This window comes from Poecilia formosa, unplaced genomic scaffold (genome assembly GCF_000485575.1).
Source record: "Poecilia formosa unplaced genomic scaffold, Poecilia_formosa-5.1.2 Scaffold1, whole genome shotgun sequence".
NCBI classification, from domain to species: Eukaryota; Metazoa; Chordata; class Actinopteri; order Cyprinodontiformes; family Poeciliidae; genus Poecilia; species Poecilia formosa.
Genome location: NW_006799940.1, coordinates 2,407,575 through 2,479,663, shown reverse-complemented (window position 1 = coordinate 2,479,663; position 72,089 = coordinate 2,407,575). Strand labels below are relative to the sequence as shown.

The window sequence follows — 72,089 nt, the reverse complement described above, 5'->3', positions numbered from 1 at the left end:
TTTGAAATTGAAATTATTTGGTAGAAGTCTCTTTCAAACAATACTGCTATTATTTTGATCTGCAATTTAACATGCAAAAATGGTGTTTTAGTTGTTGATATCTGGCCATTGATTCGTCTTGGTTTGTTGTGAGGATCTAACGTAAAGGTCGAGTCACTTTGCACCATGGGGGCATCACCACTGTATGTATATATGTATGTGGCTATATTTTACAATTGTTTAATTAGTAAGAAGTAAAGGCCTCCTCAAAACAATTGTTCAAGAAATTGTAAGTCCAGTACCATCATCTGGAATGAGGTCCTATTTGTCTTAATCTTTCATTCATTCATCCATTTTCCCATTTATTCATTCATCACTAACAACATTCACAGGGCTTCATTTGGTAAACATTGCAAAAACAGATGGTGTTTTCTTAAACTCTCTTTTAAAAAAAATATATATATATATATGTTAATCCGAAATTAACATGTAACTGGAAGAATGCACACAAAGTAAAATATTTGAAAGCAAGAAAAGACATGACCATTTCCCCCATGGAGAGAGAATAAGTTGACAGGACAACAACTAGTTAAGTACTTCACTAACCTGTGGAACGGTGGTATTTTTGAAGAAAACCTCTAAGAAGTTCAGTTTCCAGCCTAACAAAAAATGCTCGTCACAGATGAAAAGGTGTAATTACCCATCACATTTGGCTATAACATGTCTTTGGAGAAATATTGCTACTTGTAATTTTTTTTTTTTTTTTTGCGAAAGATGATACTTTACTTTTAATGTTGATTAAAATAATAGTCTCCCTGTAATATGACAATATGTTGTTGTCCACATACTGTAATAATTTGAAAATAGGCTATAACCTAGTTTTTACAGAAAATGCACATTATTGCATATACATACATGCCATCCTTCACTCTTTACATTTTCAGCCCCCATGCTCATGTAAGAAACATCGCTGCACATCATTCATTCACAATACACCCCTACTTGAGCAGCCTGGACAGCACCTCTTTACCAGTCTGAGCCCACAACTTTGGCAAGAACGGCCTGAAGCGCAAATGGAGGGAGTTGGACGAAGTGGAGACACAATCTGAGCATTTTTTTGTCAATTTGTTTTTGAAATTTTAAGTCATGAAATCAAAGGAACAGGTTTGAGAATTCTTGCTGCAAATGAAGGAGAGTAATGGTCTGTCACATTCTCTGTGACAAAATTAGCATCAGGTTTCCATGGAGTTGATGCAAATGTTCCTTTTATTATATCTTTTCATATACACCTAATTGATTAATTGGAAACCTCAACCAGATTTTGCAAAAAGACTAAAGTTTCTGAGTCATCAAAGTTTGGCTTATGCTAGTTGAATTAAGTACAGCACAATGTGTTCATTGCAAGTATATCACAAGTAAAATTATTTGATCCAATCACTCCAAAATTTAGCAAAATGTGGAAATGAATCTTTAAAAATGTCCCAATGCTTTACTGCAGCATGCATAGTTCTTAAATTGTTTTCGAAAAGTGAAAATAGAGAACAGAGACAGACTCTCTTACTTTCCAGTTCAGAACTGTGTTCTTTGTCTGGGTCTCTCACCACATTCTGTCTGACTTTCTTGTTGTTCTTTGTTGTCTTAATCTCATTTTGTTAATTCTGCTAATATGTAACATGAAAGCGACTCCAGTTTATTCCTACAACACTTCGCTTTGCTTTTTCAGGACCTGATGATCTTTCAAGTCTTTCTGGGCATTACTTTTACAGTGCAGTCCAAAACCGACTGAAGGATTGTGCCTCCTAAGAAGAGACGCAATCTCTTTCTGAATGGCTTAATGGTTACCTTGTAAAACACATTTAAAAGTACTTGTCTACTTTAAAAATTGAGAATCATTTCAGATGATATTTATACAACGACTGTAGCTTCACATTCATGTTGATAATTTCCTGTCTGTCTTGTATGCATGTTTAATATAGACATGGAGAGCAAAATGTTTACACATTTAAACGAATGTTCTTTGATGTTGTGTGTTTCAGTACAAAGTAAAAACTATTAAGAGTCATGATGCTTATTTTTTAGATTTAAAGCATTGTAGATGAGTCACATTCCTAGTAACTGCTATTATTCCGAAACTGTTTGCCAACAGTATTAAAGTCTGTTGGAAGTTGGTTTACTATTATACTGAAACATTTAATGTATTCAAATGGGTAAATAAAACTGCCTACAAAAGGAAGTTGTGCAAAGCTATGAAAGACAAACACCCAAAGATGTGTTTCAAGCACAGCAACATTTTTAAGACGCTGTATAAGGAATGTTGCTCATGGACATTGCTCATCAAGGTTACAAGTTGCTTCAGGGCTATTAAAAGAAAATGCATTTGGAGAAGAAAACACAAATATTGCTGAATAACGGTTTCAATAGTTATACAATTTACATGCAGAGGAATTGCTTAAGATTGTTACACAATGTACACTCGTGGTAAAAAATAATAATTATTGTAGGATTTATCAGTTAATCTTAATGACATGAATGTATAGAAACCAACAAGTCTCAGTAGTGTTATAAATCAAGTTATCAGAGAGAGAAATGCAAACTTCCCCTAAAGAAAATGACATTTCTTACAATTTCTATTGTTTGAATAAACATAAAAATACTTTACAAAGAATGACAGTGGAAAAAACACTAAATAGTTCATAAATTGTGAAAAACTATTCTACTTCCAGGCTGGGTCCTATTTATTAAAAGAAGATGAGCATCTTGTTTTTTATAAGAATCAAGATGATTAGAGTCTTAAATGCTAACAAGTGCATTATTTCTCTGTGCATTAAAATTGTATCAGTAATTTCACCGGACTAACGTCTGTTAGATGCATTTCTTTAGCTGGGATGCCAAAGCTCAAAGAAGAGTGGTAAGGATATTTAGTGACTGAAAAGAAGGAAATGTTTTGGGGATTAAATAAATATTTCAAAGCATTTTCCTGATATCATGCATCTTTATAAATATCCATCAACTCTTCTAACAAAGCTGAAATAAGGAGCTTAACCTTAACTGTTTTTGTCTCCTGACCAGTGGAACTATAGATGGCTTTTATAGAAAAAGAATTATGAACAGTTTGTAATTTCAGGAAACAAAACACTAATAAACTCTTATTTTAAGAACTATGTGATGAAAACATCAAAGGACGGTGTTAACATCGCCTAGCTTTTGAGATACTTGTATCATCTGGTGTGGCAGTGGAAACATTACCTGCCTTAGCACGAATAAAAATAGTTTCATGTATCTAATTTTAGTTTCAAGAAAGACTCATAGGTACTAAAATGACAGTATCATCAGCATAATATGTTTTTGGCTTCAGTTAATCCCACACCAACTAATTTATTAAAATTACACCCTCTTTGAATCCAAGGATTTTATTTGTTTTAAGGTTCATTTTCTGTTTGTATAAGAGATAATGGGTTGTATTGTGTGGTTTTGGAAAGATGATGTTAGATTTAAGATATTTTAAACCCGTGTAGCAACTAGATCTGCTTGAAAGAGCTTTATTTTTTACAATGAGAGTACATGTAACATATTTTTAAAAAAAACAAACGCTTTTTTCAACGACATACAATTGTGCTTTAAGAGCTCTGTGTTTGCTTTTCTCCTTAGTAGTTCATTGATGAATTACTTATTCAAGGACATTTGAAGTGGTCTTTCTATACAATATTCATTTGAATGAACCCATTTAAGAGTGTACTTTTACCTCCATGTTTTCTTTCTAACTGATGTTACTTCCTCCTTACAGGGATTCAGTTTCGTCTCCCTACTTCATGCAGTGTGGACCGTGCTCAGCCCCCTCCAGGTAGCAGTGTTATACCGCCCCTGTGTTTTTTTTTCCAGTCGTAGTAAAGACACGTCTGTAGGAGTTAAAAGCAGAACAAAACAAATGGGAAGACATATCGTTCTAAACTTTAAGTACACTTAACATTTCACACGTAAACCTACCACATGGTGTTTGAACAATGACTATTCACCACTTCACATCTAGACAATATTGATTTGGAAAACATAGAACAATTGTTTTTTTTTACCAGCTTTTAATAGAGAGTAAAAAGCTGCTATGGGATTTGGTTTTACAAGATGAGAAAATGAGTGTTTTGGACAACCTGACTCCACCATATTTTTGCATCAAATCCACATGGACAAAGACTCTGCATGTGTAGCACCTTGCAGAGTAATGCCCTATAACATTGACGTGTTTAAACAAAAAAAAAAAAAAACAATGATGTCTCCATTTTAATTTCAAATTGAGCTGCCATGTTGACCTGTTGGGGTTATAGAAAATAAAAAAACTGTAAATTATCATAGGTACTGACTGTGTGTAAGCTGAACAGCAACACAATTTGCAGAATTTAATTTAGGTTTGTTTAGTCCTGCTTTCTCTCTCTGTGGGGGGATGTATTTACCGATCTGCTTTCGTGCAATTATGCAAAGCCAAACAGTTCAATTTAACAAAGGCAGCATCAACTGGATAAATGAAGGACAATGAACTTTCCTGGTCTGTGTAAATTTAACCAGCGGGTCAACTGAAACTATAAATCTCGTGATGGATGTTTCTCAACTTCAGGTACAGAATTCAAGAGGTTGAGCTCTTTTAGCAGGCAGAACATGAAGAATCATCTATCTCACAAAATCTCCCCTTTCTGGTGCTCCTTCAGGCATCTGTTTGTACTGACATTAAATTTTCTTCTTTTCTCCAGCAGCTTTAGATTATATGTTCCAGTTCTTGTCATTAAATAGTTGCTTACACTTCTTTTGACTTAACTTTAAAGGTCATTCAATGTCAAATAGTTTGTGTTTTATGTTCAGGGCAGTCCCCTAGTGTACAATGACTCACAACTCACAACTAGACTGATTCTAATTCCACGTTTTACCCTTGAGAACACCTTAAAACTTGCACCTTGTTGGGGTGGTAGTGGATCAATGGGAATACTGGTCATCTAGTACGCAACATGTAGATGTGCCTATGGGTAAAGCACTAGGACGAGATTGCTTTAAAAGGCTTTTGATTGGTCAGTATGACAAAACCATATAATTGAAGTTAAGTTCATTTATCTGTCAAAAGTAAAAAGAAAAGTAAATTAACCAGGCAACACACTATGATGACCATGCCTAAAGGTGTTTTAGTCCTCTTTTTGCTGCCAAAACAACCCAGAGCTCTAAAAGCTGCACTAGACCCTAAAGGCCCCATCAACATGTTGGTCGTGGGTGCTTAAAAACACATCGTGTAGTTGCTCAATGGCAGATTGGGGTTGCTCTGCACAGAGCTGAGCTGGGCAACATGCAGAGCTCTCTGTACCAAAGTAAAAATCACAGTGGTCAGTGATAACATCATGGTGACTGATAGATCAGAAGCAACTTTGTAGACGTCCACAACAAGCGAAATAGCAGACAAGCCTCCATGGATCGGATTTATTTGTTCTGCACTCTGGAGAGGGCTGCACAGCAGAAGGATGCCTGTGTTTCCATCCTAAACTGGTCAATCGTGCAAAAGCAACAAAAAATGAATGCATTTATTACATATATTCTAAAAAGCAGGGTTAAACCTTTGTGGAATGACATAGCAATATAAAATTATTCTATAAAATCAATCTCAAAACCTTTAACTGCATTGAATTCAACATCAGAATATTTAGAAGTAATTTTACAAAGATTGAGAGATTTTTTTTTTACAGGACAATTTACAGGAGGACATCTAGTGTTCTGTCCAAGTACCTGCATTTCCCCATTTGAACCTATATTGTGTAAGAAAAAAATTTAAAGACTTATATTGCTGCAGAAACAGTCCAAGATAGGCAAAAAAAAAAATCATATTATAAATATGTTATTGTTGAGATACATCAAAGATATGATTTAAGATGTACTTCTCATTAATAATTAATTTATTAAACGTATTAATTATTTAGGCACTCATAAAGTGTATGATTAAACTTCAAAAGATGTGATTGGTATTCGCTTAACTGGTGGCCTAATACAGCCATTATCATTAAGCTTTTGAGAGACTCCCATCTACTCTAATCATGATTACTTTGTGATTACTCGGTTGTTGACCATATTGCCAGTTTTTAAAGATGTTGCGAGACCTTTTAACCTTTTCCCCAAGTACCACAACAGGCCAAATTATGAGTTTTTAAAGAGTTTGATTCCTGACTCACTGGCTGCAAATGCCCTCTATGCGGTACTTGTTTATCGGGGGAGTACCGGCCTCACTGTGAAAATATGACATTCCTCCTTCAATATGTTGCTTAGTAGGTCTTGCACACACAACTGTGACAGAGAAAGTAGTGCTTTTAAAAGTCAGGTTGACCTATCTTAACAACATTTCCGCTTTCCGGTAGAGCAGAAACTAAATTCATCAATTTCATTTGAACCACCAAGGGAAACGACAATGTCACACACTTGATTGATTCTAAAAAGGATATAGGGGTAGTCTTTGTAAAGTAACATACAATTTAATGGTGGGTTTTAATACATTTATCGTTGGGAAACATATGCTTTTACTCTCACGTTTCATATGAATATCTCTTACCTTAGCTGTTTTTTTGTTTTGTTTTTTCTCTTTTTCCTTCCAACACACCAGGTTTGTGTTAGCTAATTAACAGGCGTCTTTCCCTCGTCTCCTTGGTTTATTTCTTGGCGGTTGCCAAGAAGTGTTAGGTATGCATTACCGCCACCTACTGGTACGGAGTGTGGTAGCACCTGTCTTTCATTACTGAACTTCAGTCTGAGTTTGTCTCAGGTTGACTTTCATTTCTTAAACCAAATTTTCACCTTATGCAGTTCCCTTTAATATCCTCACAATGCATCATCTGCTGTTTGGTTAGCTTTCCCTTTTTATTTTAATCATTGTCTTAAATTTAAGACCTCTCCATTTCCTTCTCAGCTTCACATAACATTTTTCAGCTTTTTACAGGAATTATTAGAATGTTTGTTACCAGAGCCAAATTAATAAAAGGTATGACTCTCGGAATTTTCAGATTTAAAATATAATAGCAAAACAGATTTTAAAGCATACAAATATATGCTTTTCATGCTAGTTGCTAAAGCCTGACATTTATGTTATTGAGTTCTGTGCTGGCCACTGAGCACTTTGTAACGTTTTCAATTTAAAAAGTTATTCAGTCAGTGCCAGTGTGTAATAATAGAAAGTGTGGAGTTATTGTACACTCTGAGTCATTGCGCCCATTATATTCTTATACCCACCTGCTGTGTCTCACAGAATTCCAGCCCCTTTATGCTGGATAGAAGTCAAATCTAAGATAGGATTTAGTTTAAAAGAGTTCCTTTAATCCACATGTCCTCAGTGTGTGTGCAGAATGTGCGTTTAAAGATAGCTACGCTCATGCCGGGGGTATTTCAGCAGGAAAAGAACACTTACATTCCTGTATTAGATAATCTGTTCACTTATCGTGTTTATTAGATAACATCCTTTATGTAAACTTGAGGATGAGTGTTACTAAATGAAATATATTACGAGCAGATTAGTAAAGGAGGATATCACATACTGTAGGGGATATATGTATTTCTCAGCATGATTGCCGCAGATTTGCATTGTGATCTGTGATTAACGTTTGTGTTTCTTTGTGTTTCATTTTATTGTATTTCACTCCATTTTATGGAGGAAACTTCAATTGAAAACAAGAAAAAAGCTGAAAATTAAAAATTCAAATCGCACATTTTGAGCTTAATGGTGGATCACTGATTAGTCGTCATTCAAAGGTGAATAGATTTACCCAGCTTTTAATAAAATTACTTAACTATAGAACCATCTGACTTATAACTAATAAAACACAGGCTGATCTCTCAACAAACAGTAAACAAGAACTTTACTTTTGTAAATAATTTGACTACTTCCTGCTTTTTTACGTACAATATACTGGGACAATTGGAGACCTGATTCATCATTATTCCAATTCAATGAGTCAAATAACATTGTCTCCACATATAATAAAGACTCAATTTTCAACTTAAGCTTTAGGCATTTTGTTACCAGTAGCCCCTCACAAGAATACAGTTTTGTTCCAGTTTTTAACCTGGAACTTTAAACCTGGAACTTTTACAGACAAAAAAAAAAAAAGCTTTGAGTCAATAATTTGCAGAAAGATGCTGCCCTTCGATAAGGGTGTAAAGATAAATGACATAAGACGTCACAACACACAATAAAAGGTTTACTAGAATTAGGAAAGATTTAAAAAAAAAATTCTGGAAAATAAAGGTTCTTTCCCTTTTTAGCATAAAAATAAAGCTATTACACAGCAAAAGCAGTGTTTTATACAATATGAAACCAGTATACAGTAATTCAGTCCAGTTTTGTAACTCTGCTTTGAAGTCCAGCCCAGGTGGATTGTCATCAAAATTTCATTTCCACAGAATTATCAGTTCTTTCCCATAATCCTTCATTGTTCTTCCCCAATGAAAGCTGCTATTTTCCACCTTAATGACACTCACCCTGCTTTAACTGCTAAATCAATGTCTGATATCTCATCATGCAATGACGTCCCTCTATCACACCATGTGTGATGGCGGTGAACTGCAACATTTGCCTTTGTCAGCTTTGGCCACATTTTTCATTATCACGTTTTTTTGTTTGTTTTTTGTTGGGGTTTTTTTGCTCCCAACTCCCCCCCCCCCCTTCTCTCATCCTGCTTTTGCTATCCAGCGGTTTCATATCCTCCCAGTTACAAGAAGACCCCACCTCCTGTGCCCCCGCGCGCCACCACCAAGCCTCTTATTTCTGTGACAGCCCAGAGCAGCACAGAGTCCACCCAGGATGCCTACCCGGAAGGCAGGCATTCGCGAGGAGGTCTGTGGACCACGGATAGCCTTGGGCGCCCTATCTACAGCTCCACGGACAGCCTGGACAGCACCAAGGCGGTCAACATGGCCATGGAATCAGCGGCAGGCAAGAGGCATGCGTTGGTGGGGAGTCACACCTCCGTCCAGACATGTGACAAGGCGGTACTGGTATCAAAGGCTGAGGAGTACCTCAAAACCCCACGTTCTTCTATTGGTATACAGGTAATGAGACACCTAGCAGCCTCAATGTTCTAGTCATCTTGAAAAGTAGAACTTACAACTGACGTTTCTCACAAACTATACCAATGCTGTTTGCCATTTTTGGCAGAAAAGCTAAATCAAGTAAATCTTTAACATAATATACATAAGAATTTATATGCAATATGTTTTTTTTTCGTATTTTGTCATGTTATAAATGCAGGTCTATTGAGGTTATAATTGATAAACCAAAAAAAAACAAAAAACAAAAGTAGAACCTAAATGTACGGTTAAGCGGGTTACAATGACTCATTATTTTCAAAATGTTTTTTTGCAAATAAAAACTTGTAAACTTTGACGGTCATTTTGCATTCAGCCTCCTTTATTCTAATAACCCTAAATAAAACGCAGTGCCATGTATTTGCCTTCAAAGTCCACCTGTATGTAACCCAACTCTACAATTGGATCAATAACAAGATGGAGAATGGAACCACTTTCAAAACAACATGGTTGAAGTTGAGAATGTGAACAAAACACAATAGTATATCAACTTTCTTAGCTAATGCAAATCCTTGATATTTAATATGTTTGTGTGTATTTATACTGGAAATGAGGGTCATTTTTACACTGTTGTGTGTATTTCCCAGGTGGAGACTGTGGCAGACTCTGAGGCTGACAGTAAAGGCCTTCCTCAGTTTCACTCCATAGGGATCCAGGTGGAAGACAGGAAAAGGTATGAAGGTGTCGTAATACTTGTCCTTTTTCTGTCGCAAGTTGGTATACTTCATTGCTATTTATCATTGCTAGGCACGGGAGGTTCAAGCGCTCCAACAGTGTCACCACGGCGGTGCAAGCAGACTTGGAGCTGGAAGGCTTTCCTTCCATGGAGGACAAAGGCCTGCAGTTCGGTGGCGCCTTCGGACGCCACTCTGAGCCCAGCACACCAACTCAGTATGGAGCCATCCGAACTGTCCGCACGCAGGGTCTTTTTAGCTATAGGGAGGACTACCGGCCTTCCAGTGGGCGATCCAGCCCCCAGCCCGAACCCTGGTTGGTGGAACCCAGCCTGGAGAGCACCGACTCAGGCCGAGTATCCCCCCTCCGGAGGGACGGCAGCTGGTTCATGCAACTCCTTCACAACGAAACAAAGAGGCTTGAGGAATGGTGCAAAGAGATGGAAAGAGAAGCAGAGGAACATGACCTGTCAGAGGAGAGTGAGTGTCCCTAAGGCATGCTGGGATTTTTGCTCTCTGACGTCAACAGTTCACAGTGGCGTCACATCAGTGAAGCCACCGTAAATATTCATAGTATTAAAACAGTGACGCTGACAACAGAGTTGCGACACACACTTTTTGAGCTGATTTGCTTATTGTGACCAACTGAAAGCCGATTGCTCATCGTTCTGTCTTGTGCCAAGCTGTCAGTAATAAAGTTGTGTGTGTCTTCCAGTCCTAGGGAAAATCCGGAGTGCAGTTGGAAGTGCTCAGCTACTAATGTCTCAAAAGTTTCAGCAGTTTTACTGGTTGTGCCAACAGAATCTGGTGAGTAATTCTCAAATACATTTTATCCGTGTGATATTCATTTTGTTTACAGGAAAAGAAAGGCTTATCTATGCTTTTTTTTTTTTTAGCAGTATTTGCATGTAGATTGGTCTCACCCGCTCTAAACTTTAGGCAGGTAGTTGTCCTGACGTTGCATTTGTGCACCTTTCCAGAAATAGACTGCAAAGATTGATGGCGAAGCAGTCACTCTGCTGCTATTGACCCACAGTTGACGAAAGGGGAATTCCAATAGGAAACAGCACCTGTGTTGAGGCAATCCATTAATGCACAGAGGCAGCAGGTTGAATGGGAACTCAGGGTCTGAATAATGGAGTGCATCACCGTCTCACTGTTTAGCCCTCATGTCATGTCTGCTCATACTTCATACCTTTTCTGATGCTAACTATCCCCCAAGTCAGCTTATATCAGAATATGAAGTTCAATGAGTGGGATGTTTCTGCAGATAAGGGAGAGACAGACAGTGAAAGAGAGAGAAACAGACTTAATCAGAGCCTTAAAAGATAAGACTAAAAGAAAAAAAATGAAATGCATCATTGTGGAGGTGGATGAAGTCTGTTGTCTTAATAACTTGTGTTGTTTTGTGCTTTTTCCCCCCTTCTTTTGAATAACCCTACTGTTTGGCTCTCCTCAAAGATAATAGGATGATGAATTAGGTCTTACATTGGTAGTGACAAGCCTTAGATTGCCCCGAGCTTTCAGATATCTTTCAAAGAGAAGCAGATGAGTCTGTTTCACTCTCTGAATGGTGGAAGAACTGCACTGAGTGTTTATAAAAAGCTCTGAATATTGTTAACTTTTGAGCTGATGAAACACTTCTTGGTTTAAGCTCCCATTGTTTTTGTGTTTTGTTGTTTGAGGTGATGATCACAGGGCTCTCTCTGTCTCTGTCTGCCTGTCTTTGTGCTCTTACTTCAGATTTACACAGTGCAAAATACAGAACTTCAAAACTGGTGATGACATTCAAAACTCTAATTCAAAGGCCGCGCAAATTTTGACTGGGTTATAAGTGAATAATTCCTAATTCATGTTTAAAATACACTCACAAGTGTAATGCTAGATGTAGCCAGCAACCAACGCTGGTAATATACTGCCACATAGTGGTTGTAATTGGGAAATCAAACTGTAATTGAATGATTGGGAGCCCAAGAAATATCTACAAAAATGACTGTGATTGAAACTTTTGCATTGACAACATGGAGAGTCATTCTCCATTCTGTTAGTTGTAGAAAAGACTTATTTTATTTGCATTTTTACAAGCATCTGTTTCCTAGGACCCCAGTGCCATGCCTCGACCCACATCTCAGGACCTGGCTGGATTCTGGGACCTTTTGCAGCTTACCATTGATGACGTCACTGCCAAGTTTGATGAGCTGGAGCAGATCAAGAGCAACCAGTGGCAGCTGGTGGAGAGCCCCGAGAAGAAGGTATCATTTCCTTCCACACGCTCGTAATAATTAGTCTTAATGGACTCCAGATGAACACGCACAGCTTAAGAGGAAACTGCACTAACAACGTCAGTGTTCATTTTTAGGCATTAGCCCTAGCAGGAGGTCAGAGTATTAACAAGATGGAAGCATCTGTTTTCCCTTAGAGGGCTAATGGTTAAGTTTGCTTTTCCGTTAAAGCAACCATCAGCATCCATGATGTGAATTCATAACCCTTTTAAAGGCTTTTAAATGGGGGAAGTAATCTACAGTGTAATCTACAGCTATAGATTACTCTCCCCATTTCATTTCACTTGGTCACTTCTGTAAAATCATCAAATCTAATTTGACACAACACTAAAAAAATATTCCATTTTGCATAGCCACAACTTATCAGGCAAGTTTATTTTAATCAATGTCTGAATACTTGACACTTGGTATTCAATCAGGTTTAGATGTGACTAGTTAACATGTAGTTAGCTTTCAAAAATACTACGTCATATTCTTTTACCAGTGATTCTTTGCCGTTGTGTTTGACTTGTAGTCTGTCAGTTATACTTATTCCCATGTCCAAAGTTGGGCATGGAAGTGAAAAAGGTACATCACTTTTGAGAGGAAGGTAGCTATAGCGGATATTTTAAGTAGAAACTTTATGATGAGTTTTCCGGGAAAGAAAAGAAAATCCAGAAAAAATTTGTACCCACAAGTCTGAAACCTGATAAATTATGAACACATTTTAATCTGAGAAACTTTATGCTCACAAACAATAATTGGAGTTACGATAAATGTCTGGGTGGGAACTCACTTAAGAGATGCATCAAATATAGCTGTGGCTTTAAATATGTTCTATCTTTGTCCCTCAACTTTGGGCTGTTGATTCCCTCAAAGCCAAGTTCCCAGTTGCTTTATAATCCTGTGGCAAGAAGTGATTCCAACACAGATTTCTGTTGGGAACAATTCCTGCCAAAAGACTGTGTGGGGAAAGAAAGAGTACTCACTCTGTCCCTGTTGGAGTTGCTAATAAACAACATCCATGAGACATGGGCCCGTTGGAATTTATGTTTTTTTGGTCAAGAAATCAACAGATTTTCAATTGATTGGAGTTACATTTACTACATCATCTTACATTGTAGAGCAATCCATTTTTAGGAAAGTCTGTGGCTTAAAAGTCTTTTTTTTTTTTAAATCTACTTTGAGAAGCAATGGAAAGGCCAGTTGTCACCTAGTTGTGTTTGACACTTTCGATATTAGTAAGATTTTTGCCCTTTGAGCATTTATTGCTTAACTACTTTGGGGAGTTAAAGGTCTTGCTTCACATGAATGCGTTTGTTTTATTTTGACAAATCATCAAGAAGCAATCTTTGAAGCTTTGTTAGTAGTTGTTCCTCTAAAACAAAACGCTGTTTTTTAAAACCTGGTGCAGGATGCAACTCTGTCTACAACGTAGCTCATATCAGACAATACTAAGTTTGAGGAAAATATTTTACTTGTTCTACTGTGAATGTAGGCTTACATTATAGATGACTGACATTTTTAGAACAAGGTGGAATTCACAATTTGATCAAATTATTACTAGAAGGGAAGAACAAATTTCAACAGATGCAAAAATACTGCAGTTATTTGAGCTTTCAGTTCAGGCACTCTTTACATAATGTACATTAAGGCAAATGTATCAAAGTGGTGCTTGCAGATGAGAGACCTACAGCTGCAAGACATCCATTTAATTGGTAATTGCAACTTAAGAAGTAACAAGATCGTTTAGGGCACTTGGGTAATTATCTGTATTCTGCACTTTCTGCTATAAACACTCTACTGCCTCCAGCACTTTGCAGGCACATAGCGAGCGCAGTGGAGCTTAACCCTCACAGTGACACAGATGTTCCACGCCTAGCCTTATTGCATCAGGGCAGCCACTGTTTAAACCAACACCAGCTTGCAGTCATAGAACCTCACCTTTGCCCTCAGAACTCTGTCACAATCTTATGAAAATGTTGTGTTTATTTCTTCAACAATCTTCCTGTGTATGGGACACGGTTTTTAGAGTTACAAGCAACATATACTGTGACATCTAGTCAGTCGTACTGGCGTGAATTTGTGTCACCGAGTCAGTGGCTCTGAGGTCGCTCTGTGAGGAAAAATCTGTCATTCCACAAGAAATGCATAAACACATTACATTTGCAAATGCACACTGTGGTCTGATGAAATTAAAGTTGAAATACTTGGCTGTAATGACTGTTGGTGCGACTCATACACTGCACAATATAGATGGCATCATGAGTAAAGAACATCATAAGAAAGTTATTCCCTGAAAAACTCACAGCATCAGCCGGGAGAGCAAAGGTTGGACACAAATATGTCTAACAAATGGATAATAGCCCAAATCGTATACTGCCAAATAAATTACAGAGAGGCTTAGGGACAGAGTCAGTGTTTGGGAGAGATGATCACAATTGCCTGGTCTCAGTCCAGTGAATAGTGGTGTGAAAATATCAAGACAGACAAACCTCATTCATTACATCAGTTCCTACAAAGCATTGTGGGGAAACATGCGGAATGACACACAAAATGTTAGACCCAAGTCATATAGTTTAAAGTTCAATTCCACTCCATTACTAAGGACATGTATTTGAAGATCATTTTGCAAAAAGAAAGATTTTGGTCTGAAATGCTATTAATTCACAAATAGCTCCCACAACGGTCTTCCTCAATGTCTATTTTTTGTCATTTGTATGCTAGCAGAGGAAGCGTGGACTGCATAAGATGTTGATAAAAAAGCAATTCCCATTAGGATGCAAAGATTGCACCACAGAATATAAACAAGTTGTTTCTAATTGTAATAAACAGGGACTATTTTCAGGGGTGTAATCAATCCTCTATGTGTCCCAAGGAGCAAAAGTGGCCCCCTCCTCTGCCAAAGAGGCCAGCCAGGGGCCGTGGTGGTGTGATGAGGGAGCGCTCTCTCGACCTCCAGGACCGCCAGCGACAGGAAGCCCGCAGACGCCTCATGGCTGCCAAACGAGCAGCTTCTTTCAGACAGAACTCAGCCACGGAGAGGGCGGACAGCATTGAGATCTACATCCCAGAGGCCCAAACGCGGCTTTGAGGTCCACACAATCCTCCTTAGCTCCTGTAGTCCATCTCCATCTGACACCAGCAGGTCGCGGCACAACATCTGCCCTCTGTCTCCTGTTTGCTGAATCTTTTTTACATGCTGTCCTGGCTGTCCCTGAAAAGAAAGTACACTGGGTAAAGATTTTAACAGAAAATGTTGCCCTCCCCCCTTTTTTTTTATCTGCATAACTGACAACAGTGATGAATGATAAAATGCACGGGAGTCTGATTTTTTTACCACGTTTTTAAACCCCAACAATTTGGGGGAGAAAAAAATGACACAGCAAACAATTTTTTTCAGTTTTCATTTGATATTCCTCAGCTAAAAGTCGCCCAGCGCCAGCCAAACATTATAAATACAGAGGCTGTTAATGTCCACAAGATCTACCTTTGCCAAGTGTATCTTAAAGATCACAGGGGCATTTGCCAATGGCTGAGAACCAGCTGACATAAAGTAAAACAACAGCTGCCCGAATTAAATCAATTTTAAGACTTATTTTGGCCTTTTTGGTCCATCTAAATTGTTGCTGTTTCCGAACTGTGTCAAAGGACGAAAACACTTTTTTTCCCCCCTTTCAAAGAAACAAACCGCTACTTTTCACTGCTCGCAACAACGGTCTGTGGCTAAAGCACCCTGTGTGTTTCGTTACCATATTATTTCTTTGCAGTATAATTTTAAATTTCTTTGCTTTTTCTTTATTTTATTTTTTTTTTAATAAGGTGAAAACCTGAAGAAAAGTTTGACTTTTTAAAATAAAGCGTTCAATTTGCCATGGTTGATGTGGCAAATACTTGACATATTTTTCTTTGATCGTCCTTTAATCAGTCGTGCTGCAGCCATTAACCATTGTTGCTGGCTAGGATTTAAAAAAAATAATAGAATAACACTAAAGAATCCATCCAAAAATCATTTCCATCCCTGCAATACCATTCAGTCTTAGGACTTTTTTAAAGATGTGTGAATTACTACTAGCTGCTGTCCACATTTCCACTGCAGAACAAATATGAATTATTAACAAAAAAAAAGGAAGATTTACACAGCCTGAAAAAGGTTATTTCAACCAATGCATTTTGCACCTTATAATATTCATGTTTGTATTTCCAAGGGAAATGTAGTTTATGACACTCATGTGATATTGTTGCAGTTGAATTGCAAGAACAGAGATGAAAAATCTACTACAGAATTTCATATATAAATATATAAATATATATGTCTATATATAAGTTGTAGAAATTGCACCTTGTTTCCTTTTTTTTAAATGGCATTAATGTCGCTCTTAAGTCAACTTTTATGATTCTAACACTTTTAATTCTACGTACAGTATCTATCATAAGACCAATTTCAGAGTTTATGCTACACGTTTACTATTTCCGGTAATAACAGGCATCGGTTGACATGACAGAGCGTCTGTCTGATTATTAAGTAATATTTCTTAGCTGAGAGTTTCCATTCTGCACTGCATCTGACTTTCTGTTCTCGTTTGATCTGCTTGTGTAGTTCTAGGGGAAAACAGGTGCAAATGACACTTTAACAATATTCAGTTACTATAATAAATGGTGCTGCTTTTTACTCTAAAACTGTTGTCCCTCACCCAGTCCGACATGCGCGCACACACACACACGCGCGCGCACACACACACAAACACACACAGTGCTTTTTACACTGAGATTTATTAACATGTCTCCCCGATGGTCGAGTGTGACTTTAGACACAATCAATTGTGCAATGTTGTTGCTTTCAGTGAGTTAAATGAGGAGACAGTTGTTTTAGTTCAGATTGTTGCCCAGAATAAAGGAAAGGGAGTTTTATTGAGAAGAACAATGTTATTATTATTATTATTATTATTATTATTATTATTATTATTATTGAGCAGGAGGGAAAACAGGTTTTGACATTCCAACAACTTCTAAAATAAAATTAAGAATACATCACGGTTCATGTTTTTATTTTTTTCTCACACTTCCGGCGCATTCCCACTCGTCTCCATTTGCCAGTCCAACCTCGGGTAATTAAAACAAATGCTTATATCGCCGCCGTGATCATGTTCGGTCCAAAGTGTTTCCCGTTTTAATCTTAACACGTCCAGCGGTGGGGAGCAGTCTGCGTTCTCTGTCTGAGGTGGTGAAAAGTCAAGAGGGATAACGACACTTTCTAATTATCTACTGGGAACGGGGCTCAGCATGAGCTGGACTATTTTACTCCAGGATGAGCGCGAAACATTTACCCTATGGCCTTATCAAAAAACACTGATGAATGTAGAGATGACATTGATGCAAAAAAATAAAAAATAAAAAATCTTCCCAGGACATCTGGCGATTGCAAAAATTTCAAATAAATACAACGGGATGACAGGGTGTTTTGATTTCATTTGTCGCATATTTAATTTCCAGTATGAAGTAGGGCAAACGTATTATTTACTTTTTAACGAGTTGAATTTTGTTAGCTCATAAAATGAGCAACTGGGTATACTGAGCCTGAACTCAGAAAAAAAAAGTGTAGCATTAATGTGTATATTTTTAGAACGTAGAAAGTTTGGAGCGAGTTCACAGAAAATGCTAAAACAAAGTTTGAACTTTTTCAGATATATCATTAACTCTGCTGCAGCGCTTTACAGAAGTATGTACACCCCTGATGTTCCTTGGATAGTATATTTTACACAAAAAAATCTGCAAATCGGCACACATTTGTATTCAGCCCTGTTATTATGATTTCCAATATAAGGCCTAGTTAAAACCTAAAGTCAACTAAAAATTGTTATTCACAAACAATCCTTCTACGGCTGTATTTATTTGATGGCAACTGGCTGAGCTGAATCTATTTAAGGGTTTTATCAGAGTAGATAGAAAATGACCTGGATGTTTTTCAGATGTTTATTTGTTTAAAAATCCCACAAATCACATTCCTTCTACTTTAAAACAAAGTCTTGGTCTATCACATAAAATCCAAATAAAATACACACATGTCTGTATATACTTTATAAATATGATTATAACAAACATCTTTACAAATTATTTATTTCAGGTTGTGTTAACTACTTTAAAAGTTTAATTTAAGCAAAAAGAAAACAACAACTTTATCTTAATATATTTTATAGATGTGTGCCCACGATAGAATAAAGGAATAGCAGCATAAATTTGCTCTATAAGTCCAGTGCATTATAGACGTACAATAAACTGTTAAGATGGTAAGGGCTTAGTCTTCGCAGGTCGCTTTTTTTTTTCCAACATTATTGTTTTGCTTAAAATGATTTATGTTAGAGTGATAGTGAGGAACAAAAAAAAACCCAAACACACGATGCCATTTTTCAATTATTTTGAGCTTCATTTGAGATTGGTTGTGTCTCTTATGTTTGAATTAGACACTAAAACAATGTAGTGTGAAATACTTACAGTTTATCACATTATGTTTTTACAATTTGGTCAAGACCTTCAATGAACACGTTTTGCTTCCCTTAAAATGTGAGAACTTATGCAAAAGGTTTTTCAGATCACAGCTGCCACTCTTACCGTCACCAGAAGCTTTTACTTCTCGTTTAGTCTTTCATCTTCATTCCTCCCTGATTGTCTTTATCAACATCTCAACTCATCTTGCAGAAGGAAGCGTCTTCTGAAAACGCCACAGTTGTTTTGATCTCATCTGAGCGACGGTCGACGGGCTACTTTTACAATCTAACTGCTCTTCCACCTGACAGAAGTCAGACAAAGTCTACTTCCCACAGACTGCAAACTGTGACTCCGTCGTGTCTACTGCTGCTGATCTGGTGGTTGTCATCGCCAGTGCGGGTTTTCAATTCAATTAAGATTAAACTGAGCTTCTCGCAGCTTTAAATTCACGTTTCTGTTGTACTTGCGCGACAGTTGGTATGAGTCAAATCTGTCGTTATCCTTCCTCCTTCGTGACACTGTGTTCTGGTACTTTAAAAGAGGTGGGACTGAGACGCAACAGCAAAGTGATAAGGATTATCTCGAAATACACTCACAACTTCATAGTGTTTTTTTTTGTTTTTTTTTTGAGTGGAAAAAAAAAATCATGTCACTTCAGCTGCTTTCACAGTTGGACTGAAGTCCTGACACCAGGATGTTCTTAGAAGTTACAGGGACACTGTTGGAATCGACTACGCGTCTACAGAAATACATTGTAAAGGGTATAAGATACACAATTACAATATCGGAAATCACACAAAGTGTTTCTTGTAGTATCTCGCAGGGACGTTATAATATCACGGTGCCATTTTCGTACCATTATTTTTAAGTGTTTGTTTTTTTTCCCTCGCTCTCTCAACCATTTTATACGGGGCTTAGAAGTTTGGCAACTATGTACATGACAAAATCCTCAGGTGCCTTACAGTTTGATTCTCTTAGGACTGAGCAAATGATTTGGTTTGAGGTTTGTGAAAGGACTGCAAGACCTTTTAGAGTTTGTACTTTCATAAAGGGCTGGAAACTACATGCTGGGTTGGATCACAGAGTTAAAAAGTGGAACGACATTTATATTTGCCTGCTTCAGTTGTCCTGATTTAGCACAAAAGACATCAAAGGAAAAGCAAATTTGGTTCAGACCTGTTAGTATGATTTAAAAACACTTTTCGATCCATATATAAAAACCACTTTAAAAAACAATCAAAGGAAGGTAATTGTTTCAGAATATATTTTTCCATTCATAATTGTCTTTACCGTCACCTTCTGTTTTGCCCATTTCGGAATCTCGGTGCATACCAGAGTTGGAGGCTGGACCAGCTGGAAAAAGTGCAATAGTATTTTATTACAGTGACAGACAGGCTGGCCTGGAGCTATTTACCTCACGGTTGAGTGTTTTAGGAGCGGTTGTAAGCTCCACCTGAACGCTTTCTCATGCCTGTGTACTATGCAGCGGTGCCTCTGCAGGGTGGCTGAGGTTGCAGGCCTCTTGTGCAGATTGAACTCCATGACGGTAGACAGCTAAAGGCACCGCGTACGTTGTGATGAACGCATCAGAAGGAAAACACAACCAGAATGGGATACAGTCGATCTGCCAGTTGGTATTTAGTTTACACTGATATATACACACATATATATAAAAAGCTTAACATTTAAATATCTTACAATGACGTTCAAGGACTCACAAGAATATGTCCTTATAGAGTTGCTACCCATGTTTTTTATCCATATCAAAAGCACCACATTTTAGATCATTTAACTGAAGTTAAACCTCACGAAGGTCTAAGGTGCTGAACTAACCCATCTTATTGTATTACGTGTTGGTTTTATTTTTATTTTATGTTGATATTTGACTAATTAGTAAACACCAAAAACCATCCAGTGCACATGAACTTTAGATCAGCAGTGTATAACGGCATATTCTCAACTACTCGGTTAAGTTTCCGCTCACGATTTTGAGGATTTTTGTAAACTCATTCAACTTTCATTATTTCCAACATTGTTGCTCTGCAATATTCTTGTTCTGTTTTCCATAATTCACATGATGACATCAGAACTTTTTTTTTTTTTTTTTCCCAAGCATCCAGCAAATGCGAACATTTACTGTGAGGCTCATGTAAACCTCATCTCTATGTATGAGTGTTTCTGCCTTTCAAGCAATAACCCTCATTTAAACGTTACAGATGTTTTTGTGTTGGTTTCTGAAGTCAGAGGAATGTTTGACGATTCCTTGGCTGGTTAAAGAATAGTTTGTCACAATAGGTTGTTTGCCCGTTTCACTTTATTTAATCGGAAAAGACTTCTGTTAAACACATCTCCTGTGAACTTAGAAAAGTTATTGATTTGTTTGAAAGTTGTTTTTTCTTTTCAATTGCTAGCCTACCACGTAACAAATACAATCATGTAAAACCAATACTTGCCATTCAACAATGTGGAAAAAAAGACTATCAGTCAAACGGTTGCCTAAACTCATCATATTATGTTTTAGCTTTTAGTGGTTTATTTGAACTATTCTTTTTTTTTTTTTGATGGTGCTTTGATGGCATTACATACATCAATGCCTTTTGAACACAAGCTCTGGGTGTCTGAGTTTGAATTGGATATTTAATTTAATCCACAAATCTGGAAAAGTACTCAAAGGTGGTCAAGGTGTTAATAATTTGCCAAGTATCGGTGCCAGTGCATGTGAAACTGTACGTATAGTTTTGACTGTGAAGATTATAAACAAATCTACGATAAATTCAAACCTGTGCACCCAGTTCTTGTTTAACTTTTTTTTTTTTTTTGCATGGTGGAGAAAGGAACGACTCAAACACGTCATTAAAAGCCACATCCACGACGACTGCATGTCAACTTTTGACCAAAGCTCTACAAGTAGGTTAGCTTTTGAAAGGGCTAGCAATTTAGGCAGCTTCAAGTCCTTATGCTAAGCTAGGAGAGGTGCTAATTTAATATTTCCCGCACAAGACATAGTGGTGTCAAAGATCAACACTGAAATGACAAACTATTCTTTTCACCAGGCAGCATTAGGATTAATATCCACAAGTTTGTTTCGTGTGATTTATTTTATTATATTTGGGTTTTTTTTTTTCTGTTGCAGCTTCAGTGTCCATCTGTGCAATGGGCCTGACTAAATGTACAAATCCAGCACTGACTCTGAGGGGCGCTAATACTAGTCATATTATAACAGTTCTGCCAGAATTGCACATTATGTAATTTGGATATATTTTGTGTATGAATATGAAACTAATAAGGAAAACATATTTTTCAGTGTTTTACGAAGAGATAGAGCAGACACGGTTTTGTTTGCCTTTGGTGGAGAAATGTGTTGTGGGTTATGGGTATAAAAAAAAAAAAAAAAAACTAAAATGAGATCAAAACCATCAGATAGTATATACAGGTTTGTGGTTAGCTTAATTCTATTTTGAAATTGTTAAATATATCAATAATGAGGACAAACATTATGCCAAATAAGTATTTGTACAGAAATATACATATATAAATATATAATTTAGGCCTAATTTATTTAAAACTATTTTCTGCTCTTGACCCTGTTTTGGTTGTTTAATGTTTCTTTGTCAACATTTTATAATAGCATGCAGGATAGTAAATGATTGTATTAATTAGTGATTCATTGCTGGTCAGTATTACAGCAGTCTACAGATCAGTTTGTGTTTGCAAGATTACTTTAGGATGACTATTTCATTTCTAGATTTGTTCATCTAAAAATTAAATGTAAATTTTCTTTTCTAAATGCAAGGTTTTGAAATTGTTCCAACAGTTTTTATAATTTTTTTTTTTTTTTTTTGCTTTATGAATGTGACTTACTATACTTTGCCTCCTAAGTACTACCAACCATCTGTTGTAAATAATTATGCAAATTAAACTTTTTGAAGAAAACAACACTACTTGTCACTTTTTTATTTTTTTATAGCAGGTAGCAAACCAGAAGTTTGTCAGTTTGGCCGTTTAGCTACAGACGTGGACGTTTCTTCTGAGAATTTTTATCATACATAACATATAATTCTGTTGTTTTTTGGGGGTTTTTTGTTTTACATTACAAAGCACACAATTACTAAACTCTACCAAAAAGTGATAGCTGGCTTTTCAACATTTTTTATGCTACACAGCTTTTCCCACATAAGAGAAAAAGCTCTGTCCAGAGCATCTCGTACATTTCCTGTGTTCACCCACGCGGCTTTTGACAAACTGTAAGCAGGACTTTTTTACGCATTTTTTTTTCTCTCACCACTTTTTATTAGATAACAGAATTGTTGAGGAAATGACTAAAAGCTTGTCAAGTTGACAGACTCCTCCAGAGTTACGTGGGACCTCTTGTCTACTTCCGTTGGTGTTGCACTTCTTTCCTGTCATTTTAAGCAGAGACAGGTCTCAATAAGTATTAAAAAAAATAACGTAGTTTCATGTCTTGCAGCAGCAGCTCAGAGTAAACCTGTAATTATGTTGTTTTAGGTATAATGAATCCCAAAACCCAAAGATCTTCTGTGGATTATGACATTTGATAATCAAAAAACCAAAAAGTTTTAGTTAAAGAACAGTTTTTTTTATTACAGCAAAGAAGCCAAACATTACAGACAAGAATAATTATGAACCATGAATATTGACGTCATACTTTAGACTGGCCTCTCATCCAGACACCAGCTTCTTTCTCTCTTCTTTGGGGCAACAACTTCCTAAGAAAAAAAAGAAAAACTGTCCCTTTTTTTTTACTTTGTCCCCAAAGCTGAATAATTAAGGTTTTTTTGTATTGTACATACTTTCAAAAAACACCAATAATACATATTTAAAAACAAAAAACAAAAAAGTATGGATATGCATCTTTAAATTTCCTGCAATTTTGTTGGGTCCGATCAGAAATCTGTAGAAAAAGAAAACTGAAGGCTGGNTTTTTTTTTTAAATCTACTTTGAGAAGCAATGGAAAGGGCCAGTTGTCACCTAGTTGTGTTTGACACTTTCGATATTAGTAAGATTTTTGCCCTTTGAGCATTTATTGCTTAACTACTTTGGGGAGTTAAAGGTCTTGCTTCACATGAATGCGTTTGTTTTATTTTGACAAATCATCAAGAAGCAATCTTTGAAGCTTTGTTAGTAGTTGTTCCTCTAAAACAAAACGCTGTTTTTTAAAACCTGGTGCAGGATGCAACTCTGTCTACAACGTAGCTCATATCAGACAATACTAAGTTTGAGGAAAATATTTTACTTGTTCTACTGTGAATGTAGGCTTACATTATAGATGACTGACATTTTTAGAACAAGGTGGAATTCACAATTTGATCAAATTATTACTAGAAGGGAAGAACAAATTTCAACAGATGCAAAAATACTGCAGTTATTTGAGCTTTCAGTTCAGGCACTCTTTACATAATGTACATTAAGGCAAATGTATCAAAGTGGTGCTTGCAGATGAGAGACCTACAGCTGCAAGACATCCATTTAATTGGTAATTGCAACTTAAGAAGTAACAAGATCGTTTAGGGCACTTGGGTAATTATCTGTATTCTGCACTTTCTGCTATAAACACTCTACTGCCTCCAGCACTTTGCAGGCACATAGCGAGCGCAGTGGAGCTTAACCGTCACAGTGACACAGATGTTCCACGCGTAGCCTTATTGCATCAGGGCAGCCACTGTTTAAACCAACACCAGCTTGCAGTCATAGAACCTCACCTTTGCCCTCAGAAATCTGTCACAATCTTATGAAAATGTTGTGTTTATTTCTTCAACAATCTTCCTGTGTATGGGACACGGTTTTTAGAGTTACAAGCAACATATACTGTGACATCTAGTCAGTCGTACTGGCGTGAATTTGTGTCACCGACTCAGTGGCTCTGAGGCCGCTCTGTGAGGAAAAATCTGTCATTCCACAAGAAATGCATAAACACATTACATTTGCAAATGCACACTGTGGTCTGATGAAATTAAAGTTGAAATACTTGGCTGTAATGACTGTTGGTGCGACTCATATACTGCACAATATAGATGGCATCACGAGTAAAGACCATCATAAGAAAGTTTTTCCCTGAAAAACTCACAGCATCAGCCGGGAGAGCAAAGGTTGGACACAAATATGTCTAACAAATGGATAATAGCCCAAATCGTATACTGCCAAATAAATTACAAAGAGGCTTAGGGACAGAGTCAGTGTTTGGGAGAGATGATCACAATTGCCTGGTCTCAGTCCAGTGAATAGTGGTGTGAAAATATCAAGACAGACAAACCTCATTCATTACGTCAGTGGGTCAAAGTTCCTAGAAAGCATTGTGGGGAAACATGCGGAATGACACACAAAATGTTAGACCCAAGTCATATAGTTTAAAGTTCAATTCCACTCCATTACTAAGGACATGTATTTGAAGATCATTTTGCAAAAAGAAAGATTTTGGTCTGAAATGCTATTAATTCACAAATAGCTCCCACAACGGTCTTCCTCAATGTCTATTTTTTGTCATTTGTATGCTAGCAGAGGAAGCGTGGACTGCATAAGATGTTGATAAAAAAGCAATTCCCATTAGGATGCAAAGATTGCACCACAGAATATAAACAAGTTGTTTCTAATTGTAATAAACAGGGACTATTTTCAGGGGTGTAATCAATCCTCTATGTGTCCCAAGGAGCAAAAGTGGCCCCCTCCTCTGCCAAAGAGGCCAGCCAGGGGCCGTGGTGGTGTGATGAGGGAGCGCTCTCTCGACCTCCAGGACCGCCAGCGACAGGAAGCCCGCAGACGCCTCATGGCTGCCAAACGAGCAGCTTCTTTCAGACAGAACTCAGCCACGGAGAGGGCGGACAGCATTGAGATCTACATCCCAGAGGCCCAAACGCGGCTTTGAGGTCCACACAATCCTCCTTAGCTCCTGTAGTCCATCTCCATCTGACACCAGCAGGTCGCGGCACAACATCTGCCCTCTGTCTCCTGTTTGCTGAATCTTTTTTACATGCTGTCCTGGCTGTCCCTGAAAAGAAAGTACACTGGGTAAAGATTTTAACAGAAAATGTTGCCCTCCCCCCTTTTTTTTTATCTGCATAACTGACAACAGTGATGAATGATAAAATGCACGGGAGTCTGATTTTTTTACCACGTTTTTAAACCCCAACAATTTGGGGGAGAAAAAAATGACACAGCAAACAATTTTTTTCAGTTTTCATTTGATATTCCTCAGCTAAAAGTCGCCCAGCGCCAGCCAAACATTATAAATACAGAGGCTGTTAATGTCCACAAGATCTACCTTTGCCAAGTGTATCTTAAAGATCACAGGGGCATTTGCCAATGGCTGAGAACCAGCTGACATAAAGTAAAATAACAGCTGCCCGAATTAAATCAATTTTAAGACTTATTTTGGCCTTTTTGGTCCATCTAAATTGTTGCTGTTTCCGAACTGTGTCAAAGGACGAAAACACTTTTTTTCCCCCCTTTCAAAGAAACAAACCGCTACTTTTCCCTGCTCGCAACAACGGTCTGTGGCTAAAGCACCCTGTGTGTTTCGTTACCATATTATTTCTTTGCAGTATAATTTTAAATTTCTTTGCTTTTTCTTTATTTTATTTTTTTTTTAATAAGGTGAAAACCTGAAGAAAAGCTTGACTTTTTAAAATAAAGCGTTCAATTTGCCATGGTTGATGTGGCAAATACTTGACATATTTTTCTTTGATCGTCCTTTAATCAGTCGTGCTGCAGCCATTAACCATTGTTGCTGGCTAGGATTTAAAAAAAAAAAATAGAATAACACTAAAGACTCCATCCAAAAATCATTTCCATCCCTGCAATACCATTCAGTCTTAGGACTTTTTTAAAGATGTGTGAATTACTACTAGCTGCTGTCCACATTTCCACTGCAGAACAAATATGAATTATTAACAAAAAAATTTAAAAAAAGATTTACACAGCCTGAAAAAGGTTATTTCAACCAATGCATTTTGCACCTTATAATATTCATGTTTGTATTTCCAAGGGAAATGTAGTTTATGACACTCATGTGATATTGTTGCAGTTGAATTGCAAGAACAGAGATGAAAAATCTACTACAGAATTTCATATATAAATATATAAATATATATGTCTATATATAAGTTGTAGAAATTGCACCTTGTTTCCTTTTTTTTAAATGGCATTAATGTCGCTCTTAAGTCAACTTTTATGATTCTAACACTTTTAATTCTACGTACAGTATCTATCATAAGACCAATTTCAGAGTTTATGCTACACGTTTACTATTTCCGGTAATAACAGGCATCGGTTGACATGACAGAGCGTCTGTCTGATTATTAAGTAATATTTCTTAGCTGAGAGTTTCCATTCTGCACTGCATCTGACTTTCTGTTCTCGTTTGATCTGCTTGTGTAGTTCTAGGGGAAAACAGGTGCAAATGACACTTTAACAATATTCAGTTACTATAATAAATGGTGCTGCTTTTTACTCTAAAACTGTTGTCCCTCACCCAGTCCGACATGCGCGCACACACACACACGCGCGCGCACACACACACAAACACACACAGTGCTTTTTACACTGAGATTTATTAACATGTCTCCCCGATGGTCGAGTGTGACTTTAGACACAATCAATTGTGCAATGTTGTTGCTTTCAGTGAGTTAAATGAGGAGACAGTTGTTTTAGTTCAGATTGTTGCCCAGAATAAAGGAAAGGGAGTTTTATTGAGAAGAACAATGTTATTATTATTATTATTATTATTATTATTATTATTATTATTATTGAGCAGGAGGGAAAACAGGTTTTGACATTCCAACAACTTCTAAAATAAAATTAAGAATACATCACGGTTCATGTTTTTATTTTTTTCTCACACTTCCGGCGCATTCCCACTCGTCTCCATTTGCCAGTCCAACCTCGGGTAATTAAAACAAATGCTGGTATCGCCGCCGTGATCATGTTCGGTCCAAAGTGTTTCCCGTTTTAATCTTAACACGTCCAGCGGTGGGGAGCAGTCTGCGTTCTCTGTCTGAGGTGGTGAAAAGTCAAGAGGGATAACAACACTTTCTAATTATCTACTGGGAACGGGGCTCAGCATGAGCTGGACTATTTTACTCCAGGATGAGCGCGAAACATTTACCCTATGGCCTTATCAAAAAACACTGATGAATGTAGAGATGACATTGATGCAAAAAAATAAAAAATAAAAAATCTTCCCAGGACATCTGGCGATTGCAAAAATTTCAAATAAATACAACGGGATGACAGGGTGTTTTGATTTCATTTGTCGCATATTTCATTTCCAGCATGAAGTAGGGCAAACGAATTATTTACTTTTTAACGAGTTGAATTTTGTTAGCTCATAAAATGAGCAACTGGGTATACTGAGCCTGAACTCAGAAAAAAAAAAAAAAGTGTAGCATTAATGTGTATATTTTTAGAACGTAGAAAGTTTGGAGCGAGTTCACAGAAAATGCTAAAACAAAGTTTGAACTTTTTCAGATATATCATTAACTCTGCTGCAGCGCTTTACAGAAGTATGTACACCCCTGATGTTCCTTGGATAGTATATTTTACACAAAAAAAATCTGCAAATCGGCACACATTTGTATTCAGCCCTTTTATTATGAATTCCAATATAAGGCCTAGTTAAAACCTAAAGTCAACTAAAAATTGTTATTCACAAACAATCCTTCTACGGCTGTATTTATTTGATGGCAACTGGCTGAGCTGAATCTATTTAAGGGTTTTATCAGAGTAGATAGAAAATGACCTGGATGTTTTTCAGATGTTTATTTGTTTAAAAATCCCACAAATCACATTCCTTCTACTTTAAAACAAAGTCTTGGTCTATCACATAAAATCCAAATAAAATACACACATGTCTGTATATACTTTATAAATATGATTATAACAAACATTTTTACAAATTATTTATTTCAGGTTGTGTTAACTACTTTAAAAGTTTAATTTAAGCAAAAAGAAAACAACAACTTTATCTTAATATATTTTATAGATGTGTGCCCACGATAGAATAAAGGAATAGCAGCATAAATTTGCTCTATAAGTCCAGTGCATTATAGACGTACAATAAACTGTTAAGATGGTAAGGGCTTAGTCTTCGCAGGTCGATTTTTTTTTTTCCAACATTATTGTTTTGCTTAAAATGATTTATGTTAGAGTGATAGTGAGGAACAAAAAAAAACCCAAACACACGATGCCATTTTTCAATTATTTTGAGCTTCATTTGAGATTGGTTGTGTCTCTTATGTTTGAATTAGACACTAAAACAATGTAGTGTGAAATACTTACAGTTTATCACATTATGTTTTTACAATTTGGTCAAGACCTTCAATGAACACGTTTTGCTTCCCTTAAAATGTGAGAACTTATGCAAAAGGTTTTTCAGATCACAGCTGCCACTCTTACCGTCACCAGAAGCTTTTACTTCTCGTTTAGTCTTTCATCTTCATTCCTCCCTGATTGTCTTTATCAACATCTCAACTCATCTTGCAGAAGGAAGCGTCTTCTGAAAACGCCACAGTTGTTTTGATCTCATCTGAGCGACGGTCGACGGGCTACTTTTACAATCTAACTGCTCTTCCACCTGACAGAAGTCAGACAAAGTCTACTTCCCACAGACTGCAAACTGTGACTCCGTCGTGTCTACTGCTGCTGATCTGGTGGTTGTCATCGCCAGTGCGGGTTTTCAATTCAATTAAGATTAAACTGAGCTTCTCGCAGCTTTAAATTCACGTTTCTGTTGTACTTGCGCGACAGTTGGTATGAGTCAAATCTGTCGTTATCCTTCCTCCTTCGTGACACTGTGTTCTGGTACTTTAAAAGAGGTGGGACTGAGACGCAACAGCAAAGTGATAAGGATTATCTCGAAATACACTCACAACTTCATAGTGTTTTTTTTTGTTTTTTTTTTGAGTGGAAAAAAAAAATCATGTCACTTCAGCTGCTTTCACAGTTGGACTGAAGTCCTGACACCAGGATGTTCTTAGAAGTTACAGGGACACTGTTGGAATCGACTACGCGTCTACAGAAATACATTGTAAAGGGTATAAGATACACAATTACAATATCGGAAATCACACAAAGTGTTTCTTGTAGTATCTCGCAGGGACGTTATAATATCACGGTGCCATTTTCGTACCATTATTTTTAAGTGTTTTTTTTTTTTTTTTTCCCTCGCTCTCTCAACCATTTTATACGGGGCTTAGAAGTTTGGCAACTATGTACATGACAAAATCCTCAGGTGCCTTACAGTTTGATTCTCTTAGGACTGAGCAAATGATTTGGTTTGAGGTTTGTGAAAGGACTGCAAGACCTTTTAGAGTTTGTACTTTCATAAAGGGCTGGAAACTACATGCTGGGTTGGATCACAGAGTTAAAAAGTGGAACGACATTTATATTTGCCTGCTTCAGTTGTCCTGATTTAGCACAAAAGACATCAAAGGAAAAACAAATTTGGTTCAGACCTGTTAGTATGATTTAAAAACACTTTTCGATCCATATATAAAAACCACTTTAAAAAACAATCAAAGGAAGGTAATTGTTTCAGAATATATTTTTCCATTCATAATTGTCTTTACCGTCACCTTCTGTTTTGCCCATTTCGGAATCTCGGTGCATACCAGAGTTGGAGGCTGGACCAGCTGGAAAAAGTGCAATAGTATTTTATTACAGTGACAGACAGGCTGGCCTGGAGCTATTTACCTCACGGTTGAGTGTTTTAGGAGCGGTTGTAAGCTCCACCTGAACGCTTTCTCATGCCTGTGTACTATGCAGCGGTGCCTCTGCAGGGTGGCTGAGGTTGCAGGCCTCTTGTGCAGATTGAACTCCATGACGGTAGACAGCTAAAGGCACCGCGTACGTTGTGATGAACGCATCAGAAGGAAAACACAACCAGAATGGGATACAGTCGATCTGCCAGTTGGTATTTAGTTTACACTGATATATACACATATATATATATATAAAAAGCTTAACATTTAAATATCTTACAATGACGTTCAAGGACTCACAAGAATATGTCCTTATAGAGTTGCTACCCATGTTTTTTATCCACATCAAAAGCACCACATTTTAGATCATTTAACTGAAGTTAAACCTCACGAAGGTCTAAGGTGCTGAACTAACCCATCTTATTGTATTACGTGTTGGTTTTATTTTTATTTTATGTTGACATTTGACTAATTAGTAAACACCAAAAACCATCCAGTGCACATGAACTTTAGATCAGCAGTGTATAACGGCATATTCTCAACTACTCGGTTAAGTTTCCGCTCACGATTTTGAGGATTTTTGTAAACTCATTCAACTTTCATTATTTCCAACATTGTTGCTCTGCAATATTCTTGTTCTGTTTTCCATAATTCACATGATGACATCAGAACTTTTTTTTTTTTTTTTTCCCAAGCATCCAGCAAATGCGAACATTTACTGTGAGGCTCATGTAAACCTCATCTCTATGTATGAGTGTTTCTGCCTTTCAAGCAATAACCCTCATTTAAACGTTACAGATGTTTTTGTGTTGGTTTCTGAAGTCAGAGGAATGTTTGACGATTCCTTGGCTGGTTAAAGAATAGTTTGTCACAATAGGTTGTTTGCCCGTTTCACTTTATTTAATCGGAAAAGACTTCTGTTAAACACATCTCCTGTGAACTTAGAAAAGTTATTGATTTGTTTGAAAGTTGTTTTTTCTTTTCAATTGCTAGCCTACCACGTAACAAATACAATCATGTAAAACCAATACTTGCCATTCAACAATGTGGAAAAAAAGACTATCAGTCAAACGGTTGCCTAAACTCATCATATTATGTTTTAGCTTTTAGTGGTTTATTTGAACTATTCTTTTTTTTTTTTTGATGGTGCTTTGATGGCATTACATACATCAATGCCTTTTGAACACAAGCTCTGGGTGTCTGAGTTTGAATTGGATATTTAATTTAATCCACAAATCTGGAAAAGTACTCAAAGGTGGTCAAGGTGTTAATAATTTGCCAAGTATCGGTGCCAGTGCATGTGAAACTGTACGTATAGTTTTGACTGTGAAGATTATAAACAAATCTACGATAAATTCAAACCTGTGCACCCAGTTCTTGTTTAACTTTTTTTTTTTTTTTGCATGGTGGAGAAAGGAACGACTCAAACACGTCATTAAAAGCCACATCCACGACGACTGCATGTCAACTTTTGACCAAAGCTCTACAAGTAGGTTAGCTTTTGAAAGGGCTAGCAATTTAGGCAGCTTCAAGTCCTTATGCTAAGCTAGGAGAGGTGCTAATTTAATATTTCCCGCACAAGACATAGTGGTGTCAAAGATCAACACTGAAATGACAAACTATTCTTTTCACCAGGCAGCATTAGGATTAATATCCACAAGTTTGTTTCGTGTGATTTATTTTATTATATTTGGGTTTTTTTTTTTCTGTTGCAGCTTCAGTGTCCATCTGTGCAATGGGCCTGACTAAATGTACAAATCCAGCACTGACTCTGAGGGGCGCTAATACTAGTCATATTATAACAGTTCTGCCAGAATTGCACATTATGTAATTTGGATATATTTTGTGTATGAATATGAAACTAATAAGGAAAACATATTTTTCAGTGTTTTACGAAGAGATAGAGCAGACACGGTTTTGTTTGCCTTTGGTGGAGAAATGTGTTGTGGGTTATGGGTATAAAAAAAAAAAAAAAAAACTAAAATGAGATCAAAACCATCAGATAGTATATACAGGTTTGTGGTTAGCTTAATTCTATTTTGAAATTGTTAAATATATCAATAATGAGGACAAACATTATGCCAAATAAGTATTTGTACAGAAATATACATATATAAATATATAATTTAGGCCTAATTTATTTAAAACTATTTTCTGCTCTTGACCCTGTTTTGGTTGTTTAATGTTTCTTTGTCAACATTTTATAATAGCATGCAGGATAGTAAATGATTGTATTAATTAGTGATTCATTGCTGGTCAGTATTACAGCAGTCTACAGATCAGTTTGTGTTTGCAAGATTACTTTAGGATGACTATTTCATTTCTAGATTTGTTCATCTAAAAATTAAATGTAAATTTTCTTTTCTAAATGCAAGGTTTTGAAATTGTTCCAACAGTTTTTATAATTTTTTTTTTTTTTTTTTGCTTTATGAATGTGACTTACTATACTTTGCCTCCTAAGTACTACCAACCATCTGTTGTAAATAATTATGCAAATTAAACTTTTTGAAGAAAACACTACTTGTCACTTTTTTATTTTTTTATAGCAGGTAGCAAACCAGAAGTTTGTCAGTTTGGCCGTTTAGCTACAGACGTGGACGTTTCTTCTGAGAATTTTTATCATACATAACATATAATTCTGTTGTTTTTTGGGGGTTTTTTGTTTTACATTACAAAGCACACAATTACTAAACTCTACCAAAAAGTGATAGCTGGCTTTTCAACATTTTTTATGCTACACAGCTTTTCCCACATAAGAGAAAAAGCTCTGTCCAGAGCATCTCGTACATTTCCTGTGTTCACCCACGCGGCTTTTGACAAACTGTAAGCAGGACTTTTTTACGCATTTTTTTTTCTCTCACCACTTTTTATTAGATAACAGAATTGTTGAGGAAATGACTAAAAGCTTGTCAAGTTGACAGACTCCTCCAGAGTTACGCGGGACCTCTTGTCTACTTCCGTTGGTGTTGCACTTCTTTCCTGTCATTTTAAGCAGAGACAGGTCTCAATAAGTATTAAAAAAAATAACGTAGTTTCATGTCTTGCAGCAGCAGCTCAGAGTAAACCTGTAATTATGTTGTTTTAGGTATAATGAATCCCAAAACCCAAAGATCTTCTGTGGATTATGACATTTGATAATCAAAAAACCAAAAGGTTTTAGTTAAAGAACAGTTTTTTTTATTACAGCAAAGAAGCCAAACATTACAGACAAGAATAATTATGAACCATGAATATTGACGTCATACTTTAGACTGGCCTCTCATCCAGACACCAGCTTCTTTCTCTATTCTTTGGGGCAACAACTTCCTAAGAAAAAAAAGAAAAACTGTCCCTTTTTTTTTACTTTGTCCCCAAAGCTGAATAATTAAGGTTTTTTTGTATTGTACATACTTTCAAAAAACACCAATAATACATATTTAAAAACAAAAAACAAAAAAGTATGGATATGCATCTTTAAATTTCCTGCAATTTTGTTGGGTCCGATCAGAAATCTGTAGAAAAAGAAAACTGAAGGCTGGTGTTCACTTCTTTAGTGAAAACCACGGCATTTTTTGAGCACAAATGCTTATTCTTACATTTTTGTTTTATCTACAATAGAACAAATGTTCTTAAACTGAACCCATCGCTGCTTTCAGAAACAGGGTGGAACATCCGATCTTTTATTTACAATAAAGTTCAATCTGTTTAAGTCATAAAGCCTCAAGAGAAGCATTTTCATGGATTAAGCACAATAAATGCAGGTTCAAGGAGCTGAAAACACTGATCGTCCGTCAGAATGCATTGGAGGTCAATGCCAAAAAAAAAAAAAATGCTTGTTTCAGTTTGGAAATGTAAATGATTAGGCACAATAAATGTACACGTATTACAGCCCTCCACGTTTCTTCAACTAAGCCTGATGATATCGCTCTGTAGTTCAGCTAAACAGGACATAAGGATGAAGATAAACAGCTCATCCCCACTTATCAGGATGCAGGCCATCATCCAGGGACACTCAAACGCACCGATGTTCTGCTGACCACAAACAGAAAAGTGGGCTTTTACACAAAAGAAAAACAAAACAGTAACTTTACAGAAAAGTCTCAAAAAGGAAACAAAGACAATACTACTGGATTTCACCTAAATACTGAATCCTACTCCTAAAGCTTTAATACACAGCTTTCATCCGGGATTCTTGATGGACTCAGAAGTGATCAGATGTGATATCCGACATGATGATCCACGACAGGCTCAACAAATAATCCCATGATTCCGTATGAAGACGACCGGTTCGTTCGTCTCCATGAGCCGTCAGTGGAGAAAACGTGGAATGAAAAACGATTGTTCTTACAAGCAATGCAATAAACAAACAATAAATACAAACAATGTGCTTCATCCGTATAGACATATTTACACAAAGTCTTTGGCTTATGAATAAACATCAGCTACAAAATAATAGTATTCAAACAAAAAGTGTTGGCCACCAGTGCACAGAACAAATGGAGCCTGGGGTCAGTTCACTTCCAATTCATTCCAGGCCCAAAACGGAAGCAAAACTATAAACCTGTTTTCTAAAATAGAGGAAACTGATTGATCAGATTCTGCCTAAATGTGTGTTTTTTAGTGAAGCTCTGTTTGTGAACTGGATGAATTAAAAATGCATTGGGCCCAGCCCTAAAACAAAACATAACGGTGATGAAAAGTGGTCTATTTTACAATTTGGGGTAGAAAAAGTACTTCAGCATTTATATTCAGTAGATTAGTACATGATACAACAATTAGCAAAATGGAAAAAAATAAAAATAAAATATGTAAACTCGTATTAATAAAAAGGTAATAGTCTTCATCTATATTCTGTTATCAAACAGTTTTGTGTAACCAATTTTAAAATAGGAACAAAATTGGTGAAAGATCATGATGCTAAACCTCAGAATTCACTGTGACCTGACAATAACATGAAATAAACAAAAAAAAACATCCACAGAGTTTGGCTGGGCTGCAACATTAGGTTTCTTGTTCTGGTACAAAATTACAGACCGCAAATATTCAGACATCACCATGATGAGATACTCAACACTGATGAAATACTCAGAAATCAGCGTGAAAATGGGAACATGGCACCACTTTAACTTGCAGTTCAACCCAAAAAAATAATAATAATGTGGTTACAGCTTCGCAAAGGAAGGGAGACATCTACAGTTCACTCTGAATACTGCAGCTGTAACAACACAAAGCATCGAGTTCATGGGGAAGGGTTCGTGGTCGAGAGGCTTGACATTTAAATCGGGGCTCAAAAACATACAGGAGCCCGCTGGCACTCAAAACGCTGCACCGTAAGCATAAAGATTCAAAAGCATTAACATCTTCTGCTGCAGTCCTCTTCGTCTCGCTCTTGTTTAAAAGTCTGAAGGTTTCCTTTTGCCTTATAACAACACTGTACAGAGCGGACTTTGATTGCACCGTTTGTCGAGCCAAAAAAAATAAAAAATTGATGCTACAGAACACGACAGAGGGGGAATCAGGACCAAGCAAAGGCAAAAGATCAAATACGAGAACAGAACAGAGGATCTTCACTTTCCTGTGAGCTTCTCTGCTCTTAAGACGACTCGATGAACTCGAGAGCCAGGTCGTAGCAGAACCGATACTGTTCCTGTTTAAAAATGGAAACAAATACTCAATAAACTTAAAGTGCGTGGGAAAACAAGCTAATAAAAAGTTAAAGTAATGCATTAAGACCATTTAATTCAGATGGTCGTAGGTAGGTTAATCATATTCTAATATAAGAGCAACTTACGGGAGTATCCACCATGTTGGGTTTGCTGTTTCTCAGAGTCTTCACGGCGTGGAACACATCAACCACGTTCTGTCTCTTTGCCATCTCACACACAATGCTACTGGCACAGAATACGCCGCTACGCCCACCTCCATTTCTACAAAACACAGAAAATATTTATATTCTGACCTCACAAACTGCACAAAATGTTTCAGGTGTTGCCACTTATCATGGTGCCTGACACAAATTACTGCTTGCTATAAAAAAAAGAAGCACCTGCCCACCAAAAAAATCGCCAAATCTGACAACTGTAAGCTCGAACCTGTCCTTTAAAAACTAAATGTAAGGATTTGATGTGCTGTTAACTTACAGGCAATGCACAATGGTTCTTCCTTCTCCCTCCTCTCCCTCCCGCTGCCACTGGTCGACCTGAAGTATCAATTTCAGGAAGGAGCGTTTGGATGCAGGAACGTCTCTGTGTCCGGCCCAACCGAGGTACTGGAACTGACGAACCATTAGGTAGCCTTCCTGTGGCTGGAACATTAAAAAAAAAACAAAAAAAAACAAGACTGTCACACATAAGCAGATGTTTGCTGGGGAATTTGGAAAAAAAATATTGAGCCCAGTTAACATGAATCAAATCGGCGTACTGACCCTGGTGAGGTTACAGACCCTGAAGAGTCTGCTAATGACATCACAGTCCATCGAGCAAGACATACATTCAACCTGGACTGGACCGTAACGCAGCATGCCCTCTTCTGGCCAGTACTGAGGACAACCCTATGTATGAACATAGATGTGGAAAAAATAAAAACAATTAAAATTAAGAAATCTTTTGAGGACATAAGAACTTCTGAGCACAATTTCCCTTCTCCTGCTAAATATTGGGATTTTTTTCCCCTCTATTATTCTAATGTTGTTAGTGTGGTTGAACAAATAAATGCAGCTTGTTGGGCATTTATTATAATCAAAAAGTGCTTTACCTGAGCCAAGTCGATCTCATTCAGCATCACCAGACTGGTACAGCCATAGTCATAAACTAGTCGCCAAAAGTCTTTAACTGTACTGGGCAAAGGATGCTGGGTAACGATGAATGCCGCAGGTTGCCGGTAGCTCTGCAGGCCAGAGACAAAACTGATTATTTGAAATGTTTCTTTCCCCAGAAAAAGAAGACACAGCATTATCAGACATCTGTCCCTGACATCTCTCTGCTGTTGTCTCTTCCACACACAATACAAGCAGCACAGTGTGTGAGATGGAGCAGAAGCATCATAAAAAGGGGAATGTCTGGTCAGGTGATCATGCGGCGGGTCGGGAGCATGCAGACACATTTAGACCAGATGTATTGTTTAAATTTAAAGGACTCAGTTAGCCTTCTGCTCAGTTAGTTCAGCAGGTGTACTTGGACAAAGATCACAGAAGACAACGTAAAAATGCCAGCTGCACTGACATGTAACTGACTATTACTGCAACTGACATAATGAACTTACTGAGCTGAAACGTAAATGAGCCCAACATTATTCTGGATGAGAAAGAGCAATTACACATGGGACAGAGGCATGGATGACTTTGGTGGGTAAGAAATGATGACAGTGGTGAGATTCTAGTGTCGCAATGAAAGCCTGCGAGTAAAACATGAAACCGGTCGCTGAACAACACCGAAGCCATGAAACAAATCCAGTATTGGAGATTTGAAGTCATATCCCGTTACCTGGAACTCTTCTGACAGCTTGGTTAGAGAGAGGCCAGAGGTAAGTGACTAAAATTTGAAATATAAACATCTGAATCTCATTAGTTTTACACTGGCTGCAGCATTTTGTCCTCCAACAGTTTTGCTGGAGAGAAGCCACATTTCTATCAAGACAAACATGCTTGTATTTCAATTTATTAATGACAGAAACTACTGACATACCTACAACCCACCCCTTACTGTGGTTTTTGTGCCTCTGACCAATTGAAAACGATCAAATAAACTGATCTCATCCTTAAATTTCTCCAGAACCAATGTTGTTGTATTTTAGCTGACGGTACGTTTGAAACAGCCATGTCAACCGTTGCCAGAGCAATCAATTATTATTATTATTATTTTTTTTGTGGTGGCCAGAGAAGCTAGTGGTCGGTCTTTTTAGAACCTGGATTTGTCTCTAGCCTTCTGCTGCTAAAACCACAAACACAGCATCACACAAACAGGAAGGGGGAGTCTGTGTGTGTATATCTGTAGAAAATATATGCAAATGTTTCAGTTTTTTTTTTTTTTAATAAACTCTGTAGTCTTTTAAAAGTCTGTATCATTTTCAACAGAAAAAAAAAATGACTGCAGTTTGGGACAGAATAATACATCACATAAAGATTTGTTGTTACTTTTCTTAATCGTGTGTTAAAAGCAACACATCTCTTCAGTTTTTACGCAATGGCGTCTTATGAAAAGACCACACCATGTCCCAAACTACTCCTGCTACATTAGTTGAAAATAACACAACCTTCCTGTACAACACGTGCATTTGATAAGGCATCGACTTACATCCATCAAAGCAGCATTGATGTAATTGCTGCTTTCTCCGTCTATTGTAATGAGAAAGGGGAGGCATCTATCAGGAGGAAGGCCATCCATAAAGCGGTTCTTATCTTGGTTTCTAGGCAACAGTGCAATGCTGCAGTCTTCTGACTGAGGCTGCGGAGTCACTGAGTTTAACGTCTGGCAACAAAGAGAAAAGGATGAATTTAAACTTAGTACACATCGTTAAAATGCAGGTACATGCAAGTATAAGTATTGCGGAAAATGAACTGTTTATAATTTTGTTTTTTTTTGTTGAGCCTCTGACTGTTAAATGTCCTCTGGACAAACAAGTCGGACCCAGTTTTCAATGTTTGTTGTTAGTAAACAACCTAATCTAGGCATGTGAACACAAACAAGTTTATTCATATATTTTAAACTTTTATCATTTCACAACATTAGGTGACAATTTATCAATTACTGCTTTACTTGTTCAGATTTGGAATGTGGAAGTTACTACTTTCCCAGCAAGACATTGAAAAAAAAAATAAAATAAAAATAAGATTATGAGAGGAAAATGTCATTATTAAAGATGCTTTAAGAAGCAGAACTATAAACACAACACTAAATGCTTACATGGGTCATTAAAATCAATCTGGCTCCTAAGAATACAAACAATAGATGAAACAAATGTTTACTTGATCAACAACTCTTCCTCCTAAAAAAGAAAAAAGTCTAACTTCACCTCATGTTTCTAAACAAAAAGCAAAAACTTAAAAGGTCTGTCATTAAAAGCAAAAAGATCCCAGTTTACCTGGAACTCATCCTTCAGGTGTGATGAGTTGGTCTGGGAGTCGATGCGAATCAACTCATAATACGCTGCTTTGAACTCGCAGACTGGTATTGCTGTCTCTCCACATAGACAAGCCTCTAGGATGGCATCGTGGATGAAGATATACTGCTCCTGTTCAAGATTCAAACCACAGAACAGTTAAATATTTAAAACAGGAAAGACATAATAAATACTGCAAAAAGTGAAACACCCACACATATAAGCTGAAGTGAAGGTGAAAGTGAGGATGAAGACGCTGCATGTGAAGTGAAGACTCATGGAAAATGGATGTATGGATGAGATGAAATGAAATTATGTTGTGGCTTTTCTTACTTTTGTGTCAATCTGCATAGAAAATTGTATATTTTAAACTTTTTAAGCAGATAACAGATGAACCCTCTAAGACAGGGGTCCCCAAACTTTTTCCTGCGAGGGCCACATGACTGTTCCTTTTTCTGGTTGGGGGCCGGTCTTAGTTTTTCGAGAAAGAAACCTTAGAAAAGTTTTGTTGACGGGGGGGGGAATTGGATTACTGCCGATGACATATTCGCGTTTGTAGATAGATTTTTACCCAGAATGCATGCAAATGGAAAAAAATCGTGAGCGAAACGGTGACTGGTACTGACTAGTATATATTCCATTGAGGGAAACTAAGTTCCGTATCTGCTCAAGAGCCCCCCTGGTGGTTGAAGAAAAATCCACATATATATGAAAAAAAACACTGAATGCTCTCTGGTATTGTTCAGGGGGCTGGACCAAATGAGGAGGCGGGCCGGATCCGGCCCGCGGGCTGTAGCTTGGGGACCCCTGCTCTAAGATATGACAGAATCTGAGCCTGTTCAACTAAAACAGGCTGACGCTGAGGAAGCAAACTGTCTGCAGAGTATCTGACCTCAGAATCAAGAAAAGCTTTATTCCAGACACATTTGGTCAGAATTTAATCATATTTACGTTCTGACTGCGATGAGGTGACTTGTGTATGAAAATGTTAGATATCTACCTACAGCTTAGCCATCTGTGCCATGCTGACGGCTGATTTTGAAGGTGAGGGTTTCCTTCTGTCTAATCTAAGGAGAGGATGCAGATGGAGGATGGGTAATGCAGTCACCTCAGTCTGTACCATGTTGATCCTCCTGGAGCGGAGAGCTTTTACACAGTTGTAGATGTCGACGACTCCTTCTCTCTCTGCCATGTCCAACATGATGTCAATCACAATGAAACAGCCTGTGCGCCCTGCTCCGGCACTGCAGGGAGATGGATGGTAAGTTGTATAGTTAAAATGTCAAAATCAATATTCATTTAATCTCTACAAGTCCAGAAGGCATTCTAGATTCAATGCTTAGACCCACTTATTGGCCCTCATTGTAGAAATACGTAAAAATTTTTCCTGTTTTATTGCAGAAACATAATCTAACACAAAAAAAGTTCAGGACTAAATCAGATTGTATCACTGTGATAAAAGGTTAATCTTTACCATGGTTGCCAATAAGTGTGGCCAGCATTGTAATGTTTACTACGTAAAAATCTGCATGAATACCTGCAGTGAACCACTATCGGCCCGGCGGACGGAGGGTTGGACATTTTGACTCTGCGGATGAAGGAAAGTAGTCCAGTGGCGTGATATGGAACGCCGTGATCAGGCCAGCCGGTGAAGTGGAATTGCTTGACCTCTCGCACCTCATTGAAGCCACGCTGAACGAAAACAAATATGCTTTGTTAGTGTGGAAGAAGCAACAAGACACAGGAAGTTTTAGTTTGGAGCTATTAAACATAGATCCATGGTGCCACTGAGTGTTGAATTTCATACAAACGACCATATTAAAAAATATATTTATGTTTCCAGTAGAATGCAGATAGAATATTGAAACAAAGTAGGCAAGATAATAAATTCAGGAGATTAGTTTCACTGTTAAATGACCTCAAAGTGTTATAAAGTCTGGTTTAAGTTTTAATTGGTTCCCAAAAACCTAAACACCCTGTTTACTTCTCAAAATTTTACAGTAAAAGTTACACATAACAAAAAGTGAAAAGTGTCTAATAACAACATCAAAGTGTCTAATAACAACATCAAAGTGTCTAATAACAACATCAAAGTGTCTAATAACATCATCATAGGAGCTCATAATTTCAAATTGGAGTGACGAAGGTAAAACATGGCTTACCCTCTCCAGGGTGAAAGTGCGGACCACATATTCAGCCAAGGGCTCCACCTCCACAAAAGTCACTTTGAAGTCTCCGTACACCTCAGCGTCATCCGGCCAGTACTTGTAGCACTTAACCTGGAAAAAAAGCAAACGTCAAGATTATGTTAGAAATGACAAAAACCACACTCTTCGTGATCTATTGCTAAAATAAATAGATTTGATTCCAGTGTTGGAAACAAAAACATGTTATGCTGCTAAAGATTTGTGTGTAAAGAACAAAACAAAGCATTTTCAAATAACGTAACCTTGCTACACATGATAAACAAAAGAAAAAGAGCAACTTACCCTTCCAACCTCCACCAGATTGGTTACCATAACAATGCAAGCCGACTGTTCCTGCCACACCATCCTCCAGAAATCATAGACCGTCTCGTGAACAGGACCTAGACACAGAGACAGCTTTTCTTTAAAAACAAATAATATGTTTTGTGGACAGACATTAATCTCACGAAAAACAGGAACTTAAATTGTTTACCTTGAGTAGCTATGTAGTGGCTTGGTCTCTGATATCCCTGAAAGCACAACACTGGTGTAAATATGTTACGATAATATTTGGATGTATTTACCACAAACCTTCGTTTTAATTGGCTGGAAATGTAGGAGGAGAAATATTTCTCACTGCCTTGACAAGACTTTGGTTTTGTTTTTTCTGCAGCTGAGCATTAGTGTAAGGGGCTGGATGTCTTTTATATTAGTTTTACCTCTAATTATTACTTTGCTATGTTGTTACAACCCAACTGTATATGTCATGCACACCTATCAGTCCATGAAAACCATAACTAGGTTTTCAGAAGTCGTGAAAAATTGGGGGCAACGCACAAAGTTTCAAGATACACAAAGATCTGAAGAAAGATGGCAGGTGGGCAAGATGAAGCGAAGTCTTTCATGCAGCAGAAGCCCCAGCAACTCAAGGATCTGCATCGTCTTTTGATGCACATCAGGACAGTTCAATGCATGGATGTGTAGGTGGACTGGTGTGAAAAAGGTTGAGGGGCGTGAATGAAAGAATCTACAGTGATACTTACATCCCTGTACAGCCAAATCTACAGCCCAAGCCACAGGCAGAAAGAACAAGTGGAGGAAGGAAAGAAAGAAAGCACAACAATGTCAGTGGGTGTCAATCAGAAAAAAAGCTGTATTGACATAATGGAAGACCATAAACATGCAAAATAGTGGATCTAAGAGTGCGAATTAGACTGAATAGAAAAGACACTGCAACCGCCATGTTAGCTGTATCAGGAAGGGTTGGAGAGTGTCTATACTATTCAAGCTAATTTCTGTTTCTTTTTAGTTATAGCATGCATCTAAATGATAGTAAATTATAGTACAGAAAGGCATGCTGTAAGCACTGTAAAAGCATGACATGATTAAAAGACATACACATGTGCAGAAGCAAGAACTGGAAAAAAAAAAAAAGGTAAAAGATGGAAATGACTGACAGATGCCAACCATGCAACCAAGCAACAGTTAAATGGACCAGCAGATGACTGAAAATAAATTGAATATGGATAATGCAAGTTCATCTGTTTACACTTTGAATATAATGTTTCTGAATCGGGTTTACGTGTTTCAATAAGTGTGGCATGAGAAGCTGTGAGTACATAGAAGCTGGCTGCATTTGGTTAGCTGTGGAAAGGTCAAATACTAAAACCTGAAAACGTGTAACCTGGATTTGTCCAAGGTTCTCAAAAACAACCAATGTCACTAGTCACATCTAAACCCCACAAGTTCCTACATTTTACTATTTTTATTCTTTAATAAAAGGCATAAAGATAAAGTGTTTTTTTTTTCTTTTCTTAATCCAGCTACATTGCATCCCTATGTCGCAGTACGTCGTTGTTCACATTTCCCACCCGTGCACCAATGATTAAACGTTTTACATCTAAATAACGGCAAAATTGTCCTTTGTTATGTGTAGAAAGGATGTGTTAAATGATGAACTAATCTCGAAATAAGACAAAAGAACAAACATCTTTGAAAAACACAGAAATTGCATGTGTGGGGTGATTTTGGCACTGCTGGATGCATAAAATGGTTTGATGGATGACTGATAGACGCAATAAAGGTATATAGGCCTGACATACGAGCGAGGGAGTGTGGTTTCGTTGGTTTCGTTGGGAGCCAATAGTAGCATTCGATGTGTTTCCACTTACATCGATGTAGTTGGCGTTGATGTAGTCGGAGGACGGGTCGTCTTCAATGGGCTGCAGAATAACCCTTGAATGATCATCTAGAGAAAGATGAGAAGAAATGTCATTGAGTAAAAGCTATTATAAATGAAATTTTACAGCAATAAGAATTAGAAAACAGAGACAGTATTTTGTAGGACTTTGTAGTTTTTGTTATTTTGGTTCATAATTTTTAAACCAAATTGGAAATTGAAGCCATTCTGGGCTAAGCATCAGATTTTAACTGAAAAATGACAGTGCAGAAGGACTAAAGCAATTTTAGTTTTTTAAGCAATTTAAAAATGAACATCTTAAAAACTAAGCTCTTAATTTTTTAAACCAGTCAAAACCAAAGACTCAGGTTTTGATTTTGCTCAATTCAATTCATTCAAAAATCCAAAGACGTGCTCTTAGTCCTTGTAACTTAATATTTCTTTATTTCATCCTCACAAATATGTAATTTGTGTTCCTAAAGGTACAGAAATTAATTTTGCATACTTACAAGCTATAATGTTTCCATAGCGATTTTTAGTCCGATTCTGCTCTTTCTTTGCCACATCCCAAGTTGCTGATTGGCCCTCGAAGAAACTCTGAATCACAAACAACACAAAGGAAAGTTTACAACTTATGCATCATCAAATATAATAAAACTGGATAACATAAAAGTGCACAGCATAAAAAAAATGCAGTGAATTCTTGGCTCTCTTAATACGTGCAAATTTTCATCATTTCTATTAGACCGTAAAATTGTTTGCGGTTCTTGGACTGAATAGTTAACAGTATTACTTCATATTCCTCCTTGAAGCCATAGCTGTCAGATGTTTTCATGAGGTTGATGTGCTGCAGAAGGTCAGCCACTCTGATGGCAGGGTGCAGCTGTCCTGTCTGATAAGGAGACTCTGTTCCTTCACAGTGATAGCGAGGAACATCCAGAAGCCTGCTATTCTCGGCTGCAGAAGCACTGTGGTTTTCATCTGCAAGCAGAGAGAAAGAGCCAAAACAACAACAACAAAAGTTAACAGAAGCTAGGTTTTGAATAATCAAACACATGGCTTTATAATTTCTACATTACGATTCCTAGAAGGATTTGTTTTTGATTCATTTTGATGCAAGACAGGTTATCTAAAGTTATCTAGAGATAAATAAAAAGAATTATACATTTAAAATTGCTCTATTAAGTGTGACACTTAAACCAAACAACAAACAAACATGGTTCATTTTTTTTTCTTCTATACTCACCTGTGATTGGAACTACATGCAAATGCAGCACAAAAGGAAAAAGAGCAACAGAGTTCATTCAGACTTTCTTAGTCATTCAGATTAAATTCTGATCTGCTTGCAAGAAATTCACAAATCCATGCACAATGGATGATACAAAAAAACAAGAATGCAAAAATGAAAAGTTATAACATGCAATATAATGTTCAAACTGGAAATATATTGAAAATAAGTGTTCTTTTGCTTGAACGCCACTACAGTGCCACCCAGTGGAAATGTACTTAATTAACTTTTCATTTCATATAAAGCTCTGAAACCTACTTAGAGTAAATTAGTTTTTCTGGGTTTATTTCTTGACATCGATACTCCGATTTGACTTTGAAGATTGTGAAGTACAGAGTTACTGAGAAATGAATTGATCTCAACAGCTGATTTTGCAAAACGTCTAGGAGCGAAAACAAGTGGTAATGACTTAATAATGGCTTCACATTACTAAAGCCATTAATAATATGTCGGATTGCTAAAATATTAGATTAGCAATCCAAGATATTGCTAAAGCAACATTGGATTAGCGAGATATCGCAACACATCTTCACCTCTTGTTTATTAACAGGCACTGTTTATTTAATCTAACGGATGCTTTTCTCTACTCTGAGGACATGTTAGCTCATTACCGACTGTTAAAGTTTAGTTAAGCTGTCGTCCGGCCAGTTTACAGTAAACCTGACCTGACAGTGTGTCTTAATTTACTACTTCCTGCTACTTCATCCTCCACTGTGACTTGATTGGCTAAGACAGACTGGAACTGCGCCCTTCACTCCACATTAGAGGCAATGGACCAGCTAATTAACACAGTTTGGTGGCATTGTGGTAGTAGAGGCCTTAAGGTTATCTCAGAACGGCACATCATGCGACAGTGTCAACGCCGCACAAACAAGCACACTGGGAGTGCGATACCACAGCTGCAGCAACACCCACATTGGAAAAAAAGCTACAGATTTCATAATTTAGGACTTGGAGAGTTGCATCTATAAAAGGCGCTCAGGAAATTCACTGAGCAGTAACCTTTCAAACAAAGACGCAGAGGTGTCACAGATTTATTCCGCTGTAATTTTCCACTGGTGATGTGATACATTTTGTCCGTTTTTGAGTACAAAGTGGTCTTTTTTGTGGATGTAGAAAGATTTCCGAGGAAGATAGCTGGTAATTACTGTGAATATCAATATCTCTCAGCGGGGGAGTAGAAACCGTGTTTGGAGCTGGAAGTGATTGAACATGAACGCCGGATAATGACTGAAGTGTTTGGCTGCTGGCCAAATACAAATTGGTGATAGGTGTCGAATTACATAAAAGATGACCATGAGGCTCTTTTTATCTTTGACATTTCACACTAACTTTAACAATTATGTTGTTTATATGATTCTCCAATATGAAAAAAACGTACATAGGAATAATACTAATTGACCTTTGGTATAAAGAATAAAAATATTTTCAGGATGTAAATTTTGAATAAATCAACCTATCAGGGACAAAAGGATAAATGGCAGATGTTTAAGTATTGAACATTTCTTTTTTTTAAGGGAGAATTTAACTACGTCCAACAACTAATTAATGGTGCACAGGGACAAAAATGTCAGGGCAACAAGCATATGGGATGGATGACAACAGTTGGTGATTTCTAAAGGGTAAAATGTTGGTCGATAAATGGGACAGTCAATAGCTTCCAAAGTCTCACCTAACACTGCAGTAGGAACCAGAGGATCATTGGGCACTAAGGAAGGAAACAAGGTGTGAAAGTAATTTAAAATGTCTGTGAGGGCTAAATTATTCTCCACCTACCTGAACTGAGGTGTCTCTTATGTAAACATATGGATTCAACATGGTGTTGACCACTATTTAGTCACAGCAAGTTATTCAACATTTAACTTAGATCTCAACTATAATTGAAAAGTTAATTACTTTTAGTAATTTGGTGTAGAAATTGAAAAGTATACATTACATAGATCAGCTAGATCAGCATGTAGTTCCGGTATATATGGATGTGTTGATATAATTTTTAATTCTGGACACAACTTCTAACTCTTAGAATTACAACCCTGGACTGGCATAGTGGGGAAAAAAATAGATAGATGAAAAACTTAGTAGTTTCATAGAAGACAAAGTTTAAAAACCTACATCTGTTGTTGTAGTTATGGGAGTCCATGAATGTCACAGCCATTGGATCCTCTCCATGCAGAGTGGACTGATCTGCATAGCTGCGGTCCATTGCATTCACCATGTGTGTCATTTCCTGTCTCGTTGTTCCAATGGCATCCTTTCGCTTTTTAGCCAGTTTCCTGTTTGAAGAACAAGAAAACCCGGTCAGTCATGACTAACAATTACAGAGCAGCAATGTGTCTGCAGACCGCAGCATTTAAAACAAAAACAAAAAAAAATTATATATATTAAATGGTTATACAGGATGTCCCAATTAGACATGGGGGTGGGGGCTGCTAATCCAAGATGCAGAGTTTAGAGCCAGTGCTGAGGGGAAACACGAAAAGAAGCAGGGAGCAGAATAAAAGCAAGGAAGAAGAGAGGAAAGACCAAGCAAGGACAGCAGGAGTCAAATGAAAGGGTCAGAAAGAGAAGAACTGGAAAAGAACCTCCCATGGAAACCACAGAAAATCCTCATTGTCCAAGTACCATCATGAAAACCTGTCATCAGATCTCGTGTCACTGAACTCGACATGATAACTCTACGTTTGTTTTCACTGAATTTTAAACATCGTCTGGCAAAACCCAATCAATTTATTAAACCCAAGGTTTAATAAATAGACTAGTTTACACTCAACAGCAAACAGAATTAGGACAAATAATTTCATATGTTAAAGTGAAGTTGGTTATTTTCCAAACAATAAAGGAAAACATGTTCACCTTAAATCAGTGTTTTGATGAGAGAATATGTCGTTAAATGCCTTAGTATCCCACTTTTTTAAAGCACATAGTAAAAAAACAAAACAAAACAAAACAAAAAACAAACTTTAATTTTGTGTGATCTTTTATAAAGCAAATACAGTACTGTACAATTTTTAGCCTTTATTATCATATTTGGCACCACAATGCAGCAAAAAGAAGTTATCTTCCAACTGGTAGTTGACTAGTTTAATATGATCTCAACGAACATTATGAATTATAACATTATAACATTATAAAAGTACGACTGGGAAAAAAAAATGCTGCTTAAGAAATAAAAGAAAAAACAACAAAAATACAACAACAAATGAAGAGCCAAACTAAAAGTTCAACCCAGTGACAATTTTCATTGTTTGATAGACGAAGCTTTAACATGTTTTGGAGGAAAGTTGTTGTTCCTCTATCTGATCGTACAAATCCATCAGTGACTGTTGTCAAACTGATGCAATACAGTTATGATCCACAATACACCAAGTGAACCTATAAGATCAAAAAACAGAGACTCGGAAATGTAGCAGAGGTAGAAATTGGAATAATGACCAGGTGTGGCTGTTTGTGTTTTTTATTCTATTTGAACTCACATGGAAGAATAAGTTCATGAGAGGAAAGACGCTCATAGCATAATTTATATTACATACCCAGCTACTGAAGTTGACACTGTTGTGTACCTTACACTGTATGTATACACATAATTAGTTTTGTCTCACCTAAATTACCAAAATAAAAATGATTTTAGCAATTTTTTCTCATTAAGTAGTAATATTTACATACAAATTATAATTTTACATATAATAAACCAAAAAACTTGTAATTCATTTACTAACAATAAATATGTGAAAGTGAATTAAGCTAACGGAAATAAAAGTAAAGAAAAATTTAAGATTGTCAGACAACAGTCATCAGAAAAAGAATTGATGACAATATCAAAATAGAATGAAAATTTCACATTTTCATCATTTTGAGTTTGTGATTAAATTCTGTGCAGTTTGATTTAAATGATAATAATAATAATAATAATAATAATAATAATAATAATAATAATATACTGCCACTTTGATATGTTTTTTCCCACCAATTACTGTTTCTGGATCCGTTTTGGTTGCAACGAGTGACGGACAATAACAAACAAAGAGCGAAGAACCCACGACAACAGAAAGAGAGCCATTAGGAGCTACCAACACAAAGTCCTGCAGAGGAAGCTAGTTTGCTGAAATCCAAACGTTGAGGAGTTTTATTGTGATACCTGTGAGTTGATGGACAGATGGATGACCACATGACTACATGCACACAAAGAGCTACCAGTCACAAGTGCAGCATTCTTTTTTCAATTAACACTCTTAGGCCAGTGTTGTCCCGGTTTATCGCTGACTTTACGCCTGCTTCGGAGCAACTTTGGAGCATGTAGAGGACACCAGGGGCAAGGTCAATTCTCAATCATTTTAGTCCTTTTTATACATTCTAGCACTGCTAGAGATTCAACATTCATGTAATTGTAATTTCTTTCTTTAAAAGCACCAGCGCGATGTGCTAAAAAAAAAAAAAATAAAAATAAAAATATATATATATATATATATATATATAAAAGCAACAAAACAAAACCAAAAAAAACAAAAAACAGCTGAAATCCTGAAATGACTGGCATGAAAGCGAACTGACCCACACCCTGGCAAAGGCGTCAATGAGGATGGTTTGGCTGGTTGGTTAGGTCATAGCTGACAATGTGTTCTATCTTGAAAAAAGTATACTGCATCTTTAAAAATTACAACAACTAGCCACTAAAAAAAAGTTCGCCCAGTAAGATAGCAGCAGCTTGGTGAGCTGGTTGTTGATTGGTTGTTTACTTACAGGTAATAAGAGTATGAATAGTAGGTCCTCCTGGGGTTGAGAGCCAATCAGAAAGCAAAAAAACAAAACAAATGAGACACAAGGGAATATGCAAATTAGGACAAAACTGTCCCGTCTCAACCAGTGACAACAGAAACAGAGGAAAACACCCTTTCACTAATAAAGCATGCAACGAGGAGCCATTATAGCTATGGATCGTTTTAAAAAAGGAACATAATAATAATAATAATAATAATAAAAACTTAAAACCAAAGTTTAGAGCTATAACAAGCGATAAAACTCAGAAAGGAACTACCAGAACAAAAACGATCAACCTATTTACATGCAGCCTTTCGAAGTGAAATTCAAAAACAAGCATGCAATGATCTGAACTATTTTTAACTGTGACTGGACTGAATAACCCTCATGAAACATTTATCCTTCATCAACCAAAAACCGTTTTTTTAATTGTCACTCCTATTAATGTTCAGTCAAAGCTGATGCAAACCTATCCAATCAATAACACCCAGTAGCTTGTCTCCTGTAAAACAAGCATGATGTCACTGCAAAGTCATCATGTCCCACTATTTTAAAGATGCAGTATTGCTCAGTGTTGTCGTAAAGGTTTAATGACAATGAAGATTGATCTCCCCAGAAACCTTCATCAAACAAAAAACGAGCAAGTAATGATTCCTCATGAGACAAATATTAATAATAATTTTAAAAAAATGTGAAATTGTTTCATATTTTTCCAAACATTTCTGAAAGTTTACACATTATCTTACACAGTGGTTTTATCAGTCAATGCAAAATTACAAACTTTCAAATGAAATGTAAACTAGAACATGTATCGTTTGATGGGGAAAGCAGTTTTCTTCATCACAGATCAATGATTGTTGTGTATATATATATATATATATATATATCTATATATATATATATTAAGTAATACTCCTGCTGTATTCCTTAAGCTGAATAACACACGTTGCCAGTCGTAATTAGATTTTCAAGCTGAAGCTACTGCATGACAGCTGGCTCACATAAATTCATTAAGCGAATTAGGATAAAAAATAAGGAGGCCGGGGTTGCAAGACGAAAAGTTGTCTATTGATGAGAGGTCATTGTGCTTCATGTTTCAGTGTCTAATTGTTTTCAATTTCTCAAGTGAGATCATGATTAGCAATAATTGAGAGGATCTATTCCTGGATGCTCTGTAAAGACTCCTAAGAAGATGTGCAGACAGGGTGACGCAGAATGATCTTGGTTTCTGAGTCTAGGAAATATGTACGGCCACATTTATAATATTTTGCATTGATCTGCAAAGAATACTGAATTTTAAAGAAAACATTAGGAAACAATTATTTTATTTTAGCATATTTATGCATATGATTAATACATTTTATTATGAAAACACCAAAAAGTGTCCCCTGGAAAGCAGCTAAGTTGAATATGACGGGAGCATCCTGTCCACACTATGTTTTTCTTATGTTCATAAAAGTTTTTAGATTAATTTCAGTTTTATGTGCAAGTAGCATCAACAGTACTTAAATGATTGAATAAATCATGTGTAAGTAAATACAGGTGTCTTACTTGAAATGAATGTTTAAGAACAATTGATTTTTAGTGTTTATCATTGTGAAACATTGCATTCTAGAAACATTGAAAGTTAGATTTTATGCAGTTATTAGCTCAAAAAATAATAATGATTATAAATATTGCTTATACATTTAACTTTTATATAAATTATATCATCTCTTTACTACCAGTCATATACATTTAGTGCTGATTTAAATTAGTAAGTCCTATGTGAAAATGCCAACTCTTCGGTATCTGCATGCAGCCACCACATGGTGGAGCTCTGCACCAAGTTAACACCAGTCAGAACAAACTGTTACAGCAAGAATAAGATTGTCACAGATTACGGCCAGAAAATGTTGAAGATGATTTGTTTTCTCTCAAATCAAACTTTGTTATGCACCAAGTATTTCTTATCATCAGTCTGCTTTGCCAAAACCTAGTTCTCTGTGCAAAAGTGACCGAGGCATCACTGCTTCAACCTCTGCAAGCCTTTATTCAATTTATGAGGGCTGATTTGAGAATTTTATCAGTTTTCACATCTTTTTGTTGGAGAATATTATTCTTATCTCTCATATTCATCATTCATCTCATTAGCTGCTTAACCAGAAATCTCCAAGCCAGGAATCTGAAAACTAAGTGTTTCCACACAAACTTCAGAAAACAAGTCTCCATCAGCCTTACAGGAACCTTCAGAAAGCAAACCAACTGTTTCTGAGGGGAGATCAATATTTGTGATGGATGGATGAGAGATGGTGCCACTACAACAAATACTGGAACAACAGTCAACAAGAGAAGGGAATCTGCTGAGCACTTGTGTCTGTGTGTTTTTGCATTTGCATGGGCGCTGGTGCGCGCTTTCAGTGTCGGTGGTTTGTCGTTTATGGTTTCCACAAAAAAAAACAAAAAAAACATCTGATCTGATTTAGTGGATGTGGTGGGGCTGTAACTCACCTCTTCTTGAGCAGCAGGATGGCCACCAGAACCAGCAGAGTTAAAACAAGGACACCGGCACTTATTCCAGCGATTTTCACCACTCGATCCGTTTGTTTGGCCGGGTCAGGGATGACTTCAGGCTCTTCGGTTGCACCTGGTCAGATTAAAATTTTAACAACAGTTACTGAAATGAATAAAAAAATATGAAAACATTTATTCACTCCTATGGAAAGACACAAAGATATACGACATTAAAATAAAATTAAAACGCTTACAGGTGTGTAGAATTTACTAATTAGCTAAATAGCTAAAACAAAATTCATCTTTTGTACACCTACTTGTGTTTTGTGCACTGGAACATTGCTCTCAGGCTGTAGGGTGGTTAAATAATGTAGAAAGAATCCTGACACTATTTTTAACTATTTACACAAGCAGACGTCTCTTGCTGTCGAAGCATACCATCTTACAATCCTATGAATAATCGCTGTTTTCTCTGAAGCTGTCGTTACAAAATGCCAAGCAGCAGGAAAGCAGTGGGAGTGACAGGTCCGGGGAAGCAGCGGCACTTAAAAATAGGAGGGTTTTTTTCATACCTGTGCTAAAGATCAGATAAATATTAAGTTTGTATGAGTTAATTTTAGAGAAATGCCAGACAATTATAAACAGAATTTAACTAGAACTAATGAAGTGACAGGCATGCGTTGTTTGCACAAATATTAGGCGAATCTTGTTTTTGAAGATCATGTACACAAACCTTAAACATGAATGTTGAAGAAAGGACAACTGAGGTTTTCACTCTTTTAGGAGAATATCTATATGTGCACAATATTTTTGTGCAGAATTGTTACACATCTTCCCATCTGACTTTTTTTGTTTTAATCTGTTTAAGAATTTTATATGAAAAACTCAAAACTTATCATTAGATATTTTAGACATTCAATATATAAATAAACAAAATAAAATCATTGGCCAACATGGCTACCCTTCTTTTCAATAACAGTGATCGGTCTTCCATTCATGGAGTCTGACAATTTCTTGACTTTCTGTCCATCAACTTTTTGTGCAGCAGCAACCGTAGACATCGTACAGAGAGGTGGACTGTTGTCCTTCACCGTAAATCTCCCGTTTAAGAACTGCCCACAAGTTCTCAATTGGGTTAAGGTCAGGTGAAGAAGTAGGCCATGTCATACGTTTTTAATTTATAATGCATTTACTAGCTGGAGTATTTGGATGCATGTGACAGACGTTTTCCTACATAAAAACAATTCTCTGGTTGAAAAGTTCAGACTTCTTCCTGTACTGATGTTTGGAGAAAGAGACTTCTAAAAACTGGCAAAACCCCAACAGAGATCCAGCCAGATCATTTTTAATAATACCAGCTGCATGTCAGTAGCACACCTCCACCTTGCTGGTGTCTGAATCAAAGAGAAACTCTGTGCCGGGTAATTATTAACATAATTATGCTCACTGATAATTATGTTTATGGTAAATTTGGGAAGAACGTCATTATTCTAACCAACGAACATAAAATGAGCAAAACCAAACTGAAATACGTAAAATGCTTTTAGAAAGGAGATTTGTAATCAAGCCAAAAAGTATCAAGCATTTAACCTCTTTATTTAAACTGAAAATAGGTGAATAAATCAGTCAGCGGCTGCAAGTGTGTGCTGTGTAAGTACAACAGCAGGGAAGACAAAATTAGTTCATTGTGAGGAATATACACAAAGTCACCAAATTAATATGACAGATTAAAGTTGAAATTTCACCCGAAAGCACCAAGAAATGCTACTGTAAATTTTAGGCCAAAGAACATTAAAGATGGATTGAGGCAAACAGGAAAACTTTCCTTTGGTGTGACGAATCCAAATTTAAAACGCCATGAAATGAGAAGTACAACAAAGAAGGCCCGGAGCTGCAGCATTGTACTTTTGAAGCAAAGTTAAAAGGAAAGTTCTTTGTTTTGTAGAAGCTTTGAAAGATCTTTCTAAAAACAACTATGTCTACTAGTTTAAAGATTAGCTTTTTTGTTTGTTTTCCAATATAGTTTTTTAAATGTTTAAAAAAATAATAATAAAAAGAATGACATTCAGTTATTTTATTAGATATTTTTTATTCAATGTCACTGCTATGATTTGGAGAATTGCATCATATAAATAAACATTTGAAAGGCAGGTCTTTCAGAGTTGACTCTTGACAAAGTCACCCATAAACACAGATTATATTGACAGTGGTTTTTATAATTCAGCTTTTGTTGAAGTCCCATAAAAAGACAGCCATGGAGCATCAGTTTGTCCCTTGCCTACACTGTCTTCTGCAGCTAGATAAACTGAGCTAAAAGCATGTGTAATTGCTTAATGGTAAATATATTAAACCCATTAACTCTGCAAACACAATTTCAATTTACAGCTACAATCTGTCAGTGGAAAAACCCCCCTAAAAATCACTCATTTAGTGCAAATACTCAATCCGCCTTGTGTTTTATGCATTCTGTTTGTCTTAAACACAGCATCCTGTTTCTATTGGGTAACACTTCTGAAATGTAATTTGACAGAAGGCATTAAATATGTATATACCGATGTCAGTGTGGTACTCAAATCAAACTCATCTCCGTTCTTTATGACTTTGGAGAGTTGAATGAACTCCCAGACTTTCACCGTTTAAAATATAATTCGTCAATGATGTTTCAGAGTGCAGGAGTTTCAATCTAATTCATGAGGGACACAAAGCACAGTGTTTCTCAAGCTCTACTTAATCATTTTATACTGGAGAACCAGCATTCTGTATGTTACCATGTAAGAGTATTATGGTGTATTATAGTAATCCAAATAATCCAAGAGAAAAACATATGTGGAAAACTCTTCATGATGTAATACAGCTATCAAACATAATCTACTTTAAATACTAAATGTCAACAATCCCAGTGCTGTTTTATCAGCTGCATGTTTGCAATCTGAAAATCCTTCAATAAATATTTATTGATAAAGCATGCAGTTGTGTTGTTGTGCATATAGTTTGCATACTGGGATGAACAGTGTGAACTTTGCAGTGTGGGACGGAGAAAAGCCTTGGTTGCACAAATCCTGACATAAAAATGGGATTCCAATCAGAACTGTTGTTGTACCTATTTATTGCCAGCATGTGGAAAAATATAGAAGAATATACTGTCACTGAAAGATGTCAAGTTTTTGAACATGATCATGTTATAATTATTAATAAATGAGATCATTTCATCCAAGGGGAAGCAGTAGTATGCTTTTAGCGCATGAATACTAATATTCCAATGAAAGGATAATTTACAGGAGTTTGTAAAGTTTTACTTCATGCTTGGTCTAACACATGGAGAGATATTGAGGGTTATAATATTACTTGTGCTAGAAAATGGGTTTATATTTTTCTACTCATACAAACACTGCATCGCATAAATCAAGAACAAAATCAAGTAAAAACGTCCAATTTGAATGAAAATTATTGCCGCTAAACATATTTTTTACACTAAGATGAATTATACAAATAAACATCTGAATCTATCTAGTTATCTTTTTTTTATAACCATGGTAAATAAATAACAAAACAACTTGTTTCTTTGCACAACTTTTGAAAAGCCAGCAGGAGACAACACGACAGAAACCAAACATCCACGTCTTGAAAGGCTTCACAGCCTGACCTCATAATGTCGACTCTTAATGTCTGTAAAAATGATCCAGGTCACTACACTAACACACACCCACTTACCCTCACACACACACACACATACAACTCCCTGAGGCAGCAATGACAATACACAATACCCCAGATGACCTAATAGGACCACCATCACTTAATCCTCCCTCCTGGATGCATGCTTCAGTGCACAAACACATGCAGAGAGAAAGGAAGGGACATTCGTTCAACCTCTTTGCCCATCACTTTGTTCCTCTCTATTATCTACTATTTAAAAAATCCTTTCCAAAGACTTCCAGCTTTACTCGGACCGCCTCAGGCTGGAAGGACAGAATGCCAGCTTGTTTTACCAGCTTCTGGTCCAAGTGGCCACCTGTTCTGGCAGCTACAGCCACAAGCACTACTTGAAATATGATGACCCAGGAAAGTCCCCCGTTCGTCTTATATACGGTGGAGAAACATGACACCCCACTGGCACCCGAGAAGCATAACCACACCTTTGATCCAGCCATGGATCAAGTTCCTTACAAGTCCACAAGTAAACATCTCCTGGTCACACTGGCTGGACTTCCTGAATCTATAAAAACATCTAACATTTTTGGTCACTGTTTTTTTTTTAAATACCTTTTTACGTCATACCACATCACATAATTCATTGTAAGGCTGTCATCTATCTAAGTAATCAGCAGTAATGGGTCATTGTAATGGATTATTGGGCTCAGAATGATGTCATCTGATTTTGTAGCTTTATGAGCCTACTGCACTGCAAGGTCACACTAACGGACTGCAGAAAGATGGCTAACACGGGTAGGATAGGCCATAGATTTCATTCACTTTCAAAACACCAATCCTTTGTCCTCATGATTATCAATTTTTTAAAAAAATCGATTTTTACATACCTTAATCAGAAGCAAATGTTATAGATCTCAAAACATTGAAAATAGGATAATCCAGTTTGGAAATACTTAATATTTCCTTGGAGTGGATTTGATATTTGACAATATGTGTATGAAATTGTAAGACAGTTCACAATCCCCTGACTGTTATGAATATGTGATACACAATGGTGTCTGATTGTCAGCTTCATTGAAAACATAATATGTTTTTTTTTTCTGTTTATCCTTTTTCTGGCTCTAAACAGATACATTTTTAATCCATTAGACCCATTTTTAAAACAGCACATGCATGTGTGCGGGCTTGTTCATGGATTATTTTTTCACAATTTCAAATCTGACTGATAATCTATTAACATATGGCTGCTGGTAAAATCTGCTATCTGGAGAGTATGCACAAACAAATGTTAAAATTGTACATAAGCGCATGGATGTGTTTTTTCACTTTTCGAAATGCAGCAATAATATATTGTCATCTTGAATACTCCTAGTAAATCATCAAAACAACAATCTCAACTGAAGCTAGTCTAATAGGTAAGAGAGGTCATTAGATTTTTTCTATAGTGTACCACAACAATAAAATATAGCAAAAAGAATGCAAAATAATAGTTGGACATGAGTAAATATGGAACATTAAACGATTTAACATCATATGACAAGCTAAAATGTTCATAAAATTTACTTTCTCAGATGCCTAGAATATTAAGCTGTAATTATCACAATTTAGGGCTTTTATTTCCACAACATATGTTCTCAATGACGGTGTATTCTTACGTTTAGCTGCCAGCCTCAGGCACTGCGTCTTAGTTTCCTGGAAAAAAAACAACAAAAAAACACAAGGAGCATTTTTCAGTATCCTGTAAGAAACTGTTAAGAAGACAAAACAATATTGACCGTATTCATATTGCGAGCTCCATGCTCTGATTTCAAGTCATTGCTTATATAAAACTTCTAAAGTGGAGCTTATTAGAGCATCTTTTTGCCTCTGCAACTAAAATATATTTAATTGTAACAGCTTGTGTGAAGCTGAAGTTTCATTTTCCTACAACATCAATAAATGTGTATTTACCCTCTCTGTGCTGCTAACTGCTTGAAGGTAGATGTTGTAGTTCTTCCTTGGAGCCAGCGGGGGATTCCAGAATCCCTGTACAGCACGAGATGCAACTTTACTTCAGGCAGTGCAGTCACTTTCTTCATCAAACACAAGTCTTTAGATCAGAAACCGCGATTGTTACATCTTTATTATTACCATGTTTTAAAGATGTAATTAGTCTTCAATATGGTAAATTAGTTAGCGTTGCTTAGACAGTTTAACAAACAAAAACAAATACAAAGTCATCAGAAATGTATCTGTTCAGTCAGTGCAACTTGCTTCCTATCCGCCGCCTCAATCCCCCTCCTTGTGTTGCAGGATGTGTAAAGTCAGAACAGCTACACCAGAGCAGAACCCCACCAGCCGCAATCAGTTGCACAATCAGCAACTACACATGTTCCAGGCATCCCCCTCAACCTTCGTTCAGCCAGATCTTTAACTAAATTCAGCAGGAATGATCTGGTGGTTAAGGCCAGGTGTGTGACCTGTGATTGTGACAATTTTCATCCACCATCCCTGCATCCTGCACTCTCTAATACTTGCAGGACCTCCCTAAAACATCCTTGAAGCTTGGCTTTAGTCCCTTGGTTAAAAACCCTACTCCACTCATCACAGCACCATGCTCAGCATCACCTACTGGTCTCAAAGTAAAAAAAACTGAACTTCTTTCTTAGTTAGCTTGGTTGACATAATTTGTCTACCACTGTTCCTGCTCCCATTTTCATTTTCTGACTGAAGATACCCAATCTAGTGTTAAATAAGTGGCTGCACTCTCTGTGAAGAATCTAGCTACACATAGTAATCACATGCAGTGGATTTTATTACGTTGCATAAACTTAATTTCCCCATTTATTTAGTTGGTACTATTGTTTTACAAACCAATGATGCAGTTTTCTTAAGCTTTGTATCATTTTCTTTGATAATTTAAAGTTTTTATATTATCACTGAAATATAATTTTAATGTCAAACATTGTTTTTAAGAACACTTGCCTGGTAAGTCTTGTTGTCTCCCACAGTAAAGGGGATGGGCTCAGGCAGGTTGCTGGGTGACAGCTGGGCAGCATAGTAATATGGAGAACCACCACTTGATGCGCTGTGGTAGGGAACTGGAACCTGGGAGTTATTAAGGGTGATTTGTCAATACATGTGATTGACAAATGATTCATAGCACAGCTTTCATATTTTTAGTACATAATATACCATAGCAGAGTTTGTTTATTAATGTGAGAATACAAACATTTGCGTCAAAGTGTTGCGCTTCATATAATAAATAATGCAAATGGATCTGCTTTACTTGAGCAAAATTGCCTGAGGTTTAAATTCAATTTTCTGGTAATGAGTTCCACACAATGTTCGCTAGCACACAAGTAAATGCATATGTGGCTTGTTAAGTCTAAGCAGAGATGTGTATCTGTCACCTCAAAGCAATCGGACGAAGCCTGGCGACGTGACCGCTGAGGATTTACTTCCTCCACCACAATCTGGTATGCGCTATACACAGAGAAAAAGAAAGTAATTACAGTAATAATTATAGTTTTTTTCAATACTCACATGCCAAAAGCAAGAAATACAGCGTGTATGAAAATGATACCTTATAGGTGCACCCTTGGCTTGTGCAGGTTTGAGCAGGACAGTGATAGTTGTTGCAGTTTCATTAAGAAATGCCTCTGACACGTCATACTCATCTATCGTCGGTGCTGAGAGAGAAATAGCAGTAGCATCATACAGCAGTTATGGCGTTAAATACATTTGTTTTGTTTGAAATCTCCCTTCTACCTGAGATATTCGTAGTCACATTAAGTGTGGATGCAGGCCCGAAACCTTTGGACGTCGACGCTCGGATAGAGAGCTGATACGTAACACCTGGGTGGAGTTGGGCGAACGTGTAGTGGGTGGCATTTGAAGGTAACGACACCATGAGTCCCGGGCGCTGCAGAGGTACTGAAGGGTCAAATGAGCGCACGCCACTGTAGCTGATCTGCAGAGATTCAGTGGCACATAAACCGGTTTTTAATATTTATGAGGCAGTGCATGTTACAAATTTAGCTACTTCAACTGTGTCCAGAAAGAACACTACCTCGTATTGTGTTATAACTCCGTTGGGCTCAGCTGGTTCCTTCCAGTAAAGGATTATTGTCTCTTCAGATGGAGTGGCTCTAAGTGACTGACTGGGAACGGGACCTGGAACTGTTGACCCAAACAGAGAGACACAATCTGTAAATGCTAATAAAACCAGCAGTAAAATTCTGCTCTGCAAATGAGGAAGCTGGGACCAAAATGAAACATACCCAGGAAGACAAACAGACGAACATCGTAAAATGTTATGCATTTATTTTTTAATTTAGAAAAAAAAAAAAAGATGCAGACTGGAAATTAATATAAACAACCACATTTTAAAAAGCAAATTCCAACAATCAGTAAATGTTTTTTTTTTTTACCATCTTCATCAGTCTGAATAATGGTTTCATCACTCTCCTTCCTCCCCTCTGGATTGGTCAGGATCATCTTCAGGCTAACATTAGTGTAAGGGGGCAGGCTTCCCACCAGGTGACGAGGTGCTGAGAAAGGAAAACAAAGAGAACTAATAATTATATTGTCGAACAACAACCTATTTCAAGCTCATATAATTGTCACTTTCAGACCTTAAAGGTGCAGATTTAAATGCAGTGTTTTATCTGAGTAAGAAGCAAAAACATGTTTGCAGCAGGTGTTTTACGTCTTGACTATAGAGAATGGATGAGATCACAAGGACGTTTGTCCTACCGATGCCTCAAAATAAATCACAAACATGTTCAACTTTCAAACACAGACTCCGTGCCGCAAATTTAAAAAAAAAAGGCAGCAAAGACTTTTGTTGTAAATCTTAGGAACTAGAAAGTGGTCTGGCTTTTGTGCATGGAAATAAAACTCATTGAGAAATAAATCATCAGAATAATTGGATATTACAGTTCTGTCAGATTAATCAATGGGGAAAAAATCAATACATCTCCAGACCATTTAGAGGGAACATAAATAATTCTTCAAATTACATTGGTCTACTAATGTAGAATGACACCTGCAATACACATAATGATTTAAATGAAAATTTTAAATATTGTGGATAGTCTGTGCCTAAAACAATGACCCTAAGATGTGTAATAACCACTTTGGAGCACATTTTTAAAACAAAATGTTCTTTAGGACATACTTTTTACCAATAAACAGAGATGCTTTCTTATCTAGACTTCTTATTAAATATCTATTCTAGTTTACTTCACAGCGCTAAAAACAAGAAATCCTGACACATCAACATATGTTTTTACTGAACGATCACCTGATTCCTTCATAAGTATTACCTTTAGGATCCATATCCAAGCAGTCAGCTTTGCTGTGGTTGTCGGCGGTCATGTAATGGTAGCAAATGGTGACATTAAAGGTGTGACAGCGAGTGATGTTGTAACCCAGGGACTCCCAGTCCACCGCAATCAAACGAGCCCTGGTCTCAGCAATCTTCAGCCTCTTGGGTGTACGCATGGGTTCTACAAAAGAGAAAGGAGAGAAGAAAGGGTAAACCAAAAAGGTGATAGAAATTGCTGATTGTTCATCTAAAAAAAAAAAAACACAGTTGCGTTACAAGAATATGAAAAAAATAGCAACTGTGTGTGTTGTCTTTGTAACTTTGTTTTTTAAATGAACAATTGCTTTCAAACTTTTTAAAAGAAACTCTAAAAATCCTCAGGCTTTCTTTTCTGTGCAGTATGGGATTCAAGCAAATGTTCTTCTTGTTGCCAAAAACAACTAGGCGTGGAGAGCCAACATTTCCCAATGATGACGCATCCAAGTTTGAACAAACACTCATTTCTCTGTGCTGCCTCTCAACCATTTCTCAAATTCAATATCTTCTGTGAGCCATATCTTTGGTTTCCATCCTTTATGTGGATTCAGACTGCTATTGTCAATATAATCTACTTTCCTTCCTCACTGCCCAAGGCTTTAATTACCTTAACTGGCTCATTTAACTGGATCGATAACCCCCCGTCCTAACACACGCACATGTGTGTGTGCATACAGTACACTTGGAGAAAGGAGTAGAAACTCAAACTCTGTTGATTTATCACTCATGAGTCCACTTCATGCCAAACAGTTTACTTACAGGGATGACTATCAGCTTTTGGTTTTCCTGAGATTCAACTACGGATTTCTTAAGAAAATGTCAACGACTGCCAAAGACTTATGAATCTAAGTTTGGGAAGTATTTCTCCAAGTAGAAAAGATATCGTGCTGTCAAGAAGCATGTAATTAGCTTTGACAAAGTAACAATGGAAAGTCTTTGCAAGTGACCACTTGATCAGCAGGCATAAAGTATGATGAGATCTTCTGCAGAAGAGCATGTCAAAAGGAAATGCAAGGATTATCTCCTGAGTTTACAGCAACTCACAAGCAAATCAATTGTACTCACACTGCTGTGTGGATATATTCTGTTTTCTCTATTGCCTAGTGTGTGTCTTTGTCTATTATGTAAATATTTGCTGCAGAACTGCTAAAAAAAAAAAAGGCACCAGTTTTGCAAATTTGTCACTTTTAATTCTCACATGGGTTTTTATAGTCCAAGTTCAAGGATGTTGAAGCAACAAGTGGATAAATCAAATATTTGGTTGTTGTGTGTATTAACCCACACAATTCATTACGCTCTCCCCCAACATCAGGTTATTGAATCACTTATCTTTCAAGTGCATCAAGCAAACAAAGAGGATTGACGAGAGTACGTTTCTGAGAAAAATCTAATTTCACCAGGAAATTACAAGAGGTTTTTCCACAAGTATTGAGACAGATTTGCTGTAAGACCTGGATTTGATTGTGAAAACTATAGGCACAGAAAAGCATTAAGCTCCAAATAATGCTGAAATAAACTATTTTAGAAATTTATTGTGTGGTGATATGACTCTCTGGCCATTATTTTGACAATGGTAGCATCTTTACTTCTGCTTATGTTATGCTTACTTCTGTGTGCTCGCTTTTGAGGACATAACCAAACCGCGGGTTTTGAATAGTGTCAGTACATCAACGTTTTGGCATTGTCACTGCCGTTTTTGTCTCGGAGAACACATGATTCAAATCCATTCAGTGATGTTCCTGTGCTGCCAGATAATCACGTCTCTGCTATCAAACTAAAAACGTGGCCGAACGCGGTGAAGTGGAACGCTCTGTTACCTGGAGGGGTGTGTGTGAAGTGTCTCAGTTGCATTTAAAGAGACCACACCAAAGCGAGTTGTTCTGAGCTCAGAAAAGGCGCCTGTGCAGCTACCATGACAAGAAATTCAGACCAAAGCATTGCGGTTCCACTTTATGTAAACCACAGTTGAATGATTTAAATGAGGAAAAGGAAGGCTTGAAAAGCACATGTCCATATTAAACAACATGCATGTTTTTGGAGCGTGGGAGGAAGCCAGCGTTCCCAAGGACCTTAAAGTACGACTGAAATCTCTCAAAATTAGTACATGAAATGTTGACAAAGCTCAGCTGCAATTCTTGTAATTCTCTTGTTTGATAAGTTATACGTTGTTTTTGAGAACTCATACATAAAAACAGTTCACAATAAAGGTAATTTTTAAAACTCCTCCTTGTCTTGGCCAGTCTTTTTCTTATTTTTGACCTCTTTTCAGAGGAGACAACACAAGGACACAAACTAGTTGTTCCCTCTTGACAACCCATTATCTACCTGTCACTCACACACACTGCCTCTGAAACTGGCCGTACACACTCTTGCACTCGGTTATTACCCAAATACACACTCACACTTAAGGTTGCGACAAAAATAAAGATTAAATCGAGGCAGGTAGGTTTGGGCATTTGTGTGTTTGTGTGCTTACCTCTCTTAAAGCTCACCATAAGAATTTGTTGTCAAGGGCAAACACAAATCTTTCAAAGCACACACACCAAGAGTACATTACAATAATAATAGGGTTGCTACACCATTTCAATAGAAATATTTTACCAATAAAATGATAAGAAATGGAAAAAAATATTAAAAGGAGACAAAGGGTTATGCAGGCAATTCTCTGCCGAGCAAATATTATTCATGTACTGTGTGTGCACTATTGGGTGATAATGGCGGAAAGGGTCATAGCATTTCATTCTGGCTTCAACCAGTTATTGGATGGCTGACATTTAAATAGAGCAAGAGGGAAAACTCCTGCTTTCTCCACCTGCCTCACTCTATTTCTGTCTTCTACTCATTTGTCTCGGGTCTTTTTTCTGTCTGTGTCTGTTAAAATCAATACCTGTGATCATTCCCATAAACAGCACTGCTGAAACACGCATACATACACACACTCACACATCAAGCAAGGTAATAAGTAGCATTGATCTTTTTTGGTCTCTTAATGCCATTGCTGCATGAGATGGGGACCATCTCATCTCTCTGCAGTGAGATGAGGTCACCAACAAGGAATTAAAGCAAAATATGAGCAGATGCTTGTGTCATGCAAACACACACATATATACCTACATACAATTTCAAAACAAACAAACAAACAAAAAAGAGATCCTTTGTTACTTTTAGAAGTTGAAACCCATCCATTCTTTTGAACCCTTTCATGCATAGTGGTCGCTACAGTGGACAGCTGTCTTAAGGTCATTTTCTTGTGCTTCTTGTGGATTTTTATGTTATAAATGCACACAGACCACTGAAGTGGACACTAATGCATCATAAAATACACCATCAACTAATGGCCATCAGCTGCAAATGCAAGAAATTATTTTTGTTAAATCCAATATGGCTGACAGACAAAAAAAATATATTGTGACATAAGATAACCCCTAAAGAACAATACTACTGATGTATTTTTCAAATAACTTTGTATTTGGAGAAAATTACAATTTATCACCTAATAAAATGATAAAAAAAACAATAATTCCTACCTTTTTGTTATGCCTTCAGAAAATCAAAAGAAATTTGAAAAAAAATCCTAACACAAAGGATCATAATTCATGCATGAAAGGGTTAATTCACTTTGCAGCTACAACATACTTTGTGTTGGTCTATCACACACAATCCTAATGAAATATACCAACGTTTGAGATTGTGACTTGATAAAAGGTGAAAAAGTTAGAGGCACTAATATTTTTTGCAAAGTACTGCATGTATCCACAACCCACACACTCATTTCAAAACCCAATTCTCATCCTAACCCATAATGCACTGCTGCTTATCTACTGTAGGTGGTAAAAGCAGGCAGAAAGGTGAGCAAAAAATGGACAGACAGCAAGAAAGGAGAGAAAAGAGAAAGGAAGAAAGAGATAGAATGAAGTGAAACTGTGGATGGACTGAGGGACAGATAAAAGGAGCAGAGCACGGAAGATGAGAAACGGGGAGAGAGAGAGAGAGAGAGAGGTGGAATGGGTGAGATACGATAACTAGTTTGGAAGGTGGCCAAAGTCAAATGGGGACCAAATCCAAAGGCAAACCACAGAGCATGCCTTGTCCCTTTCCCCTCCTCCTGTAGACTGACAAATGGCTGGATTCATGTTGAAACTAAAAGGCTTTGTTCTTCACAGATGGAGCTTTGAAAACAACAACAATACCAATAAACACTAACAATAACACCAAGGACTGAAAGCTTCATATCAGCAGAATCCAGAGGTGGGAATTAAAGCATGGAAAACAAAAGCAACGGAAATGAAACTAAATGAAATTAAACTACGCAAATGGGAACACAACCATGCCTCTCAACATGAAACAACAGAAAGCCAACACATAAACAGCTACACCGTCAAACTGAACAGAAAGTAGGGAAGATCAAGTAAAACGCAGAAAAGAAAGAACAGGCGGAGAGAATGGACAGGAAGGGGGGCGAAAAAGAAAAGGTTGAGAGAAAATGTTGCTAAATCCAAGTTAATCTGTCCAATTAGTTCCTGGTAATCCTTTCACTGTCATGAGGAAGACAAATGAAACTGACTGCATCCAATCAGTCTCTGCATGTCGGGTGGATGTTTGTGTTGCAACCGAGTGTTTTTCAGTTGGATGCTAAATAAAATACGATTTTAACTTGGCACCACAAAAGTTAAAATTAAAAACATTTACTCCAGAAATTATTTTTCTACAAAAATTAAGACTCTGTTGGTTTGTTTCTTAGATTTCGTTTTTGTTTGTTTATTTGTTTTTTCCGTCACTCTCAAAGCTAGGTATTATTGATGAGTAAACAGATTTGACATATTCAAATGGGCAATTTGCAGTGTATAATAATGATTGTATTTACAGTGTTGGGACTGAGAAATATTACTATTAGTGCAAATTTCACAGTAGTTGCCATGAAGACACCCCCCACCCCCCCCATTAGATTTGTGGCATCATGTTTCGATGCATGATCATCGAGTTCTGCTTTACACTATTAGCTGCTGTCCTTAAATGTTGGAAAAAGGCACAAATATGGTCTGATTTTCTGTTCTTGGTCTAAAAATTGATATTTTTATTTTTGTCCATAAATTCAAATAATGCAGGTTGTACAACATGCATCATGTTAAGGGGCTCCACAATATATTGGAGAATATGGTGTTCAATATTGGTGTGCAATATTCATAGACTTTTTAAGAGTGCAATAATTTTTTGATGTTTTTGAAAAAAACTGACCCAGTTGGACCGAGTCCTACCGCCACAGATGCTCACACTGAGCACAAAGGACATGCTAAAGGTCACAGACTGTGGGAAGAAAAAGAGAAAAGAGAATAGGCAAAATTTAAAACTGATATCGGCTATGTTTACCAATATTATCGTCATTACAAAATGTTCTTATATTATTCAGCAATATATCAAATTATGTTACATATGTGCCATCTTTTTTCGTTTCTTGTGATGTGTAAATGTGTCTTTAATCTGACCATGACCAAGAGGTTTCACCAAAAAAAAAAAAAAAAAAACTGTCAGGCTTTGGATTAAAAGCCACTTCATCATTTTCTCCACCGGCACAAACACACACGCTGCACATGGATTCAATGCTCTTCACATCAAGTTGATTATTTTCCACCCTTCAGACAAGAGCAATATGTTACCAAAGAAGAAAAATCGAGAAAAGTCAGCGTGTAGTGAAGGATAGAGCATCAAAAAGGGGGTAGAGATAGAAAACTAAGAAATGAACGTGATGAAAATAGATTTAAACATAAAAAAGAAGAGGAAGGGATCTCTTATCACATCAACTGTTCATCAGACTGTGTGACATCTCCGCAGGATTTTATTAACTTTATTGGTTTTTAATTAAACAGTCGTTCATACAGTGGCATGTTGAGCCTTTTGCCTGACAATTGGGCACAAGTTTGTCTGTACAAGTGTGTTCCAGTGTCTTCAACATATAAAAGATCATATTCTGCAAACTACAGGTGGTGGGATCAGACAAACTTAACCAAACAGAAAAGCAAAGGAATCATTACCATTTAAATAACATTTCTGCTCCGTGTCTGTGTGTCTCATAACTAACACAAACGTACTTAATAATATTCTGAAGGTGTACATGAATTTGCATGTGTGTGAGTAAAGCCTCAAAGAGATGAAGTAAAAGAAAAAAAAAATATTTTTAATAAAATAGAATAAGCAGAGCTCAGCGATAATATTCACTTAGCATCATTACTGCCTGATAACTATGTTTACTGCATACTCATTTAAAGTAAAGAGAGACTAGTTTGTGTACAAAATTTTATTTCATGTAGCCCGACAAAAGCAAAGTGGTTCATGTATATTTTTTAAACTGGGTGATGCAGATGAAAATGTGCTTGTAATGATAAGGAGCTTCATTTTGCTTTCTAGCTGAGAGTTAAATGAGAATGCAGCAAAGAGTGTCAATGAGAAGATACAGCCAGAAGCTGGTTAGCTTAGCTTAAAGGCTAAAGCAATGGGGAATAAATCATAGAAAAAAACCCAGTTTCATTAGCTACATGTGGAGAGTCATGGCAGTTATTGCACCCTGCCGAGTAAATGTTTGCAATATTAGTTGTCATAAACCACAATGTGTCATACTGGAATAGATACACAGTATATCATGTTACAACTACAAATCTTCATGGAATTTGAATTTTACTCCGATAGACTAATGCAAAGATTTACAGAATTGTTAAATGTAAAGTACAAGAGGGATACTTTTATAAACATGTGAAAATAATCTCAAAGTATGACATAAAATAATACTTTATAGAAAGGCTGTTATGCAAAATGAATCATCTAATGTGAGACTTAAGAGCAAGTTTAAGATTTTTTTATTTTTATCTTGGGTGATGGTGTTATGCTTTGTCTCATGGTGTTTGTCTACCTGCTTGTTATTATCTACTTGGTGATATGAGCACAGGGGCTGGTATGTGAAAAGCAAATTCCCCTTCAGGGCACTAAAGTCTAAAAAAGTAAACTTCCACTCTATTATAAAGTCTTTTGCAGCCTCTCACTGGTTGCATCTCTATCCTCGCCAATTCTCATCAACTTTCTTATGTCTGGTTAAAGAAAAGCGTCCCACCAGAATGGTAATCCCATTACAATGGTTCAACTTTGGTTTAATGAGTAATTTTACTTGTATTCATTTGCATGTAGGTCAAAAAAACTAGTTTTTATGTCCTCTGAGAAGAGTGTTGCCTTCTACATGTTTGTGTTAGCAATTTGTGGATGTGTTTGCATCTCCTTTAGCTATCTGCAAATAGTACTTCTTGGGGCTTTCTTTAAGCACTTAGTTTCTTCTGCCTCTCTAAAGGTTAGATTTAGGAAAATATGACTAAAAGTTATCCTGTCAACAGAGTTTCCACCCGTGCTGTGGATCGCTACAGCTCCTCTGGCATAACCAAAGGTTCTCTGCTGTGTGTCTCATTAATGCTCCTCTTGTCATGCCTCTGAGTTTAGTTAAATATCTTGATAGGTTTGAAGATGCACCAAGATATTTTCTTGTTTCTTATTTAGCGCCATTCTGCTCTAAACTACTCCAGCAGCTTATCTGTGACATGTCTGGTGTAGTCCTTTGTCTTCATGGTGGCATTTGTTTTCAGCACTCTGGTAAAACAAACCTCAAAGGCCTTGATAGAATTACAATAATTACAGTGAAATTAATTTACAAACAGGTAAATGTTTGTACCAATTATAATTTGGGATTTAATTTATTAATATGTGAATGTTTTTATTTGTATTGGTCTATCACCTAAAGTATATATTATATACATTGACATTTGTGGCTCAATGTAAAAGAATGCATATATCTTATTGCAGTGATCTTAATATGTTATTTTTTATTCCATGATAAGTAAAATATTCATTTGCAATAATTAAACTCACGGTGGGCTGATACCAAAATTCACGCTATGCATCAACAATAGTCTTTCCCTGTTGATTATCACCAAAATAATTAGTCAGATCTTATTTAAATTAAGATTTGACTTTATTCTGTCCCTGCACATTGTCGCAATTACAATAAATCTGAGTCTTTAATGCGGAAATGTTCCACTTGGAAGAGTAGTAAGAAGATTAATTTCCTCTTCCTGTTAAACAGGAAGCTGCTCAATAGATGAGTCGCCTGAACAAGTCTATGACTTCCTCTTTGTCAATAAACAAGAACAGACGCACACACTCACATTCAAATTCATTCACCAACTCACACACATACCACACACACACGCAGAGGGGTTGGCAGACATCAGTCAGGCCCTGTGGTTATGAGTTTTCATCTCTTTCATTTTCATTCCCCAGTTTCATCATTCTCTCGCCTCCTGCTCTCTTGCTCCACTCTGATTCTCTTTTCTCTTTCTTTCCCAGCCTTATTGTTTTTCATCATATCTCCATTGCTCTCTTTTTCTGTTTTTCATTCAAACTCATTGCTTTTATTTCGGTCTCTTTCTCTTTCATATCAACCTTTTTTTTTTTTGCCCATGCTGTCTCTCTCCCCCAGGCTAGCTGTGTTTATATTTCAGTCGTTTATTTCTACAAATGTCAGACAGTGTTTCTGCCCTCCGTCTATTGATCCACAGAGAGCGAAGGAGATGAGGAGAGGGAGGCGCAGAGAAAGGGTGGAAAGCCAATGACTATGAAAGAAGGGGGGATATATAGAGGGAGGAGCTGCTAAAATAAGTAAAAACATGAAAAAAAAACAGTCCAGGAGTGAAAGGAGAAAAATTTTATCTGAGCAACCATATTCTGAGTTTGACTTTACTGTCCTCCTCCTCTCCTCTTAAATTTAGCCTCTCACTACACACTCTATATTCTGCATGCATACTCTGTTCAAATATATCTTCCCCTCCAAAAAAAACTAAAACTAAGGGCAGCAGTTGATAGAGTCAATAAAAACCAAGGTGTAAGAAACACCAGGAACAAATATTTACAGATAAAGTCTCATTTTTTGAGAGTTTTCATGCATAAAGCTTTTAGTTTACCATGCTATCTTTGCCGTACCTGCACATTTGGTGCGAGTGATGAGAGGCGGTCCTGGTTTTCCTGTCCCTCCCTCTCCTGGTCTCGTCAGTAACACTCTGATCTCATACTCTGTGTCTGGGTCCAGGTGCCATAACTTGTAGTTGGGAGAGTTCACAGCATGAGTCTCAGTCCAGGTGCCTGACGTCATCCGGTATTCAACCTGAAGAAAACAATCAAACAAAAAATGTTACTCCTTTCTCAAACAAAATGTTAGTGTTTCAAAACTTATTACACACACTTCTGTTAAATGCTAATACAGCTTGATTTACACACATAGGTACAAGTGAATGCTTCGAAATGATAGATTTTCTCAGAAAGAACACACCTCTTTAAGTATAATGGGTCCATCACCAAATATGGAGTTGGCATTGAGCTGAATCAGCAGGTATGTAGGGCCGACACCAAGCAGCTGGGGCGGAGCAATGGGGTGAGGGGGCTCTGAGGAGAGAACAAAAGAACAGCAGGAAGTTTAAATGTGCTTCCGAAGATGAATTACAGACTATAAACCGATATTACAATGTTATAATATGAAACCATATCAAAAATAATAATTATTATTATTTCCAATTGCATACATTAAACTAGCAATGATATAACTTGTGTGTCAAGAACTCAATACTGTTGGAATACCTTGACCTTGCGAGAGAGCGATGGATGCTTGTCATTTCTGTTCTGGTACATCTTCTGATAAATTTCAAATCAAGGAGCTTTGCTACATTCAAACCTGACATGCCTGCTTATCCCCACACCAGCATCTACCTGCAGGCTCCGATTCTTGGGAATGACATTTACCCTTCGCTTCCCAATATCTCTGCACAAATGCATTCTTGCAAGGAGTGAGGAGGTCAGAGCCTAGAGGCCATAATGTATGTTTACTTGTGAGATTGTTGTTGGGATGTGTGCGCTCATTCAAGCAGGAAACCGGAATGTTAAATTGGAATCAGATTGACGTGAGGAGAAATTTCTGAAGCGGGCTATTCCTCTTTAGCTTCATCTCATTATTTATACGAATTTCACAACATGAGTGTCTCAAAAATGTGAGAAGTATCAGTATTGCAATGACTTCCCCTTTCACTAACTGCATAGATCACACAGTGGACACACGTCACTGTTTCTAGTTAATAAATTGTGTTTATTTTACATGAAAATGACTGTGGTGGTCTGATCAGTGCAAAGTGTGACACTTGTGTGACTGACAGATTAATCTGCATGACACATAGTCATACATACATCAATACATGCATTAATCACTCCAGCCGTGCATGGACCCGCAACCTGCCAGGCAAACCGTAAATCACAGAGATTTATCTCCAAGACACATCCTCACACAGGAAACATCACTTTCTGTATGAGGACAGGAAAAGCTCCTATTTTTTTATTTTTTTTAATTCCATGTCAGATATATCAAACTTATCAAAATTAAATATGAGCACCTGGTGTTACTATGTGCGTTTGCTCCAATATTAGTCATATTTTGCATTGTTGACACCTCCTCTTTTCTTGTGTGAGTGTGTGTTGGCAATTTTTTGTGTGCTGAGCGTGGCTGTCAGCAGGGTTCATGCTGGGAAGAGGCTTTTTTAGAACAGATAAAATAGTGAAGTCTGACAGCACATGCCAACAGACACACACGTGTACAAACACGTACACACGCAGACGGATGGAGCTGAATCCAGATAATGAACGCCAAAGTGACTTCAGAAAACCAACAACGTCAACAATATGTCAACTAGCAACACTATCAAGTAAACAAAGTAAACAACTAGATCATTGAGGAAAAGATAAAGAATTGAAGTGAATACTGAATGATGCATATTTCTAAGAAACCGGGTTCTTGTTTGCTTTTAGCTTGGATATTAAGCGAAATACACAAACATTAT

The 72,089-nt window shown here is 37.0% G+C and overlaps 2 protein-coding genes and 1 long non-coding RNA gene across 8 annotated transcripts in view; 1 reads left to right on the top strand and 2 right to left on the bottom strand.

Moving 5' to 3' along the window:
- LOC103132202 (disks large-associated protein 2-like) overlaps positions 1-21,889 on the top strand; it is a 93,741-nt gene extending 71,852 nt beyond the window's left edge. For all 6 annotated transcript variants that reach the window (XM_016668281.1, XM_016668271.1, XM_016668268.1 and 3 more), the window contains 7 exons: positions 3,764-3,820; positions 8,678-9,036; positions 9,660-9,745; positions 9,820-10,226; positions 10,462-10,553; positions 11,846-11,998; positions 14,886-21,889. In XM_016668281.1, the coding sequence (XP_016523767.1) occupies positions 3,764-3,820; positions 8,678-9,036; positions 9,660-9,745; positions 9,820-10,226; positions 10,462-10,553; positions 11,846-11,998; positions 14,886-15,101 (1,370 nt within the window). In that variant the 3' untranslated portion in view covers positions 15,102-21,889. The remainder of the gene's footprint in view (positions 1-3,763; positions 3,821-8,677; positions 9,037-9,659; positions 9,746-9,819; positions 10,227-10,461; positions 10,554-11,845; positions 11,999-14,885) is intronic.
- Positions 1,249-8,647, bottom strand: LOC107835579 (uncharacterized). The gene is made up of 2 exons (XR_001661374.1): positions 6,548-8,647; positions 1,249-3,875 (listed from the first exon to the last, which is right to left on the bottom strand). It is a non-coding gene; the product is annotated as an uncharacterized LOC107835579 (long non-coding RNA).
- An 11,476-nt stretch (positions 21,890-33,365) lies between the features above and the next one.
- On the bottom strand, positions 33,366-70,893 carry LOC103135174 (receptor-type tyrosine-protein phosphatase kappa-like). The gene is made up of 34 exons (XM_016662538.1): positions 70,843-70,893; positions 70,538-70,663; positions 70,192-70,372; positions 61,142-61,324; positions 60,245-60,364; positions 59,884-59,993; positions 59,583-59,784; positions 59,398-59,503; positions 59,225-59,297; positions 58,797-58,919; positions 57,783-57,857; positions 57,488-57,524; positions 52,179-52,314; positions 49,671-49,700; positions 47,046-47,206; positions 46,606-46,641; positions 44,892-44,903; positions 44,439-44,626; positions 44,155-44,242; positions 43,638-43,714; positions 42,510-42,527; positions 41,960-41,996; positions 41,770-41,867; positions 41,443-41,559; positions 40,818-40,972; positions 40,401-40,524; positions 39,263-39,412; positions 38,476-38,649; positions 37,666-37,683; positions 36,938-37,069; positions 36,609-36,734; positions 36,325-36,488; positions 35,976-36,111; positions 33,366-35,831 (listed from the first exon to the last, which is right to left on the bottom strand). The coding sequence occupies exons 1-34, from the start codon at positions 70,891-70,893 to the stop codon at positions 35,778-35,780; spliced, it is 3,618 nt and encodes a 1,205-aa protein (XP_016518024.1). The 3' UTR covers positions 33,366-35,777.
- Positions 70,894-72,089: the final 1,196 nt, after the last annotated feature.

Coding starts and splice junctions, on each gene's coding strand:
- LOC103135174 (XM_016662538.1), bottom strand. CDS start 70,893: ATGTACCAGAACAGAAATGACAAGCATCCATCGCTCTCTCGCAAGGTC. Junction 41,560..41,769: donor ATCTGGTGGAGGTTGGAAGG/GTAAGTTGCTCT, acceptor CTTTTTTTCCAG/GTTAAGTGCTACAAGTACTG. Junction 36,112..36,324: donor AGAACCATTGTGCATTGCCT/GTAAGTTAACAG, acceptor TGTGTTTTGTAG/AAATGGAGGTGGGCGTAGCG.